Here is a 72,089-nt window from a genome sequence, read left to right on the forward strand (position 1 = left end):
AAAGTGCTGAAATTAACGCATATAAAAACTGCAGATATTTCATATCCAATAAAGCATTATTTATGCTTCTTTCCAAGAAATAATGCAAAATAAAGTGTAAATGTAACGTGACGTGTAATCAACATTTTATGAAATAACAATTGATAAGGAATTTTTATAATAACCGGAAACGTTTAATCGAAATTTTAATAAACAACTTTAATTACTATTAATGCTACAAAAATTAATTCATTTTAAAATGATAATTTTAAGTTTTTTAAGAGAATACTAGGTTATAATTACAAAAAAATTCAAAACAATAATTATATTTTAATTTTAAATATTTACCTTAAAAATGAGAAGAATACCTTTTTCTGCATACTAGTCAATTTAGGTGCCCAGTTTAAAGGTTCATCTGGATTAATAATTGTTAAAAATTTCAATTAAATATGTTCTGCAACTTGATCTTAATGTATTCCTCAGCAAAATACTATTAAAATTCAAGTTTTTATAGACATATGACTCATAATTTTAGAAGCCTTACATTGTTCTGTTAATTCTACTGTGTATGAATTTACCTAAATTCCTGCCTATATCTTTATAGATCCAATTATATCGAAGGAAAGAGCAGCGGTCTTTAAAAATAGAACACTATAACAAAATTTTCACCATTGCTTGATTCTGAAGTTGAACCTTAATTTTAAACACAACGAAATTTTGGGAATTTTATTAAAAGCATGCCTTATATTGAAGTTTATTCAACATTAAAAAAATTAGTCGAATCTTCTATTTTGGTCATCAATAATGGAAAATAAGTCAGGAAGAAATATTAATAACAATAATGAAAACGATTTGAGATTCCCTTCAGCGATAAAATATATTGTTGTAAAATAAGCTTTAATTTTTTTTTAATTATTTAAAAGTAAAAAAATTAAGAACCAAAATAAATTGGTAACATTGAAAATTTAGGTTTTTTAATTTTAATACGTCACAAAAAAAAACACACATTTTTTGTGTTGTGATATTTTCGAAATTAATTATGAAAAATATCAATATGTTACTCAATTTTTAATTAATGAAAATTATAATTAAAATCCGAGATGCACATTCCTATCCTCTAAAGTACATAAGTTTCAAGGTTGGTAACTCTAGGTCAAATGTTCTGAGCTGTTACATAGGCACACGTTATTAATAAGTAATTGCTGTACATTTCTTATTTTATACCATTTATGTGCATGCAGGTAATTAATTTTTAAAAAAATCTTTAATCGTCATCTGATGAGCTAATTGTTTGTGAGTGTGCAGTAAAACATTAAAAAAACAATTAATTAAACTTTTTTTCACTGGCTTTTCGGCAAAATACAAAATAAGCTCGAAGTTTTCCAATGGAGACCACTGTGTTCTTTAAAGAAATAACTTGGCATTCTTCATCATTGCTTAAATTAGCACTAGACAATAATTTGTCTTCCATAGTTTCATCAAATGTAGGTAAGGTTCTTTTTCTTATTAGAAGTGAAGTAATACTGTCTGAAGATGAAAATTTACGAATTTTAGAGAAGAGACAAAGAAGTATAACTTAAGCTTCGCATCAAACAAATAAAATATTTCATTGTTTCAGTGGTTATGATAAAACTACATATAAATGAGGAGTGTATACATTTATTATTCCTGATATTTATAAAATTATTAAGAAAGTAAACTTCTAACACTAAACTCCCCAAATTGTAAAATTTTACAATCAGAAGACTGACCGAAATTTAAAAACTCAACTTTCATCATTTATCCATCAGCCAAATTTAATTTCCCTTTCATTTGTAATTTGTATGAAAGAGAATAAAATGTGATTATTTAGGTAAAAATTTCAACTATATTCATCGTTCATTTTGTAATCAATTTGCAATCAAAAACATTTATTATGCTGATTTTGCTTAAAAGAATAATTGCTTTTAGATAAGAAGCTCAATGAAAATGTCTTATTAAACACCTGCTAGATAGACGACGCACATATTCTACAAAAAAATTGAACAAAACAAAAGTACTGAGCATTGAATCATTGCCCGCTTTATCTATTTATATACTCTTAAATAAAGTAATAAAATAAAACATATAATTCACTATAAAAGTCAGATTCCATCCATTTACTCTGAAAATTTTTACAAGTGCTTCTCAAACTTATTTTGGATAGAAGCTTATTTTGAGAACATTTATTTTTGATTGATAAAGAAAGAGTTATATATAAACTAATATTGTTTATAACTTTAATTAAATATTTTTTTTTGGAAAAAATCCTGTTCATATCTTTAATTTTTTTTAAAGAAATTAAATTATAATTCATGTATTAAGAAAAAAATGCATTTATTTTTCCATACAAAACTGAGTATTCTAATAATTCACACCATCTTAAAATTGTTAGTTTAATTTAAACAGTTTTGAATATTTACAAAAACGTATTTATATTTTTAATTTTTTTTTTCGACAAATGAAATTATAATCCAAAAATTAGGAATATAAATATTTATTTCTGCATAAAAAATGAAAAACATAGGAATTGAAACTATTTGTAAATTGTTAAACTAATTTGAAATAATTTTGTAAGAAAAAAAAAGTTTAAGCAACAAACACTAGTGCAGGACCGAACTCGGATCCCGCAAACGCTAGACCAGTGATTTAGCAAATATGCAGTTCGGACGCTCGGCATCTGTGACACATTAATAATGTATACGCTATGCTGAAAGTTTGTGTGCCATTTTCTTGGAATTGGTTGATTATTGCACTTTAATATTTTAATGAATGAACATCCTAAAGGCCTACTACTATTATACTAAATCTAATTTCGAACTCAATTTTCTGACCCTTGAACTCCCCTTGCAAGTCCAAAAGTGCCTCTTAATACTTATCTATCTGTGTGAATTCGACGAGAGAGGGGGGAGGGGGAAATCCTATTCTAAAAATATTCTACAGTTTCAGGTGGCATTATAAGGTCGATTTTTTTTAAGCGGTGGAAATTAAATTTGGAAAAGAAAGTAAAAAAATCTTATATTTGACTACTAGTTTCATATAAAATTAATGTATACATTTATAAATGTATAAAATTTTATTAACAAGAAAATGATTTAGATCTTTAAGAATTGCCTTAAATGTTAATTCCCTCAAATTAAAAATAGTTTGATCGAGAGCAATTAAAAACTAATCTTAATTTTATTATTATTGCTTTTTATATATTTATTTATTTATTAAATGATCACCTTGCTAACAGATTAAATTTCTAGCAGTCATAAGAGTAAAATTAAAATAAAATTTAATCTTTCTTTAACATTTTTCAAACCTGTTTTCGCAGATTACGTTTTCTTCTCGATGCCATTTAATTGAATAATTTTTTAATTAATTGTATATAATATTCAAATTTAAGAAAGAAAATTATTATTCTAAATTTTTAAAATCTGAATTATTGTAATTTTAGCTTCTTGAATTAAAAAAATCTTACCTTTTTATTTAAATTTTCGAAATTAAAAAAATGTGAAATTTTTTTAATTCATCCTTAGAGATCAAGCGGCTAAAAATCATAACATTTATTTTTACACTGAAAATATTATTCAAATATTGAACTGAGAAATAGGAGAAAAAAATAAATAAAAGTGAAATTGTCTGAATTGTGTATTCGAAATAATTCCCTTCCGAAACAACTAGCTAAGAAGAAAAACACCCACGCAGTCGCCTAAATCAATTTTACAGCTGACCTTGTGGTTGCGGTAAGTCCAAGTTATTTCCGAAGAATTTTTTCACCAACTATTCATAAAACTTTTAAATAAATAAAATATCAAAAAATTTTAGAACAAGCAACTCTCGAAATTATTAGCAGATACTTAAAAATATAACATACTCTTCCTGAAAAATGAAAAATAAACTTAAAACTCGTAAAAAGTTCTGGTTTCTTTTTCCTCAAACAAACGATGCGTGAATTGATTTTTCTGTTTTCAGGTATGGCAATTTACTCTCGGGCACATTCTCGCAAAAAGCGCCAATTTCCGAGAAACTTTGTGGCAACTTCGTGATGAGTCATCAGCAAAACTTGTAAACTTCGCTGCTTCGTGGAGTATTGTTTTGGCTCCCTTCCCTGCGCGGGACATTGAAATTTATATTGATTTGTTTTCGAAAATCAGAGCTTAAGAAATTCATTAGAGCATATAACGTGTGCCAGTTGATGTAAGTACGTACCATTCCTTTCAGCGTCAAAATAGTTCAATAGATATTTCGGATGAATTCTGGTTTTTGTTTAAACAGCTTACTTTTGTATTAGTTCTTCCTTGTCATATTTATTACCTGTTTCTCGTATACGTCACTCAATTTTTTTTAATGTTCATTTAAGCTTTAATTTTTTTTTTTTTATAAATTATATTTTTAGTTTCTTGAAACATGTTACGTGACATATCATGAGATGCATTTAACGAAACTTAAAATTGATCAGTTAGATTTTATTTTATGTTGGAGTATCTTTAAGTTGATCTTCGAAAAAAAGGTTATATATTTTATTCACTTGTAATTAATTATTTCCTTATTCCTCAAGCTAATTTTCATTATTAATTCTGTCATACAAAGAAAATTTTTAATTATGCATATTTATAAATCAAAAACTATTATCAGTACTTGATATCTAAAGATATAATCTATTTAAGATATTACTGTCATACATACGAGTTTAATTTCTCTTAAAAAGTTATGACCTTTTGAAATTTCTGACTATTTATAAATGAAGATTTTTTAAAATTGTTAACAGATTTCACTTGCAAAAATCAGTCTTGTAAAATGTGAATTTAAGAGAAAAATTATTTTTCATACTACTTTAAAGAGAATTAATACAGAAAACTAGAGCGTATATATATGTAATATTGACAGTATTAAATTTAAAATAAACAAGCAGTTATTTAAGCATTCTTTTATTTTTATATTGTATAATGTTTATATGTAATATAAAAAGTAAAATATATAAATAAGTTAAAAGATGTCTTTTATATATTTTTATATAAAAAAATATTTGTGTTATTTAGACAATAACAGTCCAGTAAAACAGTCAGTATTTAACAAATTTTCTTGATCAAGCACATTTCAAACCTTTATTGCATGAATTTAACACATCATGATTTTACTGTATATTATTGTTAACTTTTTTTTAATTCTAAAACATTATTTTATGTTTTATTGGAAATTTTATTATTAAACATTTTGTGTGTAATAATTTTGTTCTTATTTAAATCAGATTTGGTCATTATTTAAATTTTTTTCAACAGAATTTACTATTGGAAATGTTAAATTACTTACTGTTTCACTTTTTATACTTTTAATTATTTAAGCAATGATGACCCATTCTTATGCATATTAATATTATTCTTGTTTTTAAATGAAATGCAAGTTACTGATATAAACTGAAATACTTATCAATGAAGTAAATAATGGAGTTAAAATAAAATTGGAATTACTACTATTATTTTAAAGCTGAAGTTTCTGATAAAAATACTTCTCGTAACTCTTAGAAAGATTTTGTTAAACTTGCATTTGCAGATATTTTACATTTTTCAAATTTAATCTAGTTTTCTCTTAATTCATGTGTGCATTATTTTTTCCAACCTAGTTCGATTGTAATTTAATATCTTGTATCCACTTTGAGAAACTTATTAATTTTAAACTAAGCAAAATTCCTTTTTTTTTTTTTCCCAAATTTCTATTAATATCTACAGAATAAAATTAATTTGAATAAGAACTTTATATTTCTTAATAATGTTGTATGTACATAGTTTTTTTTTTTTTTTTTTCACTTTAGTTCCTTGCATCAATAGTTATGAAAGGTGGCGTGCAAATTAAATCTGTGCTTTTCTTATAAGAACAGCTACCGTTATCAAGAATACATATATATATATATATATATATATATATGCACAGTAAAAACATGAAAGAATCCATTAAAATATGATCATCATTGATTAATTCCTGGTATGTAGTCAATACACAAGTATTAGAAAAAAAAATTCAGAAGTTTTGCCATGTTAATTTGTATTTGATATATACTTAGACTGTTGTCAGATCTCTAAATCTATAAAATATATGTAAGTGATCTAAATCAGAGATTTCCACCTCATAAAGGCATATTCCTTTAAAAAATATACAGTGCCTTTAATTTATATATTCTTGATTAAGAAAGAACTATCCCTGTTAAGAAATTATGAGATATAACATTTGTAGAGAGCATTTAAGTTGAAGATTATCTCCTTTCTCCTGCTGTTGTTCTTAAAATGGCATGACAAGAACTTACGTGTAAATTAAAGACATGATTAAAAAGGATATGCATTGAGATATATAGATGAAAAGTTCCCTTTGATTACTACTTAACCTTGAAGCATTTGGAATTTTGACAATATACAATATATGACATATGTTTAAAATACAAGCAATCATTTTTGTATCATTAGAATTTGAACTGTGTATTAGGAAAAATAAAGAGAGCATATGCTGGAAATTTGTCAATTCAAATTTCGTTATTTTATTACAAAAAAAATTACTTGCTTTCTGAAATTAATGATAAATATACTTTATTGAATATCACTTTTAAGGAGTAATTTCTGCTGTTTGAAATATGCTATTTTGATTTGCTTTTAAAAAAGTAAGTAGAATTACCATTACAAATTAAGATGAAGAACTGGAAATATTACTTAATGAAAATCCTTTCCAAGCATTATCAGATCTGCCAACATCTAAACGGAATATGCATGGCATTAAAGTTATTTTTTGAATGTAATGAAATCAAAAGGCTCTACCTATTGAATATTGCAACTTCATCTCACAATCGGTGATGAATAGCAATGAAATTAGGGGCAACAGCAAATCAGTTTTATAAAATGAATGGAGTAAAACATTCAGAATATGCCAAAAGGCATTATAAGATCATTTTCCAATTTGACGGATTTCAGTCAATTATGACAGGACCAGTCAAAAAAAGTTAAGAAGCAGTTTGTGTTTTTGTGCCCAATATTATATACCCCAGTTGTAGCTCCTTCAGAATTTTGTTTTCTACAGAGTATCATTTCTGTAGTTCAGTGCTATGTATCTCCATGTTCACTTCTTATACAAAAACTCAAAATTGGCTGGATGACTTGAATGCCTCAAAATAACCATTTATCTTCCATCTTTAAATTCATTTGTTCCTATTAGATGGATAAATATTATAATTTTTAGAGAGAAAATATTTTGAATAAATCTTTTTGTGTGTGTGTGTGTCAATATATAAATCCTTCCCTTAAGAAGAATCAAGTCATGATTTATTAATATAAACAATTGAATGTATAAACAGACTATTTATGCATCCAATATTTTTAATGAGAACAAGAATTTCACTTGTCTGGTAAAATAGTTAATGAAGCGTTGATTAGGTCGAACAGTCAATTGGGGTAACTTAAACTAAAAATGACTTTATGAGAGAGGGGCTATCTTTCCTAAACTTTTGATTAGTTCTTTCATGTTTGGATATGGTGTAGATATTTCCTGAATTCTATAAGTAGGTATATTAGTTCTGCAGTTTCATCTATACATGCTTGGTCTTTGAGAATTCTTTCTTTAGAGATTTGGGTCTTTTTAATTTCTGGAATAATTTTTGTTTAATCTAGTTATAATTTTTTTAATGGAGCATGGATCTTTCCTTGCTGGGATTTTATTTTTGTTCACTTTGAAGATACAAGTTACTGTGGCCATTAGTCTTTTTTGTGGACTTTGGGTACCTACTTGCGAAATATACCTGGTGAGGCACAGATGCAACTGTAGTATATTTGCCTCACTATTGTATTGTTGGGAACAGTAATTTCCACACTATTTTTGTTCCACCATCCATGTTGATCAGTGACGAAACAAATTTATATGCAAAACAGCTTAATAAAAGGAAGGGATTAGCTCATACCATAACAGACATTGTCTTGAACTGGAATGAGCTTACATCAGAAGAATTGAAAGCATATATAGGTTTACTCATGAATATTCATCAATTGCTTAAGCTAAAAAATAAAATAAATAAATAAAAAATTTAAAAAAACCTGCTGGAGCATAGCTTTTTATAAACCTCTGTTGTTTTTTTTTAACCACAAAAAAGATTTTTAAAAAATTATTGAGATTTTACATGTGTATGATAATGACATAAGTCCAACATTTGTGCATCCTCGCCATAACAAACTCCATTAAGGTCAGATTAATCCTCTTGCTATTTATAATTCCATATCTAAAGCCTACAAATCTTCTTCAACCTCATCTAAAAATGCTTGTATATCTTTCAAAAACCAAAATTCATGAAAGCAAACTATGTCAATGAAGTCCATAAAAAGAAAGTGCATATTGTGATGTTTAGCAGATTCTAAAGCTGGGTGCATTCAGGAATTTAAAATTTACTGTGGAAAGGAAATTTCATATAAAAAGGCTAAAAGATTGAATTTAAGGAAAACAGTAATTACTAAACTAATGGAAGAAAAGAAACAGAGGTCGCTTTATGGCCCATAATAGCTATTTCATATCCTTTAGGCTTGCAAAACTTGTAAGTGACCTATTTTCTGTGAGGCCATAAAGGAAGGATCATCCACCAATGCTGAAAGCTAATGACAAGAAGATGAATCAGTATTTCTAAGTAAAATGCTGCTGCAGCAAAGTGGGGGGATCATAAACCTTACTTTATTATTATTATTATTGCACATTATTCAGCAATTTTGATATCTGTAAACTGTAGGAAAAAAAAGGTAATGCTAAAGCAAAAGTATTTTGCCAAAAATCTGTCGCTGTTTGCAACAATATCATGGGATGGATTCATCTCTTTGGTCAACGAAAAGAAATCAAATAGAAAGATCTGTAAAATGGTGGCAACACTTATTTTCTTATTGATCTTTGCATCTAAGTAATTTCATTCTGTGTCGAATAAACAGAAGTTTAGATTATCTAATATTCCAAATAGCATTAGTTCATCAACTAATAGACAGGCAATCATTAAGAAAAAGTTAAGACTATCCTCCTAGCTTCCAAGCAGAAAAGTGTGCAGTTCCTGATGAAGTTCAGTTTGGAATATCTTATGGCATGGTTTATTTCAACGTATAAACAATGCAAGAAATGTAGTACAAAGGCCCAAAAAATATTTGCACTGACTGTAAAGTACTCTTATGCATTGCAACCTGCTTCTCATCTTCCCATGGCAAATAATTGCCGATACATTGAACTTTCTTTATAGCTGTAAATGATTCTGTGGGAAGTATATATCCTACCCCTAGAATTTAAACGCAAACAGAAAATTCGCCAAAATAAAATATATTTTCTAAAATATTATTGTTTAATAGATAATAAACCACAAAAAAACTAGGAAGGATATGATAGAGAAATAAATAGCCAACTAACAGATTAAAATAAGTTATCAAAATATCATTTTCATTAGATTGTAATATTAAGTAATTTGATAATTTTCATAAGTTTTATTTTACATTCATAACTTTTCTTTAGGCATAGCATTAATTTAGGTATTGCAGCATATCTAGTTTTTAAGCATTGATTTTTAAAAATTGGTCTTGTTTAGTAATAATAATAGCAAATTTGCTGTATAATAATAATAGCAAAAAAATAACTCGTTAAATGTTTAGCTCAGTTCATTTGTGAATTTTCTGTCAAAGCACATCTAGTGATGTGGCAGCAATATTTTATATGTTATAAAAAAAAATTTACATGGAAATTATTTTTATATTAAATTGCTATTTAACTTTTATTTAAAATTAGTCTTCTGTAATCTAAAATTTTAATTATTTAATTTAAAAATTTATTTATCAGCTTATATTGTTTTGAAAATTAAATTTTATTTATTTCAAGTTTGAACTTTGCATTCAATTGAAGACAATTTCTTAAATAAATTGCCACATATATTATTTCTTATATGTTGATAATATAATAAAATTAGCTTAAAACATTTTGTAAATATTGTGCATTTTTGTGATAAATTATCCTGACAAATTTTATTATACTTTCTTTTTACAGGTGGAACAATGAATTATTACACGACACCATCTACTTATACTGAGGATACAGAGGACCAAAACAATTCTAAATATGAAATGAAAGAACTTATGTTTAAACTTTTAGTAGTAGGAGACTATGGTGTTGGTAAGGATATTATATATTTATTGTAAATGTATGTAAGAAAATTATGAATTTTTTTTAGTGCAGCTGAGAATTGGAGGAACATATTTTATTTAATGATTTGTGCTTGTCACTTTACTTTAAATATTTTAATTAAGTTTAAGCATTATTTATATGTATGTGTAAAATTTTAAGAAAGGAGAATTAAGATTTTTTAATTATACTTTAATTTCTATTTTGAGAATTTCCTACATTCCTGTTAGATTCATTAAATTACCCTCAAGATCTGCCCATGGTACACCATCTTTGATGGAGAGCAATTAAACAACCATCGAAGTCATACATAAAACCTTTGAGTAGACCTTGAATTAACTGTATAATTTTGTGTATTTCTATATTTTGAGAAAAGTACTCCAGCATGTTCTTAGGTGATTGGAATAAAATAGAAAAAAGAGAATAGAATGGACATCTTTAATTCAAATTTGAAAATAGTGTGTGTGAAAAAAAATTTGTCATATACAATGGTCCTCAGATATATTTGGGCACTTTTGAATTCTATTGAAAGTATTTTATTTAAAAAATTTCAAATTAATTTAATAATAATATTTATATTCTATTTAGAATGAAAATATGTAAATTAAACGGAATGAACTATATTTTTCTTTTTACTAATTATCCAAAAATATGTTATTAGTTTTAAAGTATTTAGACATTTTTAAATATATTATTTATAATTCTATAAATATTTTTGATAGATTAGTATTGAATAAAATATCCCAGATAATCCACAATTAATTTTAAATAAAATTCTTTGTAGATGTTTATTTTGGTTTTAATTTTTGCATGAGTATTCTTCATTCGTAATTGCCTTCTATTTACACTTTGTATTTCAGTCTAACTCTAATTGTTTAATATTCTAACTTATTGTTCTCTTGTTATGTTTCAAATCAGGTTTAAGCCAAGTGATTGGGGTTTTACTTTTATAATTTTGACTCTTCTAGAGACCATTGGCAAATGTTCAGACCTTGAATCATTATCGTGATAAAATACAAAATTGTTTCCAATGTCCAGTTCTGAGTTGATATTTGAAAACTGATATTTTAAATACTTAATTTAAAAGCAGGCACCCCCACTTGAGGATATCACCACCATATTTTGCTGTTCTGAATTACTTAGAATTAACTTCTTCCCCACAAAAATGTTATGTTTTATAAATAAAAGGCTGAATTGATATTTTAAAAATGAATTGTTAAATTATATTCAGAATCCATTAAAGATATGGAAAATTTATAAACTTTTATAGAAAAGGGATTTATAAAAAAATTTTAAAATGCATTAATTATATTGACAATAAAATATAAAAAAAGTTCATATTCCAAAAACACAGAAATTGTATAGACTGCTATTAATGCATCATATTGATATTATATACTTTTAAAAATGCATGCATTAATATGCAAATTTGTATGCTCATTTTTATGAATATTGTTATTGTTTTAAATATTAATAATGAATAATGTTTTTGTAGGGAAAACTGCAATAATTAGAAGATATACAGAAGGTAATTATTTTTCATATTTTTTCAGTTATTTATATATATATTCATATAATTATTTCAGTTTTTTTTTTCAATGTAAAACTTTATGTGTATATGGGATATAAATTCAATTTATCCATGTTTTTAACTTTAATTACATTTATAACCACTTTAATTCAAACTTCAAAACATTTTAACCTCTGTACTCTTGTGAAAATTGCACATGTAAAAGGAGCAAAAAAATCACTGACTCATATTTCTAAATATTTTGGGTGAATTCTCTTTACTTCCTTTTCAGTTTTTGTCATCACCATGATGATTATATTGCATAGGCTACTTATCATGATTGGGCAAAAAAACTGTAAAATTCTCCACAGAACTTTTAACTATACATATTCACACTAAACTGATTGTGAAAGTGAGCATGTTTGTGTATAGCTAGGGTTATGTGCATTGATGGGGAGAAAATCCTCTATCCACAGCTTATGTTATGCAAGCGATGTAACATCAGTGATGATTCATAATCAATTTGCTGGGCTCTATTGCAATCACAAAATGCAGCAAGAATTGAATTTGTAGCTAAACAATGATGATTAACATTAAAAGACTAATTTCTCAGCTTATTTAATTACCAACATAGCATGTATATTTCATAATTAAATAATAATAGTTTATAAAATTAATTATATAGTCCAATTTTTATATTAAAAATGTAAAATTAAAAATGGAATTTTAAACTTACAATTATGATACTAACAATAGTAACCTTGTTATTGGTCTAGCAATCTTTGTAATGTTTAATCAAGCTATCATTATAATAGAAATATCCATCCATCATGTGCCCCAAAAAGCATATATATAATTTGTATCATATATAAGTAAAATAGAGGGAAAAAAACTACCTAAAAAAGTTCTTGATGATTATTTCTTGCGAAATACCTCCTTTTTTAAAAATTTTGTTGTAAAGTTACCATGAAAGGTAACAATTCAACTGAAAAAAACAGCCAAACTATGCTTGTATAAAGCATTGGCTTGTGACAGTAAAATATCTGTTAATAATCATCATCAGTATTTTTTAAATATTTAAAACAAAGATGTCAAAAGACAGCCATATATCTCACATTTAATTGAATATCTTGGAATTTAATGGGGAAAAAAATCAGAATAAATAAAGCCAAGTAACTCCCATCTCCTTTTGTTTGAAAAAAAATTTACATATACATTTGATATTGTGTGGTGAAATGACAATTTATAGATGTTTTCTTGAAACTGTTATCTAAGTATCTGTTTAAAATTTATATGAATACTGATGAAATCAAAGAATAAAATCTGGTTTAGAAAAAATAGAAAGAATTCAATATTTAAAAGTTATTCCACTTCCAATCTTCTGCTCTAGTGTTTAAAAGCTTTCAGTGTTTATTAAAATATATACTTTTTCTTGTTAACTTTAAATGGACAAAAATTAACTTGATTATCAAAAATGCTGTGTAAACTATTCTTGATTTAAAAAATCATAATTTTATTCAAAATTACCAATATTAATTATCCATTCATCCTAAAGTATATTCAGTCCTTTCAATTTCTATGCCTAATTTTAATACTGATTTTACCAAATCACTTTTATTTGTGATATTACTTTAAATTATAATTTGATAATTGCAATAATGTATTTTTGCAATAATTTATTTATTATTTAAATTCTCTAACAGACTATTTATTTTGTATATCTCTCTTTCCTTGTTTCGTTGAGAGATCAGTTTGAAGAGCTATTAAGATTTTGCCACCTCTCTCTGATTTCTTATCATTCTATTGAAATATAACTTGGACGAGAATTTTTAATTACTGTTTAGACAAAAATGGCTTACTTTTATTTTCTTATACTTCTAGTTTAGTTTAATCTTTTCTTTATTTTGTTAATTTACAATTAAGATATTTATTATTTCAAATCATTAATGTTCTGGAAATGTTTTTGTATTTTGTTAACAAGTCATTACCTATTAATATTTACATTTTTCAAAATTATCATCTGGAATGGACATTTAAAATCTACTAAACTTTCTATTTCTTATAGCTATGTTTTTCTTTTGATAATGTTAATTTGTTTTACAGGGACTTTCACACAAAATTATAAAATAACAATTGGAGTTGATTTTGCCATCAAATCATTGCAGTGGGATGAAAATACTATGGTGACTCTTCAGTTATGGTAAGCAGAATTTGTTATGATGCACAGATAAAATGCATAGGACATCAATATTTACCATTTTTTAATAGTATTTTATCATTACTTCTTTGAAAAATTTTGTTGAGCAGTTGATAAATGTTTTTCGAGGAACTTTTCAAATTAAATTGAGTATATTCTGTTCATAAATTGTATTAAATTTTTTACATCCATCTGAAAAATTTATTTAAAATAATACCTTGTTTTGAAGTCGCACTTGGGCTAACTTATAACTTTTGATAGTTGTCAGTCTATGGAAATTAAAATCCTTTTCCACATCATAACTATGAAAAGATCTTTTGACCAACATCAATAGATTTAATATGTACCAGACTCACCATATACTATAATTTTTTGATGAAATCAGTTCTGGAACTTCAAAATACTGTTGTCCAAAAGCCAAGATTCTGTTACTGTTCGCTGTAATCTCAATTCAGAGTTCTTTGAATATAAAAAGCATGTTACATTGGGTTTTTTTTTTTAACTAAAGTTTTATTTGCTTTTAGGAATACAAATGATTGTTAATCATTCAAAATGCAAGGAAAATTTTGATTCGTATTTCATGAATAATTTATCTGAGAATATTTAAACTTTCACCATTTGAATTATTTGAAAGAATTTTATTGAAATTATTCTTTTCCTTTGTTTAATCCTTTTAGAGATAGTTGACCGAAAGCATCATAGCTATGCAAGGAATGTTGGACCAATTTGATAAATTTTGCAGTGTTTGCAAAAGAACTCTAAAAAAAAAAAAAAAACTAAGAATGGTGTTTACAAAATTCAGAAATGGTCATGTTATAGAATAAAGGGAGAATAAATGAATGCCAGTTGTATTTCAGTATTTGTGCATAAATAAGGAATCATTGCATAGACAATGACAAATTGTTGTTTGGCACTAAAAGAGATAAGATCTTTTGTATTTTTAAAACAACTTTTGAGTTTATTAGTGGTCTTTATTTTTATCGTTCAGAAAGGATATGTACCTAAAATTATACAAAAAAAGGATTTATATATTACTTTAGGATTAGGCTAATAAAACTCGTGTATAAAATAAAGATCATTATCTATATCAAATAGATAGATGTAAATGCTACTTCCATAAAGATGTACAATTGAGCATGTATATTCTTTAGATGACTACAATAGTTTCTTAGAAATCTACAAAAATTGCTTGATATTTTAGATGATCAACAGATTCTTTGACTAATGAAATTAATTTTTCCCTATTTTATCGGTAAAGCATAATACAAATAAAAAAGACAAAAATGCTTGGCAACTGTCTCTTCAAAAAAATTTTTTATTATTATTATTTTAATGATATGCATATGATGATATCTTAACACCAATATAATCTTTTCATTTTAAAGTTATTTATTCTAGTTGTTGTACTTCTAAGACTATATGTAGTCACCATATTTTGATAGTATTTGCCATAGATGGAATTAGTTTCAAACCTTTTTGGGGTTATTCTTTCAAATAAGATCTAGTATTGAACATGACAGTGCTTTATCATTATTTTTTTGGGATGCAAAAACATTTGGTTACAGTGCATGATTTCTCTGTTGCCCAAATACATGCTTACTTGACCATTCTGGCAAAAATTGGGCTTGTCCATCTATTGATTTTTCCATTATTGTACAGCATCAACTATCAGATTTTCAAAAAAGTATAACACAATGATTTTTTAATATCAACATTCTATTCACATATCTGATGAAAGCTTTGAGTTTTATTTGGATAACTAGCCGCCTTTGGCGACCAGCCGGTTCGCCAATCTTAATGTTCGTTTAAATTTTAATAATTAAATAGGTTGAACCGGAGTTTAACCCCCTTCTTCGCCAAGTTGCAATAACGCTCCAAAGCTGGAAATCTTTATTATGCACTATAATTGAACATCTGCTCCTTTGCTTTTGAACATTTCGCAAGGTCGTTGTTGGCGATTTTTAAAAATTGCTCCAAGCAGGAGGTTAAACTCCGGTCGTACCATTAAATATTTTAAGCAATTCCAACTTTAATAGATTCTTCGGCAAAATATTTTAAAACTTCAAATTTTGATAGTCATATAATTCACTCATAATATTATAAGGGCCTTCAGTCATAGCCTGATATGTATCTCTCATTTTCTGTTACCCCTCTTAAAAATTATGCTTTAAATTAAAGTGTAAATGATTAATCTGCAATTAATATAATAATATTTTTTACTGAAACAAAGCATTTTTTTAATACTATGATTACTGATAATAGAGTCACTGAGCATTTAGACTTTATGGGCACTAAAGAATATCTTTCTTAATTTATGTAATATCTCAATAATTTGTCAACAAAAATTTCTCAGATTCATCATGAACAGAACGATTCATTAACAATGTTTAATTTTAAATGCATCAAACACTAAAAAAATAAAATGAATCGTTTAAAATAATCGGTCGAAAACAGGTTTAAAAAAATACTTAAAAAACGATGTACTTAAAACTATAAGCATATACAAAAAAGTATATAACTAACATAAATACAATTTAATTACAAAAGCATCCAATTAACCTAAAAATAATTTAAATCATTGAAAATAGGTTTAAAAAAAAACTACTTAAAAAACGATGTACTTAAAACTATAAGCATATACAAAAAATATATAACTAACATAAATACAATTTACTTAAAAAAGCATGCAACTAACCTAAAAATAATTTAAATCATCCGTTGGTTGCCATGTCAACAGTCAGAAAACAATTCGCATGCGTGAATTTTCTTCGCCAGTTACGTTAACGCAAGTGTGTGAATTTTTCTACGCCAGTTGGGGTAACGCTATGCAGATTATACATTTTTAATTTCCTTTATTCTGTGCTATTTTAATTCAAAAGTACTTCAGAATGAATGTGAAACATGGATTAATTAACAATGTTTAATTTTAAATGCATAAAACATTAAGAAAATAAACAGAATCGTTTGAAATAATCAGCCGAAAAATGTTAACCCTAGCCTCAATTCTGTTGGGAGAAAAAAATAACTGAAAGTTGGCGGTGGGGAAAATGGAAGATTTTTTTGGCGGGAAAGTTAGTTTTTAACTAATAATTAAAATTTCAAAAAACGGGACCCCAGGTGCACATTCCCGACCTCTAAGGTATACATGTACCAAATTTGATAGCTGTATGTCAAATGACCTGACCTGTAGAGTGCCAACACACACACACACATTGAGCTTTATTATAAGTATAGATAACCAAAAATCTGTAGTATTATTTGCCATGCAATAAAGTATAATATATCAGCAGTGTGATAAAATGCTCATATTATTGTAAATCATATAATTATTTCCCAGATGCTTAATGATTGTTGTAGTCAGATCTTCTATAATTTAAAAATGTGTGCTAAACTTCTTAAAAGTTTTTGCCTTCTAAAAAGAGAACAACCAGGCAAAGATATTTCAAACTTTACCATTGTGTCACATATCACATTATTATTATTATCACAAAATTATTTACAACAGACAAAATGATTCTATTATGTTGCAGGGATATTGCTGGGCATGAAAGATTTGGTTATATGACTGCAACCTACTACAGGCATTCGTATGTATAATAGTTTGTCATTTCATGCAATTCTTACATTTTTATTTGACTTTATTTTAATAGTCATCTTTTTATTTATTAGGCAAGCAGCTATCATTGTTTTTGACTTGATTAGGTATGTTTATTTTTCATCAGTTTATACTTCTGTTTATTTATTTTTTTATGGAAGATATATTTTTGTTTACTTTTATTTCATTCCTGATTTGATCTCAAACTTTATATGATTGTCTTTGTTTTTTCTTTTATTTTAAGGTAACTAAATTTATTATTTTTTGCTCTTATACTTTTCTTTATTTTGAAAAAGGAAAGGAAAGAAATCAAACATTTAAATCAAATCAATTTTGAGGTAATCTAATAATGCTTATTTTCTTTGAGTTTACTATTTGTTTAACATTTTTTAATCATTCTGTTAGTCATACTTTGTCTGTAAGAGTTTATCCCTGCTTTTTTTAATTGTATTTAACTCATGTTTGTTTGTTGTGTAATTATATCGCTTAATATAATTTAAATCTTAATTTCCTAAGTTTTTATGTTAAATTGACCATATTGCTTTATTCTAAAATTTTCACTTTTCCCCTGATCCAAATCCTATTTTTTTATTTATTTTTAATGTGCTCTCTGAAAAATTGTTAATTTTGTAATTTTCATGCTGCAGACAAAGAGATAAAAATCCCTAACAGCCATGACATAACTTCCAAAGACGCCTAAGATTGGCACATGTCGCTGAAATCCCTATCTTTGAAGAATCTTTGTAAAAGTACTAAGGGGAAATTTTTGACTCTTTTGTCCTCGTGCAAATAGACATGTTCCACCTTTATCCCTATATATTAATCATACCCTTCCATGGAAAAATAAATTAATTGTAATTCCCAGTATCAGCCACTCATCTACAAAATTGTTACATATATATTCTATAATACAAATCTTTTAAATTTATATATATACTCTTTTCTTCCTAATAAAAGCTATATACAAATAACTGTTTGTCATTTTTACCTTTAAATAATCATATTTTTGAATGATAATCTTTTTCCAGATTTAAATTAATGTAGAAAAGGCTTAATTTTTTTTTTTTTTTTTTTGAAAAATTTATCTGAATTACTACAGAAATACAATTTGAGATGTTTGCATGTTTATTATTATTATTTTTAGTAAATTCATGATTGATTAATTCAAAATATCAAAAAAAAATGGAAAATGGTATTTATGCAAAACTATGTTTTTAATCGTCAATTTAGAGAATAAATATGTATGATGATGTTTGTGATCAATAGAAACATTTGATTTAAATTTGCTACTACTTTTCTCAACCAATTATTGACACGTAAAATGGTTAGTATAAATAAAATGTATTAAAAAGTGGGGAGAATTCTGCTATTTACCGTTATATGTTTGAGACTTTATCTTGAAACAAAGCATAGGCTAATTATTTGATTGATATAGCTAAATGAATTATTCACTAGTAACATTTTGCTTTCTCTTGATTCTGTGGTAAATTATTATCTTTGACGTCGTCAATGACATGCTTATAGATCATACAAATGTAACTTTGTTATTCCTTGATATTTTTTTTCCATTCTTTGTAACTTTTTAATATGTCTACTTAGAATAGTAATTGGTCAACAGTATTATGGGTTTTTTTTTTTTTTTTCTACGTATGTATTTTTAAAAATTGGCTTTTATTCTCTGTTATTAACAACATTTTTTCACCATTTTCTTCCTTGTTTGACTCTTTTTATGGTAAATAAACATGTCAAAATTTTCGGGGTGTGTTTTTTTTCCCTGTATTAAACTTTTCACAATAATTAATTGTTAATTCCAAGATTTGATACCCTAAATACAATTTTTCTTTTAAAGCTATATTATTAAATTGCAATGTGAAATTTTGATCTTCAGGTATGAATTAAATTCTGTTACTGCTGGAAGGCGGGGGGGGGGGGGAGGGATTTAAGACTTGAGTTTAATGAATCATGAAAATTTGTTTCTCAATTGTAGGTGAAATCTGAAATGGTGAAAAACAGAATTTTTCTGTAACATGTTCACAGAACTCCATAACTGAGTGTTTCTCAATTGTGGATGAAATCTGAAATGGTGAAAAACAGAATTTTTCTGTAACATGTTCACAGAACTCCATAACTGGGGGGGAGGGGGTTGTAACATTTTAGTGTTATTTCCATGTACTGTGTATTATATATATATCAGCTGTTATGAAATTTAGTTTCAGAATGATGAAAGTGTTAATTTTCTATTAGACAGCATTCTTTACATATTTCCTGTAAAATATGCATTGAAAATCAATTTAAGAAGTTGTAATCTGCTATTTTCTTAATGTGGTTGCATCTTAATTGTAAGTAGATTAAAATATTTTTCATATTATCATTTTCTTCTAGATTGGCAACATTGGATTCTGTGATAAAGGTAAGAATGTTATTTATTTTCAAAATTTATGTATCTTTCCTTTTAAGTAAATTACATTTCTATAGAGTACAGTAAACTCATAATTTATCTATAGAATTGGGTGGTAAGTAGGAACTTTAGGAGGTGCATTTTATGAATTAACTTACATATACACATATGATTTAATAAACTGTAAATTTTTGTGCTTGAGTTTCTTGGTCTACTCTTTGATAATTAGAAAAATTAATGTACTAAAATGCCTCTTTTTTTATTAGTAATTGAAGTTTTATTAATAATATTTTAGGGTTAACTGCAATTAATCAAGAATTGTACTACATTAATTATGAAATTATTTAGGATTCTTCAATAAAATGAGGTTTTTAAAATAAGATTGTATCATCATTTTTTGTTACTCTTGTGATATTTTTTAAACATGATCCCACATTTAATGTATGCACATGCATACAGATTAATTTATTTAAATGTAATTTTTGTTCTTTTCAGTGGCATTCTGACATCAAAGAAAAAGTTGTTTCACCAAATGGCAGGCCTATACCAGTTATACTGCTTGCTAACAAAGTATGAATACAATTCTTATCATTTTCCTTCCATTTGAAGCTAATATCTTTGGCACTAGTAATTATTGTAAAAATATGTGTGCCTGTAATGTGCATAAATTATTGCTTTTCTTATGTAAAGAAATGTTTTGTAACAGTAATGATCTGTTTTAATTTCTAAAAAAATAAATTCTGTTCCATTATTTTATATTGAACAACCTTTGCTTGACCATCAAATGTCAATCACATCAAACATATTAAGGAGAACTAATGGAAAACATCTAAAGAAAGAATATGCAAAAATTATTTTATAAGCTTGTTTAAAACTAATTTTTAAATTTGAGGAAAAATTACAGCTCTTGTTCAAAGTATTGAAGTATGATCATGTTTTAAGCATGCTTTTTTATATTATTTTTTAAAAATTAACAAATTGTTAACAATAGTAATATGCATACAAAAATAATCATCAATACACACATAAATATAAATTCATTAACTAACTAATGAAGTGTTTAATATAAAATCGGAGAAAAACCAGCATGGAAATAATTCTGGAAAGTTTATTTTTTAATTTGAAAGCTTTTTAAAATTTCTCTCTCTCTTGTGCTGTAATGTGCTCTAAAATTATCGAGAGAAAAATTTTAAAATTCTGGATTTTTTTTGTATATGGACACTTATCTTGTTTGAAATACTATATGTTGAATTTTACAGCTCTTTGTCCAACACATTTCATTGATATTTTTCATCGTTATATCATGCAAATGATATTAAATTTGTAGGATATTAGGTCATATATATGCCTATAAAAATGTCATTTAAAAAAATGTAGTTTTTAACATTTTGGCTCGATGAAAATGTAACTATTTTCAAAAGAAATAGTAGGAAATTTTTATAATAGAGCATATGTTAAAGAAAAATAATTCCCAACATCTTTGGCAAAAAAAATGTAGTAATATTATTACCTAGTAATATCTATTTGTAATGGTAATTTAGTTTATAACTGTTTTTAATAACCCTTAACATTGAAAATTCTATTTTTTGGTATATTCTTTTTATCTGAATTTTAAATAATAAATTGCATATATTTTTTGTACATTAGTGTGATATTCATGGAAATAAAATACCCAGTGACTATCTGACACAGTTCTGTAAGAAAAATAACATTTTAGCCTGGTTCTTCACTTCTGCAAAAGAAAACATTAATATAGGTAAAGTCGTTTTTATACACATTTATATAATTGATTTATGATGACTTCAAATAATATAATTATGTTTAAATTTTTACCTTGTTTTGTTTCTTGTATGAGTTTAATTGAGACATTTACTAACTGGCTGATATATTTCATTTGCCATTGAGTGATGTGAACATAACTTTCACTGTTCTGAGAGCATATACATCTATAATGAAAATTTCGTAAAACGGTTAATGTCTGAAATCTAAAACAATGTTTGTGCTGATCAAAATAAATTCCAAAACTCTATTGCAATTACAAGTCACAAATGATTCTTATGTGACAAAGTTTAAGTTTGTTTGTCATTTTAATTTTCTTTAACTTCATTTTGAAAACTTAAATATTTATTTGCTTAAAATAGCAAAAGTAAGAATAGATACTTTTAGGGCTTTAAATTTCCAATGATTCTGAATAAACTTGAATTTGAATTTTTTTTTTTTCCCTCTCCTCTCCTCCACCATTTGTTGAATGCTTTATTGAAAGATCATGACCAGTCAGGAAATTTCAGACTGCTTCTGTTATAGCATATTGATTATAGGACATTTCAGTAATTACCTGTAACTGTATTAAAGGATTTTCATGGAAAGTGGAGTGACTTCATCAGAACTTATTGTTTCAATTAAGCTAATTGAAAAAATTAATGAAATTAACTTCAGCTTTTAAAAATAAAGGATATCTGGTAATGCTGTATTATTTGAATTTAATAACTGGACTTCTGTGATTCTTTTAATAAAAACTGATATGAAAAATTTAAAAGTCTTTCTGTGGACATAGGTGATAGTTCTAACAAAATTTATGTATCCTCTAATATTAATCATCTCCCCAGAAATTATTAAATAGAAAATATGAATGTTTTGATTTGAATACATTCAAGGAAACTGCTAGGAATAATTTTTTTTTCACTAAAGGTGGCATGTAATTCAGAGTCAAAATTTGTTTATTTTATTAAAATTTAAACTATATTTAGTAGTTTATCTTGAATTTTTGTTTCATTTGTATTGTTTAAACATGTAGAATCTAGGTAACATTATTCGTATAATATATATTCATTAGATTAAAATTGTTTCAATTCCTATATATTTTTGGGACATAAAATATTCTTTCAATTTTCATAAAATGTCAGTTTTTAAAAGTTTTTGCTTTTAAATCTCATGGGATAATGATTTTAATAAAATCAATTATCTTTCAAAATGATAATTACTAAGGTGTTTTGTATTCATAACATTGTTGAAAACAATCTACTATTCAGATTCACTAAAAATTATATTTTGTGTATCTGAACTCATTTAAAAGGATTAATCTAAAATGTCCTAATTGTTGAAAACAATCTACCATTCAGATTCACTAAAAATTATATTTTGTCTATCTGAACTCTTTTAAAAGGATTGATCTGATTGAGGCTGTATAGAAATTAGTCAGTTTTCTTTTTTATTTGTGAATAACCAAAACGGCACTGAATGCTTTTATAGGTGGAGGAAGAAGCTCTATAGTCGCTTAAAAACTGAATGTATATCAGCATTTGAAATACTCTATCAAACTTCATTTTCCTCAGATAACAAGAGATAATTGGTACCATGTTTAACCCTTGTCTATTACTAAGAAAAAGATTGAACTCTAATGCCCAAGAAGAAGAAAAAAGAATCACCATAAAGCAGATTGGCATAGATATTAGAATGGTAGCAATATGTATTAGTAGTTCAGTTTTAGCATTTATTATTATCTATCCTAGTAATAATATTTATTTTTTTAAAAAAAAGGGGGCAAAAACTTATATGTAATGATTTTAATAAAATATAATATTTCCATAATGGGAAAAAAAGTGAAGGCTTCAAACCTAGTAATAAATTATTCATTTAAAATTTTACAATTTAATATGTTTCATTTTATTATAACTAGTTGGCTTTGGTGATCATTTATTTCCTGGGAATACTGGTAATGTTTTATTTCATTTTTTATCATGGATTTGCATATCCATCAAAATTGTCAAGCATTAAAGCCTGCTCTTTTAATAGTCTTGCAATATTATTATTATAAGTAGGAACTTTCTTAATGGGTACCAGTTACATAAGATAATGATATCATAATGCTATTAAAATCACAGTTCTACAATTCATCGCTCTTTTATCTTTCACTATATTGCAAATTCACTTTGTAAATTACATGACTAGAAAATTTGATGAAACAATGAAGATGGTGTGAATTTCAGTCAACTATCTTTATATATTATCTTTCTGTAATCTATCTTTAAAAATTCAGCACAAAAATAGTTTTTAAAAATTGCCAACACTTTTTAAAAATTTCAAATATAAAATCATTCAAAATCATATGTAATAATTATATCCTGGAAATGCTAATTTAAAATTTAAGATGATGTAAAAATCATCTTTGTGTTGTAATATTTTCTGAAATTATGATGGGAATATACATCAAATTTTCAATTAATTTGTAATAAATTGAAATTTTTATCAATTAAAAAAAACTTGTTGAATTGAGCATTCTTACCCTCCTAAGTTTATATATGGTGTATGGCCTGTGTAGTTCCAACACACACAGATACATTCAGCTTTATTATTAACTAATCACCATTGGTGAACAGCTGGTTTGCAAGGGATTTTCGTTACGTTTGATTTCAATTAAATCATCTAGATGTAACTTATATTGCAATGATTCTATCAAATTGTCAGACATTAAAGGTGTGCATATATCTGCTAAATTTATATCTGAATCCTTCTTCAACCATTCCCACGATGTCATAGCACTTTTAGAAATGCATATGTGTGGTTCATCAATCTTGTGAATTTCCTGATATTTATATAACTACTTTTTCATTCATCATGTGAACTACACAGATAATAAGCAGAATCCTTCTTTAGCTTTCAACAATGGAATAAATATTTGATAATATATATAGATATAGATATTGCTGCACTTCTATAGATGTAGGTCAAACAGTCTGTCTTATAGAGTGGTAGCATATATACATTCTTCTTTATTGTGTGTAGATATAGAGGTTATGAGTCATAGGAATGTTGGGACTGGGATTTTAAACATCTGAAATAAAATTTCATTTGATCTTGTATTTATTTATATTTTTGTGTACTGATTTTTAATTCTATTTTTATACATTTTTGCTTTTTATTTATATTAATCATGAATTATTATTGAAAATTAGTATAAAGAAAGCAAAAATGAACAAAATTTAAATCTGATTCTGACCAGATTTTCTTGTGAGCATCTGATAGATTTATTTGTGTATAACATTTAATTACTTGATTTATTACTTGTGTATAAAGTTTCCACATATCAATTGCATATCTATTATCATAATTTTTTCTATTTATTTACTTGATTTGCCCCCTTTGATTTTAAATATTGTATCTTTCATTCCAGGGGAGGCTGTTCAGTTTCTTGTTGAGAAAATAATTAGGAGTCAAAGTGAGAGTCCTTATGAATCTTTAGAAATTCCTAACGATTCCTTCCAGTTGACAACAAAGAAAATTGTAAAGAAAAAGAAAGTGAAATGTTGCTGAAAGATTTTAAAGAAAAGCAAAGAGGAAATTGTTTTATGGATCTCTTATTAATGTGATCCATCCAACTTCAAATGAAAGTTGTAAATGATTGTTCAGGTCTGTATTGATTGCATGAGAATGAAGTATTGTTGATTGTTTGTCTGATAGATCATGGTATTTGAACAAAGATTTATACCAAATAAGAATTTTATCATTTTTCATTTCATTTTTAAAATTATTTCTCTTTGCATTTCATTTAAATATTTTCAGTGCCATGGTCTTGCTTAATTATTAGACTTGGTTTATTTGTTATTTTATTATTCTTTGTTTTTACCATTTTTCTCATATATTTATTTTTAAATCATCAGTGCTCATAATGAAAGGTTGTTTAGAATTTTAAGTTGATCAACATTCCATTTTACAGTCATATTTGGTTCCATTCTGAGACAAGGTATACTTTACCTTGTCTCAGACGACTGTTGTTGTTGTTGAGCTTCAGACACATGTTAAGTTTTATTTTAGAGCAACTGTCAGAGTGGTAGACGCACAATCTGAACTAGAACTAGTTAAACCACATTGTCTTCAGATGTGAGATTAAAATAAATAATATGTCAATGGAATATTCATAGGCCTAAAAATTTACATATTACAGCCTTAATGTTTACTGCACACTTTTCTTATTATAGATTTGATTATGTCAAATGCAAGTAATCATTTTTATTCTTAAAACAGCTCAATGTTAATGATTTTGACTTATGTCAGTTTTGTATTGTTTCATGATTTCATATAAATGGTTCAAAATAGTATTGATGTTTACATATATGAATGATGACTTTACCAAAATAGTTTGTTTTTAATAGGACAGTGGTTTGGATGAGTAGGCAGCAAATATCTTTTTATCAATCTAAAATTTGTTTTTCTTATATTGAACAAAATATAGTATGTTGCTAATACATATACTATTATAAGGAAAAAAGTATTTCCAAATTTACAGAATTCATTAATTTGGTATATTTGGTATATATTTGTAAAAGTTTCCCAAAATGTAATTTTTTAGAAATTATTAGATATAAGATCTCTACATGTTATTAAAAAAATACGTATATCTCAACATAATATCTATCAAGTCTTACCTTTTCCTTGAATAAGTGTAAATTATTTTGATTATTGTAAAAAAAAAAAAGTATAAAATTATTTCAGAGCACAAAATGAAAAAAGATATTTAGAAGTAATAGCATAAATACTTCTTGCTCATCGTATCATGAGAGGTTGTTTAAATAATGTACTTTTCAAAAAAAGAAATGCTTTTGAAATATCTTCCAGATATCTCAGTCTCCATTTTAATCCATTAAGGATAACCATATATTTTTCTGCTTAAAAAATTGCTTTAAATAATGTAATGAAGTGTATTTTATCATTTTAGATTTGATAAATATACTGCTAAAAATTACACAAACCTAAAACAATAAAAATTCTAAACTTTGTATTTCATTCAATTTTGGTTGTAGTCTTGAGCAAGAGACACCAGTTGATTGGTTGGTCTTCACTGAAGCTATCTAAAATCACATAAAATTATGATATTCAAAGAATCTTTGCCCAATCATATTTTCTCAAAGAAGAATGTATCATTTTGTTTAAAAATTTATTATGTCTAAAACAAATGGCTAACTTTGCCATATATAACTAGGCAAATATATAAAAATTTAGCTTTTGTAATTTTTTTCAGAAATACATTTATTGGCTTAATGTAAAATATAATTCGTTAAATCATTTAAAACACTTTGGATTGAAAGCATATGCTTACTTATACACTTTAAAAATGAACTATTTGGAAAACATTAGAATTATCTATTAATTCTAAAACATTTTATTTTTCATAATAATCAGAAATTTCATTCATAAAATAAAGTATATTTTTTTAACTTAATTTCTCTCCATTGAGTTATAGTAGAAATCTAAAGGATTTAGTTCCGAGAAAGGAAAAAAAAAAGAACATTAATAATCAAAATCAATTATCTTACAAGAAAAATATTGTATTTTAAATTAACCAAACCAGCAACATATTTTAATAAAAATACATTATTGCCACCCACATATAATAACTGTATTTTCTATTCTATTGTCTAGATTTAGTATTCTTTGCTCTACTGTGTTTTATTTAATCTTATTATTTAAAAATTTGTGTTTGACATTTCTTTCTGATATTATAACTTTATATTAATCTAGAAGATGTTTGTAATTTAGTTTGCTTAGAAGAGGTATGAAACTCATTGTCTACCATTTTATTCATGGCTTGTTTTAAACTGTAGTTTGTTTCAAATGCAAAATAGCTTATATGTTTCATACATGAGATAAATGTGCAGCTCAGATCATCTGAAAAAATGATTTTAGAAAACTTGTTGGTGATTTTAGTAAAGATTTGTTGGTGATTTTTTTTTCTTTAATTTTTGGAGCATTTGTAACACTTTTTTAAAAAGAAACAGTCCATTTTTGGAATTTATAAATGAGCTTTTTATGATGGACGATAAATTTGCAGATATTACCTATTTCTAATAAATATTAGAAATTTATATCTGTTGATTTGGAAAATATTTATTATGATAATTTAAAATCATTCCATTTTTTTTCTATAAAAGTATATTTATTTCTGTATGATTTTTTTTTTATTTATATGTATCAAATTTGTCTTTTTCTTAAGCTTTATATGTAAATCTCGAATTTCTTATGCCAAGCAAAACATTTATCAGTTTATTTTCTAATCTATTCTTTTCCTGAGAAGGAATTATGATGTAAAGTGTGCAACATTGTTAAACATATCAATATGGTGATCATCCTTATTTTGCTTGTTTTTAATAATACATTGTATCAGTGTACTTTTTTAACAATGTTAAAAAGAATTTTAAGTCTGAGTATGTATGCAGACTTATGTATGAATTTTATGTCATGCGTATGTATGCAGTAATTATCCTTTTTGATATTTAAATGGTCAAGAATATGTTTCGAATATAAATTAGTTAGGCTTTTACCTCCAATCTTTGGCTGTATCATTTCCATAACCTTTTAATTTTGATATTTACTTTCAGTACGCATGATAACCATTACAGTAATGCTTGACTTGCATTTACTAATTCCCATGTCTGCCTACATCTGGTATTTATTATAAATGTTCCCAATTGCTAACTTATTTGTTCAGCACCTGAAAAACCAAGCTTCACTCATTGGATTTCTTTTTTTTTTAATCATAAATAAAATCCCATTCTATAGCTTGTTTAAAATTATAAATGAAATCTAATTGAGTTGCAAACACAGGTGGTGAACATGAGAAAAATGCCTGGGAGTCCAAAGCCCTAACCACTATTTTATTGCTGATATGCAGGTTATTTATAGCCACATATCAATATTTAATAATGAAAAAAATGTTTCTCTTTGTGTAAAATCATGTTTTGTCTCAAAAGGCTTCTATATTGATAAACTTAAAAAGCAAAAGCTTATCTAAATATACAGCTTGATCCAAATCAGTAGAGCCGTTTCCGAGATACACGAAATATATATATATATATACATATACATATACACAAGAATTAAATTTAGATATGTGTTTTATTTATAATATCTAATTATTTTTGATGTTTCAAGAGTTTTAAATGTCTATTCTCATCTTTATGATTGATTTATTCCTGTTCTTGAATGAATCATAAATATCAAGGGCTTGTGAAATTAGATGTCCTATCAGTGTGGCAAAATATTTATGTGCTTGCTTCACTTTTTAAATCCAAATAGATGAGTGGACCAAAAAAGTTATCTACTCTTTATACTTTAGGTAATTAGATTCCTTCTTTTATATTAAATTCCAAGACAATGAATTCATGTCTGCACCAAATGGATCACACTGGTTTTTGACTACACTGTATAATTCGCATTTACTGCTTATAGTATTATATCACACCTCAAGCAATATGTTATTAGATCAGGAGCTCCAAAACTTTTTAATTTTGTGTTTCATAAATCAAAAATATATTAACTGTAAAATAATATTTTGAAGTGATTGTGTCATATTCATTCAAATCTTTTTTTAACGTTGCTTTTGGTTGTTCAGTTTTAATGTTCTCTAGTTTGAATAACTCTATATTATATTATAAACGTGGTGACATTTGCCATATGGTTAGAATGAAAAACACATCCTACCTTCAACTAGGAAAATTTGAGGGTAACTCGATTTCAAAAAGTTTTTTTAACTATGACGAAATTCTAATATTTACATTTTAAAGTTGTTCAAGATTGATTATGTTTCATTTATAAGTAGGAATTGTTTTTTGAAATTAAATTTATAATCAATAGCTCTAGTTAAATTCAAGATTATGTTATATTTTTAAAAAGAAGTCCCTTTTTTTCTGTAAATGTATGTCAGAAAATAAATTTGATAAACGTTTTAATGTAACTATGTGGTGCATTAATACAAAATTTCAAATTAAGGTACTGTTCTTGATACCTTGCTAAATAATATAGTGCATGCTGTCTAAGTTTCCATGCTTTAAAATATTTCTGTTCTGCCTAAAGTTGAAAACGTTTTGCAATAAAAAATTATATAGATAAAATTGTTGTACCTATATGTGGCATCAAATTCTATGCTACTGTACTTTCTACTCTGAATTAAAAATTATATTTTTAAAACAATTTAACTTTAGAAACATTAGTTTACTATATAGTGTAAATATTACATGGTGCTATCTGCATTGAAATGTTCTTTAATAGACTTTTATTTATTGCTTGAATTTTCAAATATTGCCTTAAAGTAACATATTATCCATATGAATTTTTTTACAGTAATTTACTTAGAGACTGCACTATATATGTCTTGCATTACCAATAAATATTTTTAAATCAATGTCTTCTGTGGTTACAATTTTAAAGTTATTTTATTTTATTTTTAAATTATAATTTAACTTTTGCCTGTCTTTAGTATAAGAACTGTTTTCTGTTTTGTTGTTGTCACGTTATTGCAAAATTCATTGTTCCTTCTGTTAATTTTACTCGTTAAAATGAAATATATTGATATATTTAAGACCAGTGATAATATTTGTCCACTGAAATAATTACACCTTGTTCATGTTTAATGACCTTATTTCAGATATATATTTCCGTCCATTTTTTGTCAATGTAATTATGAAGCCTAAGATTTCACTGTATTTTTATGAGAAGCTTATTTTAAGGAATAAAGTTATTGAATGCAATATGGTATTCTTTTTATTAAGCTTGTTTACTTCAATGGTAAAAGAATTTTCATTCATGCTTATTTCTGAATATTGTTGTTTATCAAAAACTTGATAAATTTATTCTTCTGTGCAAAATATTTTTTTAATGCCTATAAAAGTTTTTACTTGAAAAAAATTTCAGAACACAAACATGCAATAAATTTTTAATAACTTAAAGTTGTAGCTTGCTTTAAATTTAATATTGTAATATCAAATACGAATATAGATTTTAAAAAATAACTTTTGTTTATATCTGTTTGAGTCTTGTATTTTAAATTTAAAATTATTGCTAGAATAAAATTATTGCTTAGAGAATTGTGATTAAATGAGAAAACTAATGCTACCTGCAGCGATGTTTACCTCAGTATATAACGTAATCATGGGCTAATTTTGTTTACAGTTGGTTGTGATTTCTTCCCTTATAATGGCAAAAGACTGTAAAATTGATGACTAGGTGCTTGTGATTACATTCAATTATTTTCAAAATGTTTTACTATAGTTTATTGGTTTCTTTTTCCACTTGAGACATTTAAGCTGCTAAGAATCAATAAATTTGATTGGGCTTTTGTGTATTTTTCCCTCTGTAAAATACATCTTTTTCTAAGTTGAAATATTTTATTCTTTATAGCAAATAAAAAAAATTTCAGGAAATGTGAAGGATTGTAAACATGTTGCCTCACTTCATTATAGAACTCAAAACAATTATTATCTTACAAGTTTTAGAAACTAACAAAGGGCTAGATTTAGCTTCTGTCACATCTTAACAAATGTGTCAATTTTAATTTCTAATTAAGTCTAATGTATTTGTGGCAATTATTCTAGAAAATTTCTGAATAGTCATAAGAGACAATATTTGCTCACTATTTGTTTTTAATGTCTTAAAAGTGAAATGGGGACTATTTTAATTAATTTGAGCATTAATTTCATCATAATATTAAGGAAAGAGTTCGATTTTTAACCATTATTTATTTTCTTTGAAAGCAGATGCAACCCAGGAATGAAAGCAAAAAAAAGAGACTGTGAAAAAATATTTTAGACTTCTGTAGAGAAAACATTTTTCATTTTCTGCACATGGAGATTATTGTGGGAAAATAAGAGCTTATTCAATTCAGAAGTTCGAAGTGAACCAGAGTTTAAGAGATTAGAGAAGAAAAAAAAAAATTTTTAGAGCGTAGGTAAATTAAATGTTGTTGCATGTTTATAATCACTTCTCACTCTATTTAATACTTTTGCATTTATTTGATTGATATATGTCCATTTATAAATTGATTACAATTTTTATTTATAACAAATTCATTAGTAATTAAGGTATTATTAGTAGCAAATTTATGCTTTTTGCATCTTTAGGCAGTGAACATTATGAAGTCCCTCATTTAATAAGCAATTTAATTTTTGCATTTCAGTTCATTCTTTTAATTTGTTAATGATTTAGGCCAATTTTTTATTTTAGTAGCTTCATGAAAATGTAATGTTTCATGATTGTATTATGACTTTTTTACTATTGCTCAAAAGTATGCAGAATCCCATTTGTACACAATTATATTTAAAAGGTAGCTGCTGCTTATAATTACTGAAATGAAAAAAGTGATCATTGTGGACCTGATCTATATGACAAAAATACTTTAATATTTTATAATTCATGGAATTTGTATTTATTACAAATTGATTTATTAGGCTAATAACATTTTCTTATTCGTTCTGCTTAGACCTTCTCTCAGTTCAGCGACCCTAAGCAGCTCCCTAATCGAAAATCTGGCACTGTATGCGATTTGTTTTTCAATACATCATATTCTATAGATTTGGCTCAAAGTTTAAATTAGACGGATTTTTCGAGTTGTGGGCCTAAGTCCGATTCGACTATTGGATAAGATAGGTTTGAATGCGATATTTAAATCATATTATTTAACAAAAATAAAATCCGATGAATAATTTGACTCCGTAACCCCCATTTTTCAACGATCTCTCCCCGACCTGCATCCTCTAAGGTATTCTCTTCTGATTTTCCCAGCACGTGCCAGATCCCTCCAGGCTCAAAAGCAAAATATAAAATCACTCTTTTAAGTCTCTTTCAGTCGTTCGCTTGCATCAAGGAATACGTGACTCCCCCCCCCCCCTCCCTCTTCTGCAACCCTGAAACATGCTCGCCTTTTAAACAGGTTTCGCAATTTTCCACCCGAAACTCGTCATTCTTCGTGTCCGGCTCCAGCCCCGGGGGCAGGAGAGAGAAATATTTCTCGTTCGTGTTCCGTCATCTCCCGTAGACCTGTTTTTTATTCATTACGAAGTCGTTGCAGAAAGGGTGGGACGCAGGCGAAGTGCACGTGCGAGCACTGATGCAACGACCAACGAGAAATTTTTTGATGCAAGTCCGAGCAGAAGAAAAGAAAACTTGCCTGTCCAGTCGTGAATGCGTGAATTCTGCGAGTAGACAAAGAAACCAGTTACGACTTCTGGAAGTTCATTGAAAGATAAGGTAAACGTTTTCTTCAGAGGGAAAAATTGCCTTTCATAATTGAGGCAATTCAACGGTTTGATGTAAATATTTCTAGTTTTTTTAATAATGACATTTGCATAATTTACGAACATAGAATCTAAACTGAAATCTTTTATATAATCTTGCAGCTAATTTTTAAACTTTATAAGAAAAGGCAGAAATAACAGAGAATCAGCTTCACAGTTAGAGAATAGTCAGCTAGAAACCTATTTCCCACGAAGATCCAGACAATAGTAGTTGCAAATGGGGCCTGGACACCCACTAGGAATTAGCGAAACATTTAAGTTGCAAGTGGGTGTCCAGGTCCCATTTGCAACTTAAATGTTTCGCTAATTCCTTATATTTAGCTTTAAAACTCATAAAGACCCACGTCCTTTGCACTTAATCGAGAACATTACATCTGGCTCCCCAATCCCGGAGTTTTTTTTTTTTTTTCAGCAGAACACAGAGAAAATTATATTTATGCTACTGAAAACGTTAGTTGTATCAAAGCACCATATGAAAAATGCAAAATAATTGTTTTCACATAAATATCGCATTTAAGAATATTTGAAGCACGGGATTTTTTTAAAAAAAATTTAAGGATTATTGTGCTTTAAAAACTGAAGAATGCAAGACTTAAATTAAAATTTTTATTTAATTATATTATTAAACTCGAAATAAAGCTTACTTTCGAACTCTTTCTACGCAATCGAATATTGAAAAAGGAGCGCGCGCAACTGACTTCAGTTGTCCGGACTTCTACTTTTTAAGATATGAAAATGGAAGAAATTCCCAAAATGCCAGTGGTCAGCTTCTAACTTGCCTTAAATGCAGCCACTATGAAGCTGGGAGTTTTCCATGAAAAATCGATTTTCTGTGATTTGCAAGGCTCGCTGAGTGTCCTTCCACATTAAAAGTAGCATAATCGTACTAATATTTAATCTCCAAAGATTGTCCCTCGGAGCATTTGTATTTCCCGATCATTACGTCATTGATACAGAAACTTAATAGCGAGGCCTGAGCTTCGAGACTGTAAAATTTTAAGTTGGCAATCTGTATTCACAAGATATTAGCTGTATGTGTGAGGCTGATAATATTAAAAAATCTTACTTCGAGAGCAGAATTTTCTTAGTGTCATGTGGAAGTATTGAGAGGAGGATTGATTCAATTGTCATCCTTGTCACTTAACCATGTTTCAAAACTTCTTGTCCTCGAATAGCCCTCCTGTTATTTTAATGTGAAGTTTGAATATAATGCACCCTGTCGTATGGATATGGTACGGAGTAAATTCATCGCCATCTTAAAATATCTGCATTGCTTTTATTTAAAACTGTGAGAGTAAAGTTCCAACTGAAACTTTAAGTTTGACATTCATGATCAAAACTCGCCAATGGAGTGGTGGCACTTTACAATTGAATGTCAATGCAGAAAATCGGTCAGAATTTGCGTGAACTTGCAGTGACAGGTTGGATATTCAACCTATCCTAATTTCCATCAGGAAGGGTGCTCACTGAACGAAAGTGGAAGAAAATTACATTATATACCACAAGCCATTTTGTAATAAAGCATTGCAGATGGGAGGAAAAGCGGCAATGTAAATAGCTAAAGGAATTGAAAAAGTTATAATTTGTTCATTTTCAATCTTACGTTGCTTCTTTATCTGTAAGTTACAACAAATTTTGAAAAAAAAAAAAAAAATGGCTACGTATGATATCTAGCAAAGAGTAAAATTTACTGATTTTTCTAATCTAGTGAAAGATCAATTCTTTATACTCAAAGGAAATGCTGAGTACATTTCAATATCAAAGGGCCTCTTGGCCTTGTTTTTCACATCGAATGCTGGAATAAAACATTAATTATATTTTGAAATAAAATAAAAGGCTTTATATAAAACATGTGCAAAAGTTACTTTTAATTTTATATCATTCATTATTTTCCCCTGCTGGTTATTCTGTTATAGCAATAATCAAGTTTGGATGAAAACGCAATATCAAAGTAGGGGAAGAAATAATACCTCGGAAAAACAAAGGAATAATACCTCGGAAAATCATTTGGTCCAGAATTCAAAACAAACGTTCAATTAATTCTTGTAATAAAAACAATATATCATTTTATCATTACAATTTTAATTTGTCGTATTTACATGTGCGCAGACTGAGATTTCTCTTTGACGGATTGCCTGCGAATTTTTATACAAATCTATTTAGTATAAAAACCACATAACAAAGTGCATTCATCTAACTCGTTCTGAGATGTATTTACAGATAAACTAGTTCTACATTTGGGTTTTTCGGGAAGTTATAAAACTTTCAAGATTCATATAAATTCCAAAATCAAATTTTGTAATTGACGATTGTAATACTTTCTCTATATGTACTTCGTATACGGGGATATAAAGAAGATTTTAATCTCTGATTTAAAGAAATCAAATAAGTCGTTCTATAAGATTTAATCGGTAGCAGAAACTTAATATTATGTTTATATCGTAAAAAATGCAAACCTTTATCATTTTTTCCAGATATTTGAATTTGCAGTAAACTTTTTTTCATTCTTTTTTTAATTAAATTTTTGGTTTAATTTGAAATAACCAACTTCGAAACATGGCAAAATTAATATAGGAATCACATTTGTAAAGAAATATTAATGACATTAGTCGTTCAAAATGGGTTTGTTTTCGTCATCTATTACTGCTATCTATACTTATAATAAAGCTCAATGTGTGTGTGTGTGTGTGTGTTGGCGCTCTACAGGCCAGGTCATTTGACATACAGCTATCAAATTTGGTACATGTATACCTTAGAGGTCGGGAATGTGCACCTGGGGTCCCTTTTTTTGAAATTTTAATTAGAATTTTAATTATTAGTTAAAAACTAACTTTCCCGCCAAAAAAATCTTCCATTTTCCCCACCGCCAACTTTTCCGCCAAAAAAATCTTAAATTTTAAACACCGCCAAACGAGAAAGGCTTCCGTTTCTTTTTTCTCCCAACAGTAATGAGGCTAGGGTTAAAATTTTTCGGCGGATTATTTCAATCGGTTCTGTTTATTTTCTTAATGTTTGATGCATTTAAAATTAAACATTGTTAATGAATCAATCTTTCAGATTCATTCTGAAGTACTTTTGATTTAAAATAAAACAGAATAAAGGAAATTAAAAATTTCTAATCCACATAGCGTTACCCCAACTGGCGTAGAAAAAATCACGTATTTGCGTTACGTAACCGGCGAAGAAAATTCACGCATGCGCATTCTGTTCTGATTGTTGCCATGACAACGTTGGATGATTTAAATTATTTTTGGGTTAGTTGCATGCTTTTGTAAGTAAATTGTATTTATGTTAGTTATATATTTTTTGTATATGCTTATAGTTTTAAGTACATCGTTTTTTAAGTAGTTTTTTAAAACCTGTTTTCAACCGTTTATTTTAAACGATTCGTTTTATTTTCTTAGTGTTTGATGCATTTAAATTTTAGCATTGTTAATTAATCGATCTGCTCATAATGAATCTAAGAAAATTTTGTTGACCAACTCTTGAGATATTACATAAATTAAAAAAGATATTCTTTAGTGCCCATAAAGTTTAAACGCTGAGTGACTCTATTTTCAGTAATCAGATTATAAAAAAATGCTTTGTTTCAGTAAAAAATATTATTATATTAATTGAAGATAAATTCTTTCCACTTTAATTTAAAGCATAAATTATACCGTCTTCAGCCGTTTATTTTAAACGATTCGTTTTATTTTCTTATTGTTTGATGCATTTAAATTTAAACATTGTTAATTAATCGATCTGCTCATAATGAATCTAAGAAAATTTTGTTGACCAACTCTTGAGATATTACATAAATTTAAAAAGATATTCTTTGGTGCCCATAAAGTTTAACGCTGAGTGACTCTATTTTCATTAATCAGATTATAAAAAAATGCTTTGTTTCAGTAAAAAATATTATTATATTAATTGAAGATAAATTCTTTCCACTTTAATTTAAAGCATAAATTCTACGGGTGCTAACAGAAAATGAGAGAGATACATATTACGTTATGACTGAAGGCCTTTATAATATTATGAATGAATCATATGACAATCAAAATTTGAAGTTATAAAATAATTTGATGAAAAAGCTATTAAAGTAGGAATTGCATAAAATATTTAATTATTAAAATTTTAACGAACATTAAGATTGGCGAACCGGCTGGTCGCCAAAGGCGGCTAGTTTAAAATAAATTAAAAATTGGAAAAACTCTACATAAAACAAACGATTTACATTACAAATGATTTGGGACCAAATAACTTCTTTAAATCATGTGTTTTCTATTAAATTGTATAAAGCATTCGATTGAATATTATTTTTATAGTAAAAAAATTATTATATTTTTTCTTAGGTATATTAAACTTTAATTTTTTATTTACTTATTTAATGTTCTTGTTTTTAGTACAGTTGAAATATTCTGGTTAAATGTACACTGAAAGCCACGAAATTCACGTTTTAACTTAAACCTTCGCAATGTAATCCACTTTTATTCTTGTCTTATTCTAGCTGAAATGCACAGGTGTTTTTGATTTCCGCTCGTATTTCGTAAAAAGGAAAATAAAAAGAATGGAATGATAAGAGTATGCTTAGATAAAGCAGGACCATCACGTGTTTCATAACGTGATTGTTGAAAGCGGCATTCATTTTAAAAATAGTAAAAAAATTTCATCAGTATTTGACGTTATCTATTGAACGGATATACAAGTTCAGTTAAGTAAGATGACTTTTAAAAATGTAAACTAATTTATATACTTTGCAATCTCAGACTGTGTGGATTATGTGATCCCACTTTTAATAATTGGTCAATTTATTTTCACATTTCAATACACTTTTAACATGTTAATGATTAATTTTAGTACAGTTTCTGTTTCATTTATTTATTTTTAAATATATATAATGGAAAAAAATAGCTAAATAATAAAACTCTTAAGATTAATCATGATTAATAGATACCAGTTTCTTACTTACAAATAAAAGCATTCAATAATTTTAATGAAATAATTAACTGCAAACAAATATAATTTTACAAATTATTATTTTACAGTATATTTAAATGGAATATAACATAATTAGGTTAAGTGAATAATTAATATTCCAAATATTATAAATGAATAACTAATTATTCTTTATTTTTTTAATATTGGTTTTCACAATTCAATGCAAACACGCACCGTAATCCTAATATTTTATATTTCATAGAATTTGCATTCTTGCACGTTCTTTTATAAATTTATATATATGATGACAAGGCTAGTAATATTTTTTAACGAACCTGTTGTGGCACCCCTAAGGCTAGGGGCAATAGGTAGTTTTGTTAAAAATCCGTCACTAAATTTATATAATTTTCGCAAAACTGAATTAGGCGTTATAGTAAAATGAAAACGTACTTCTTTTCAAAATCAGAAAGAATTTTACATTTCTTATACTAGATGCCAATAACTTTTAATTAGTTTACTTGCACCGTTTCTAAAATATGATACCTAGCTCAGCGTAGCAAAAATTGGGGATTCGTCCACTCAAGAATTCAATACCACTTTATTAACATACATTAGTCATAAAACACTATGTAAAACAAAAAGAAAAAATAATTATATAGTTTGTTTTAAAAAAAATTGCTGATATATTGTTTCCTATTCTTCGGACAACGACAACGTTGGGATGTTTCGGAGTTCTACAGTGTGACAAAGTGGTTACGAGCACCCCCACATCATAATTTGGAATAGCAATTATTAATTTGTAAGTTTAGGGAAAGATTAAAATTAATTGAAGCTAGTTTAGACTAGCTCATAAAGCTCTGACGTCATGAAATATGGTATAATTATTAAGTTAATATTTTTATGATATAATTATTAATAAAAAAATATTTTGATTATTTATGGGGTAACAGAGAATTTAATGGAATTATGTTGCACGTGTCTTTTACTATGGGGACTAATTTAATTAATTATTTTTGAAAAAATCCAGAAATTTCCTCACGTGTAGCTAGCTATCTAAGGTCGAAATATAAATAATTTAGAAAAAACTTTAGCCCATCAGATTGGCAACGGAGTTAGAAATTCTCTCGTCTTTTTATGAACTGAATGAATTTATTTATAATTATTTGTTTAATTTCTATGCTTGTTTTTGATTAATTGGTTTGTTTTAAATTAATTATTGATTTCAAAAGAGTCTCTCAGATTCTGTCTCAAATACATAGACACTTTTACCATGATGTTAAATAGAAAGATTCCCATTGATTCTACAATTTGAAATTTCAAAACACAGATTACTACCTCACCTGTTTAAACTCGTGTACAATGTTTACCTTCCTTTTTATAGCGTATTATTCCGTTAAATCGTTGCAGATGAGTCATTTCATACAATATTACATTTTGAGAGAAAGAAATGAATGACTGTTGAAAGACATAGCATTTAAAATTTTAATTTAAATAAAAATATAAATCATTTAAATAATAATATAAATAAATAATTCATAGCCAGTTGCTAAAATAGACATATAATTGAAATCAGAAAATGCCCTAAATAACGAAAATAATTATGTTGCTTAAGCCTATAAATGTAATACGGAAAAAATTAAGAAATCTACATTTTCATATAGTCTCCCGTTGCTATTAATATTGTTTAATAAAATATTCTTCGTATATGAGTATTTTAAACAAAGCTCCACTCTTCTGAGATCAAATTTAACCGTGGTATGAAGCTTTGAATTTCATTATTTTAGATCAATCGACGATTGCTTCAGAAACAGCCGTATGGAAAACCATATGCCGAAAAGAGCTTCCTCTGGGCAGCTATTGAAACAATGTCAAGTCGTCTATAATAATGATATTCAAAGATTTATAAGATAAAGTTATAGAATTGTTAAGCTTTCTTTGTTAAAAACGTTACGGGATCAATAATATTTTATTAACTACTAGTCACTTTAGGTCGCCAGATGGTCCGTAGGTGATATTATATTTAATTTCAGTTAAATTATTTAGTTATAACTCCATGTCCATGATTCTGTCAAACTTCAAAGTCTTATTTGCCTTAATTGTCATTCATGTACTCAATTCATTAGAAACTTTATAATGGAGATCGGTCCTATGATGTCATGGCACCAATAAAATCATAAATATGCAGCTCATCTATCTTTGCAATTACACTGTAGGGTAACTACATTTTTTTTTTTTTAATTCGTCTTATAAACTATGAAGATTTAAACAGAATCCTTCATCTTTAGTTTTCAAAATCGGAAGAAGATCACGCGATTTAATATATGATTAAGCTGTGAAAATGATTTGAATTTCAAGAAATATTTGTAAAAGATTTGCCAAAATTCAGAACAAGTTTCCACGATTATTAAGTTTGTATCTAAAAAAAAAACAAAAACAAAAAATCCAATATTTTAAATTTCGACATGGTATAAAATTCATATTATGCAATAATATTTTCAGAAATTGTCTCGGAAAATTCAAATTGATTTTTAATTTTTAAGATTTGAAAAAAAAGTTGCTCAGCGATGAACATTCTCTCCCTCCAAAGCATATATACGCCAAATTTGGTCGCTACAAGTTAAATATTTTGTGCCAACACACCCAGAAATGCAGACATGCACACAGAGTGTGTGTGTTGGCGCTTTAGAAGCCACATCAATTGATCTGCAGCAACGAGCTTTCACACAGGTATATTTTAAAAAGTGGAAATGTGCACTTCGGAGAGTTTTTTTTTTTTTTTTTTTTTTTTTTAATTTTGATAAATTAAAAGTTAAGCTATTTTTTTTCTGCTTTTGCACGATAAATTCTAAAAATATTCCAGCACAAAAAATGATTTTACAGTGTTTTAAAATCAAAAAAAAAAAATCTTTTTTGTGATGCCAAATTAGATAATTAAATTAGACAAAAGAATTTGCTTAACATTTAAACTTTTTTTTTGAGTATATTTCACAACAATATTTTTTCATTGTTGTGAGTGAAACACAAATTGTTTTCATGGTTTCATCAAATATTTCCTTCCAATATTGAAAACTAAAGGAGTATTCTTTTCAATATCTGTGTAGTTTACAGAATGAATAAAAGTTTGTAGTTACAATAGCGCGAAATTTAGAAGTCAGATGAAACGGACATTTGCACTTTTAATAAAGATAATAATATCACGTAATTGGTCTCTATTGGAAAAGTTCCTGTGCGCATTAAATAGATCATATATAAGACAATTAAATTACCAAATTTTTAATGTCTAAAAAATTGGCAGAATGTAAAATTACGTCTAGACAAACTAATTGAATTAAATATAACCCATAGCTCTGGAGAGTCAACTGGGCGGCAAAGATGACTTGTCTTTATTATTAGTAAAAATGGCTAATAGGACAGAAATACTGAATAAAAGTTAGTCATTTTAATTTTTCAGAGATATAATTATTACCTCAAATAATATAAAAGTAATTCTTTACATGATTTTGAACATTTTTTTTTCAATTGGACTTATAAATCTATTTTAACGGTATAGATATTGCCAACTCGGCCGCCATTGGTATTAGGTATGTATTTTGATCATTTTTTCCCTTTAAAAAGGCATTTATCGAGAAAAATGGGTACAATACATATCAATCAAAATATTTTCCATAGTTTTCTGCAATTTTTTCCCATTTTCGTCCAATAAGTCTTGAAAATAATTGACTTCGATTTGTTGTTATTATTATTTTTCAAACCGTTTTTTGTCATTGACCACAAAATCACCACCCTTAAATCGTTGAAACCGAAACCGACAATTGGGATATGAACGGAGCAGCATCACCCTAAGTTTCTAAAAGTGGCTGAGGGGTTTTGGCAGCAAATTTCTTCAAAACAAGCAATGAACGTCGAAAATGCAATTTGGAGCGTACCATGACTGGGTTTTTATGCACTGAATAACTCAGTTATACTAAATGGAAAACTTTCAAAATGGTTATAATAAAGTAATAGTAAATTGGTAAAACCCAAAACCATTGTCGTTTATATAGATACTTCGTATGTTTACCAATAGATGTCGCTGATTAAAATATATGCAAGCACCTAATATAAACACCTTGCATACAGGCTTTCAAAGGGGAAAAAAACTCAAGATATCGAAAAGATTCTCACGTCAGCAGGTTTTCTTTTTACGATGTTTGATTCACTTACTTATTGGTAGGAAATCCTTCAAAAAGTATTGTTCTCTTACCCACAACTCTAAAATGACTTATCATATTACTAAGAAAAGCTCCGATAACCTACAGATTTAATCTCGTTTCCGGGATCTAAAGATGGCGAATTTGAAGTCGAATACGATATACGAGCTGCATGCATATTAAGCTTGTCGTTGAGGTTTAAATATCCTCACGCTGTTGTGATATGGAAATTTGGAGAGGGTATAAGGTTGAAATGTTGCTTGTCTTATTTATATTATGTCCTAATAGCTAGTTTCCCCAAAGTGAAATGTCGATTTATTTAATTAAGTTGATTATGTTATGTAGTATAATGGAAATATCTAACTTGAAGTTTCAGCCAGTAGAAATTAAATGTATACTTGATAAAACATTAGTAATGTCGTTAATATAAAACTTTTTTAATATAATTTCGTTTACCATTACATATTAGCGTGTGTGGTGGTCCGCCTTATTAAGTGGATTGTAGCAACACTTGATTTAAATTAATTTAATTGCCTTTATTCAAACTGACATGTGACAATGATAAATGAGTTCTCGCCCCCCGTCAGAGATCGAGATTTCAGTTAAAATCATGGAGCAGGTTTTAATTTATGCATAACTCCGACTTTGCATAACTCCCGACTTTGAAATAATATCACATGAAACATAACATTACAATTATCTTTATTACAAACATAATAAAACGTTTATAATGTTAAGTGATTTTGTGTAAACTATTATAAACAGAAATAAGACAAATAATTCCAATTTCTATAAAAGTTGTACTTTTGAAACACAATAGGAAAATAGCAATATATATACGTACAAATATGAATGTTTGATTTATTATATGTATTAAGAATGAAATATTCCTACTTTATGAATGCCACAATATTTATACTAAATCTGAATGGATTTCTGAAGAAAAAGAAAACTTGGAAAATCACAAATACATTCTCCCCAATCATCCCACTTGAGACATCCTACACAATTAAACTGGCATTGGCACCATTTTGTTCGATGAATGAATAGCATTTCAGCAGATGAGCTTAGTATAACATTCAAGATCATTTAATTATTGCAAGTCAACAGTGCTTTTATTGTTTAAAGAGGCTTCTTTTTAACACTAAATATTAAACCAATGACAATAAATGTCGTGCATTGAAAAGATATCGAATCTTAAGAATAGAGGAACAAACAACAATGGCTGTCCAAAGTTTAAAGAAAAGGATGAAATGATTGTTATATCTATAATATATATATCATAACTGAACGGGGGGGGCAGTATTTTGTAGAAACTAACTTAGCAAGTTGTTCTAATGGTAATAGAGGAGGCAACCATGGGGAACACTCATTGGAACTACAGCATGATGTTTATCTCAAAGAGAACTACTAAAGTAGAAAGTTCAGAAAATGCTGCATTGATGACGCAAAGTTAAATGCGTTCAGGAACTTCAACTGATGATGCTCAAGGAAAAGTTTTTTTTTTTTTTTTAATTTTATTACACTTCCTTACACGAATGCATATGGATAGTGCTTGGAATCCATTGGAATATTTTGTGAATCTGTAAAATTCATTTCCACCTAAATATTGCCATCAGTAAGCATTCTCCAAAATTTAGATTAAAACAATTTGTAATATTGTTAAAATCCCATTGCTTTAACCCCAAATCACTACAGCTTTATTTCTCATTTGCTTCATAACTGTTCTGAACATTCTTCTACAAGTGTTCTGTGACAAGAGCCATTATATATTTTGTGATTATAGTTTATGGGAATAAATGTCAATAAGATTTTTTAACATCCATTCATAGCTTGATCTTCTGTTGTTCCTACTGCAGCATGATATTTATGCTCTCATAGCAACGGAATTCTACCATACATATGTAATGATATTTAAATCTTAATTTTCTAATTTTTATCTTTAATTAGCCCATGTTAATTTCATTCTAAAATGTTCTCTTATTTCCTGGTGCCACTTTTTTGTTTAATTATTTCTTACACGCGCTCTAGAAAACTGATGACTAGTGCATTTTCTCATCCTTCGAGAGAAGGGATAAAAATCCCTTCCCTTCCCTAATACACATACTTTTCAAAGATACTTAAGATTCTTTTTTTCTATTTCTGCGCGTGGCCAAGAAATCCCTATTAGAATCTCATAGTAAAATCACTGAAGGGACAAATTACCGTCTCTTTTTCTCTGGTACCATGATATAGAATGGCACGTCTTTGATCGTTTTTTCCGTGTTCATAAAATGCCACCCGTGTAAAATAAATTAAAGTTCATTTTAAAAGTTTGTTTTCGGCCACGCATCTGCAAAATTACATTTACATATATATATGTATATATACTCAGATGAATATGTTACTTAGGTAACATTTTACAGAAGAGGAAATTATTGTTCAGCATGTTCTACTTTCACAGTTCACAACACGCATTTTATTTCTTCGACGTAAAATGTATGAGAGTTGAAAAATTCCATTCACAAGCACATTCATAGCATTCCCGCTAATAAGCTCCATAGTGTTATAGAAAGTGCAGAATTTCACTTTTATTTAATTGCAGAAAATGGTGGACAACACAATGGGCATGAACTACCAAGGCTATTATTTATAAAATCAGTAATATTATTAATATCATCAGAAAGCTTTTTTCCTCTCAAGCAATGACTTTTTGAAAGTATCATTGTTCTATTGACTGATTTTTTTTTCTCTGATAAGAACATTTTGAAATTGTTCTTTCATCATCAATATTTTTATTTATTTACTTGCAGAATATCGAATTTTCATATCTTTCTTATATGCCCATCTTTGGTCTAGTTATTATTTTATAAGAATTTCGAGGTCAAATTTTAATGGTGAAACTTTCTATTTGTGGAAATTGAACTGATTTGTATTCCTGATTTGAATATAGTCTTAATTAAATGCTTCTTTAATGCATATAAATACTTTAATATCTACGTGGCTATATTCAAAAAATTCTGAATAGGAAATTCTACAGATTGTTTTCCTTCCCTTAAGAGTATATAAAATTGTCTGGTAACATCTGCTTATGCATATATTCAGTTATTCCATAATATTGCCCATAATTCTCATTATTTTCTTTTAATACCAGTGGTTTTTATTTAGTCGCCAAGCATTCGTCTTGCAAGTAAATTTTTTTTAAAAAAAAGTAAAGCCATTCCACATGGAAAAAAAAATATTTTTTTATTCTCAAAACGTAATGCAACAAAATATTTATTAAAGACTTGTTCTGAGATTGTAAAAAGCAAAAAAATCAACTTAAAATAAAAATTGATAAATTTTAAGTCCAAATAGTTTATTCGCTTCTTTTTTTAGAAGTTCGTAGAAGCGTAACTTCTTTAAAGGGTATATCCATTGAACCAGAATATGTATCAAAATCTCTCAATAAGTCCAAAAAGTGCATTCAAAAAACAGACAATCGAATCCATCAAAGAATCGCCGTTGATCTCCTATATGCAAATGCTGCCCTTCAGACCCATTTCAACAAAGAACCGAAAGCGCAAATTCCGTTTTTTATTTTAACTATTTCCTCCAACTTCTCTGGCGTGTGAAATTCAGGTTCAGTTGATATACTTGCATTGGAGCGGTCATGCGTGTACGAGCAAACAGTACGCAGCTTGACTTCAGGACAAATAATAATTTCATGTCGTTTTGAATTTCAGATAGAAAAACCAGTTCGCGAACAAAAGAAGATCCTGAACCCAAAAATAGAGACTTACAGATTCGAAAGAAATAGGTAGGGGTAAAATGGAAGAAAAAACAAGAGGCAATACGAGCCGAAAATACGCGAACTGAAAAGAGTACTCGCCATTTGTTGTCAAACGACTTGACAGTCGTGAGTCCCCCTTTGGATTCATGACTACGATGCACCATTGATGCTTCGGAATGGAAAATTATCTCCCAGAATTGAATAATTGAAATGAAAACTAGGTGCTTTTAAAGATACTGTAGATGCTTCTATTTCGCATTGGCATAATTCATTTGGGTAAATGAAAATGTTTCGTTTAAATTTGGTTAATTAACCTTCCAATTTTTTCATAGTATAGATTTTTGCAAGTTATTAAAAGTTCGTTAGGAGTTCGTTTAAATTTTCGTTTGTAGAGTAAAGATTTTTTTTTACTCATCTTTTATTCTTGCTTCTATTCTTACTATCTTCAAAGGCTTAATTTCCATCATGTTCAATTTCGGGCCTGTGTGGTAAAATTTGTACAGAAATGCTTAATGCTACCTCAAAATCTATAACTTCATCTCATTTCTGCTCATCGGTAAGCTCATTTGCTGTATTGTTAGTGATGATGTTTATGTTCTCTTGACAAACAAGTGAATTCTATCTGCAAAAGAGGCAGACAACATTTAGCAGAAGCAATAGAGAAAGAAAATTCAATCTGCAAATAGCATGCCAAAAGATTCTTTTGCGGATGATCGTGATTATATATGACGAAGAATCAATTATCATGCCAAATGATTCTTCGTATATAGTATGTATGCAATGGAAGAACTGTTAATGGTGTTCGTTATCGAGATGAGATTCTATATTCCTATATGTGAATTTTTGAAAATCATTTGGACCAAACCATTATTTATGAACAATAATCTCCATTCTAACAGGACAAACTTTGTAAATATACATGTGAGAAAGAGTCATTACAAATGGCCCTAGCATATATGCCATGTAGAAACCGTTGATGATGTACAATATCAAGATGCGATCCTATTTTTATATGTGAACTTTCAAGGACCAATTGAGCCAAAAACATTTATTCAGGGACGATAATGCCCATTCTAGTATAATAAGCCTTTATAAATGACGACCTTGAAACACAAGATTTGCCTGAATTGATATTTTGAAAACTCAGGCTTAATTCCCGTATAAAATGCCTAGAACATCTTTTGAAAACAAGTGATTTCACGTCATCTAACCCTGTGCACGGTCTTTCAGAAATATTCAGTATTCATTGAATAATGGGATTTTTTTAAACAAGATGGAATAGCGAAAGATAGCCTCATATTACTAATTTTATATAAATCTTAAAAAATCGTTCAAAACAGTAGTAAAATATTTATTTCTCTTAATACTGAACTTTTTTTATTTACAATTCCTTTATTTGATTATTTGTAAATGCGAATGCCTTTATGCCTTTTTTTATATAAAAGATATCGAAATTTAAAGCTGGTATCATCATGACTTTTTACATAAATATATCAGTTATCTACAGAAAATATAAAATGCAATAAATATACTAATTATTTACATGTAAAATTCAAAAATATGCGTTTGTAAAATATTTTCATGTATTTCCTCTAAATATGCTTTAGGAATATATTCTAACAAACTTTTTCTTTCGAACTTATTCGCTATTAACACAGTGTTAATGAGGACAAGTTTTGAAATTCGAATTTTTATTTCGTCCTGTCAGTTTCGAATTATCTAAGTTCCATTTTATTTCATTGAATCACCATTGTTTTACAAACTATGTACTACTTCACACGTTCTAACACTACTACATTCCTTCATTAACTGGATGAAAATGATAAAATGCCGAATTCCTGCAGAGTAAAAAAAAAATCCAGATTCGCGCCTGTGATCAGCGACTGAAAGGAACATTTCTCAATGAAGTCGCACAGACAGACAGTCGATTTCACTGTCACCCACTTTCACCTAAACTCGGGTCGCATAGCATCGGTCCATTCGAGTGGAACGAATGCATCGCTGCATCACTCTTTCCCGATCCGTCGCGTACCTTGACTGTCACCGCGACGGATGACGTCACGCGTGATGTCACACATACGGTTCCGTTTGTAGGTCGCATTCCCTCATGAGGTAAACACGGACGACGCAATCGTGTCTGTTGCAAAATTTAGTCGCGGGAAGCGTTTTGCGCGCTTTCCAGCACGCAGAATTTGGGTCAAATGAATGAGAAAGTGTTTTCTTTTTTCCAGAAGACATAATGGGAAAAAGTATTAAGTTTAAATCTCGATGGGAGGCGGGAAAAGAGTTCTATTTAAAAGTAATTTAACTCATTTTCTATCATGGAATTTTGTAATTGGATATAAAAAAGTGTAAAAGTGAAATGCTAAAAAAAAAAAAATTATTTTCATATCATACAATTGGAGAAAATAAAATAAAGTTTGAAATGTGTCTTTTTGCACTTTTGGTTAGTAATAGTATGTTACTTCCCAAAAATTATTTAAAAAAAAAAGAAACTAATGATAACTAGCAAATAAATTAAATATAACATATTAATATACAGAATATTTCAAAAATTACTTGCAAACTTTAAAAGTAAGTCAAGCCTAAAGCATGAGACATTTTTACTATGAAGAATAATTAGAATATGAAGTTTGAAACTTAAAGGCCAAATTAAGCCTTCTAGGGGTCCTTAAAGAATGCAAATTTTGGATCTTCTTTTCTCCATCGACAAAACCAAATATTAATTATCGATTTGGCATAAGTAGTTTGAAATAGTTAATTTTTAGAAACTGGAATAGCAAAGCACTATTTGTAGATCATTTTCTTACAATTAATTGAAAATTACCTATGAGAGTCATGATATATCAATTATTTAAATTTGATTTGGATAGTAAATTCTTTAGTAAATTCAAAGATGCGCTCGAAGGGAAGTGGAAATGTAATTTAAATTTTATTATTCCACGTACTAGAATTTTTGAAACTTCTGTTGTATATATCAGCAGAAACATAGAATAAAACGGTTTGTGCCAGTGCATCACTTAGTAAGTGAAACTAAAGCGACAGATCAAGTAAAATCGTACCTCTAAATCGCATTTCGTGCATTCATGGTATTCACTTACAGTGTTGAAAGTATTAATACTTTTAACACTGAAATGTGAGATCTAGCAAAGTACAACGCCCGCCCGATTTTATTATGAAATATTCACTCTTTTCTAGGAGTAACAAGTTTTCTTAAAACACTTAAAGAAATCTAGATTAAGAATACTTAAAGATATTTGCTACCCTCTTTTCTATATGAATTTCTTCAGAATATGAATTGTCATTGCGATTTTTTTTAAGTAGGTAGGGTAGGTTTTATCGTTAGATTGTATTATGTAAACACCGAAATAAAAACTGAGATTTTTCAGTATTCTCAGGCTTTGGAACTCTGAGATTCTTTGCAATCAGAAATTAAATGAATTGAATATGCAACAATCTAGTTAGTGGTAGCATGGGGTTAGTGTATTCGAAATTAACTGTCAAATTTGCGCAATTTACCTACATTACAGTGATTGTCACTCTAGTGACTGACATATGCGTGAAATGTCAATTGTGTGCATAATTAAAATCATGGCACATCTTGTTAGACACTCATTCTCATAGTCATTCTTCATTCGACTAAGCATGTCGAAAAGTAGTTTCAGATTATGCAGTGATTTTTTACACTGATGACCCAATGTAACTGGAATGTTGGAATCGAAACAAATGTGATCCTATTTCCCTGATTAAATGTCGTGTGCCAATTTGCAAACACTCCCTCCCTTGGCAAGAAGTTTTTTCTTTGTTATTTTTACTCATCTCTACTATGAATAGAGATGAATGTGTGTTGTTGCTCAATAGATCAGAGCGTTTGATACTTTGTATACCAAATTAATCACCTTGGAGGGTAAGAATGTACACATCGGAGCAATTTTTTAAAATTTTAATTAGAATTTCATTTAACTAAAAATAAGTGACTTTTTTGTAGTTTTTTCGCAATACCTTCCAAAAATATTATCGCACAGAAAATGAGTTTCACAGGATTTCGAAATTTTAAAAGTTGTCTTTTTAGGGTGCATTTTTTTATATTTTTTGCCTAACTTCTAATAATGGGTGACATTGTTACCTTGAAATTCAAATAGTTTTCACTATTTCATCAAATATTTAATTATGTGATTTGATTTCATTGCACTTATATAGGTTTACAAGAAAAGAAAAAAAGAGTTGCAATACCACAAAATTTAAAAGAACTGCACATTTACGTTTTTAATAGAGATCTGATATCATTCTATACATAGACATACATTTCTATGGTCTCTGACGAAAAGGAAAATATTTATGCATATTGATACAGAATGAAGAGTACGTGTAAAAGACAATTAAAATAACATGGTTTGAATATCTGACAAATAGAAGGAATCACGGATATGAAATTATATTTAAATATTACCAATATCCCCGGTAACCAGTTATTAATAGTAGCCAAAGGCAACTAGTAATAGACGAATGTGTGCGTTGTCTACAGAACTACAGAATAGACAATTAATCCTAGAGATACTATATTTTGCACAAACACATTTGGAAGTTAAAAAAAATGTGCATTTCAGAGCATTTTTTTAATTAATTAAAATCAATTACATTTTTCTGTGATAATTTTTTAAAATATAACAATGCAAAAATTATTTTTACTTAAAATTCAAAACAATATCTTTATAATGATACCACTTTTTTTTTTTACCTAATATCGTTTTTCTATTTTTAATAAATGTTTAAAAATATTTAAAAGCATATTTTACAATAACATTGTCATTGTTAAAATGAAACTCAAATCATTTTCATTCTTGCAAGCAATATTTCACCTTCGTTTCTTCTTATTGTCGATGATACGAAGATTCGCCTTCTTTTTCCATGCTAAATAGCTTTCGGTATAAAATATGCTTAAGAAGGAAATTTTCATTTTATTTACATCTGAATGCTATTGACTACTCGCTATTCCGCCTAAAATATTGATTATATTTCATTTTTTTTAAATCGTATATTATATAATTTTATATTTAATTGTCTTACGTATACTCCGCTCATTATGTGCATGAAATATTCTAATGGAGACCAGTCCCATGACATCACGGCGCTTTTAAAAATGTGAATGTGTGTTTCATTTACCTTATAAATTTCGCAGTATTTAACTTCACTTTTTTTTTATCTATGTCATAAACAACACAGATACTGACCAAAATCCTTATTATTAAACTTTCAACAATATTAGAAAAACACGCGATCAGATAGTTCAGGAAACAATGAAAACAATAGTGACCTCAACGTAAGCTTTCTTTAACTATTTAAAGGATTACTGGGCACTTTTCCTATTATCACATTACAAAAGCATCTGGCAATTTAACGTGACATAATGTGATAACAGTGTTTGAATTTTTTTAAAAGCTTTTACATTTTTCAACGCTTTTAGTTTTCACTTTTCAGAAAAGATCAGATCTCTATTTTAATAAATTAATAATGTACTTTTCTTCATAAATACAACATGTAATTCTAATTCCGAATTATTTATTTATTTCGTTTTTTAATATATAGAAAAAAACTTTTTAAATTAATTTTTCAGCTTTTTATATATCCGCCAATTAATAACCACCAAAAATGATATAGTCTTATTTTTGCCAAATATTTATTGCCAGAAATCGGACTCTTGTAAACCCCCGAAGCTTAGAAGTCATAACGAGGTCTGCAAATCACCATTCAAATTTCTCAGGAGGCTTCCGGTATTTTAAAAAATTATATAAAATGTCATTTAGAAAAAAAATTTTATATTTTTGATTTATAAGAATAACTATTTTAATTCATACACAATCTTTAAATTTAATACTAGCCGCCTTCGTCGAGCAAATAATTCGCCAGTTTATAATTAATAGTTGCTAAAAGTTTCAATTAAATATTTTGTGTAACTATGTTTTAATAACTTCCTGAATAAAATATTTTGAAACTTCAAATAGGATAAGCAAAATAAAATTTCAAAAGATTATTAAATGCAAATCATATACTGAAACCTACTCAATATGGGAAAAGTCAGCTGGATACAGGTATTTATAACTTCATCATAAATAGTGTAAACAAGCCAGGATGAAATATTAGCACCAGAGGAAACAATTTGAATTTCATTTTAACGATGAAATATATTATTGTAAAATAATATCATATTAAAATAATTTTTAAAAATAGAGTAAAAAGTACAGCAAAAAAGGTTGTTATTATTATTGAAAAAAAATTTTGAATTGCAATATGATGTAAAAATAATTTTTTGGGCTATATTATATTTTCTAAAGTTGGAAAAGCATCCAAATTTTGCTTAATTTTTAGATTAATTAAACTTCTAATAATTTATAAAAAAAACAATCATGCCGAGATGCATATTCTCGCCCTACGAAATATATATGTGCCAAATTAGATTCATCTAGATTAAATAGTATTGCTTGTGCAGCGATAACATACACACATTCTTCTTTAATATTAATAGAGATAGAGATTCTCCTAAAATAGAAATTATTCTAGTTCGTATTAGTACCTCGCCACTGGTTATTCTAAGAACAAACATTTTAATTTTTGTCTTCTTATACTACATTTGATTACTTATTTTAAATTATTTTTAACAAAAATATGGATTTGAAACAAAGTCGTAAAATATTGCAATATGATTTAAGAAAATTAACCATATTTATAATATATCTTAATTTTTAATGAATGTCTGGAATCGCTGCCTCGGATTTTCTTTGTATCTTAATTTCTAGGTAAAATTGTTAGATTTAAAAAAAATATTTTTCATCATTTTTTCTATACTAATAAAAATGCATTTAAAACTTTTTATTTTATTATTTTCTACTTTTTAGTCAAATATATTTCAAAATTCACAATAAAAAATATTATGTTATATAAAAATTAATGCTTTCTAAATTGAATTCTAGATAGCGTCATCTCTATTCATTAACTGAATCGTTGATTAACAATTAAGAGCACTAAAATCATTAAAATATTCTTTTATTACAGAAGCTAATCGCTGCGTACAATTTTAGAATTCTAATACAAGAGACAGAAAGAGAAAAATTAGATTACAAAATTTCTTCCTCACAAACATGAAACATAAGAAATTAATTAAAAACGCTTAGGAATTGATGAAAAATAGGAAGAAAAGTTCTTGGAGTTTATTGGTACATGCGAGGGTAAAGTCTTGCGAATGATTTTGTTTTAATGCAAATATTCGCATATTCTTCTATACCACAAATACCGGCATTTGGCAAAGAATATACTTTTTGAATGTGTATGTAAAGTTTCATTTTAAGCGATTAAAAATATAACATAACTTTTTACTATCAAGGATATATTTACTAGTTTAAAATCATAAAAAATAATAATAATAATAATAATGGCTACGAGACTCATTGCCCAACTCATTAAGGCTGAAATGAGACTAGTTTAAAACTTTTTTTTCCTTCTTATTTAAATTTTATCAATTTTATTCCCATTCTAAAAAGACTTTTTAGAAGGCTCAATATATCTTAATTAATTCAGGTTGAAAAAAAAGCATAAAAGATTAAAATTTAGGGCATATTAAAATTAACTCAATGATCTTTCCTTTCGTCATCGTCACAAATTCGTTATAACTACAAATATAATAAGTAGCTAATAGATTGCTACAAAGTGAACCACATATAGTTGGCACCATTGTAAAACTACTTCATACAGTTATTTTCATTACGTCGTTGGTATTATTAGTACTTCCTATTCTAGAATTACCACGGTCTAGAACCTTATACATAACCTTCACCGCTGTCTCAGCTGCTCTTGTTGTTGTAGATTTTGTCTTGTACAATTTTTCTCGATTCTTTCAGGTGATAAGTTTGACGTAATAAAGCTCGTTTGTAACTTTTTAAAATGTTTTTCAGACACATTATGAACGCAGACTGAAACGTATGTTGAAGTAAAGTGCACTTAAATTAGTGGCAGGTAAAGGAGGGAGTAATGCAGGAGTACAGAGATGGGCCGACTGCTTTGATTCTTAAAATATCAAAGTCAACCAACCTTTGACATTGAAACTTACCATGCACAACCCCTTTTGCTTTTATTTCAAGAATTAATTAACGCTCACTATGAAATATAGAACAATTAATCAATTTGTTGAATCAGATACAAATTTTTCGATATTTAAATTTCTGGAAAACACATTAAAAAATAGATGAAATGATTATTTCTTCCTGAAACGGATGTAATTAGAATCATATTGAGAAAAAATCGTGGCAGAATTTTGGTGACTTGGTAATTTATTCCCATATGCTCCAATCATTCATTTGTTGGAAGCCAGATGTTTCGCCATCAGTGTGCATTTAGTGAAAATAAATTTCTACATATGATGTTTTATAGTTAAATCATCCTTAGCGTTTCCTTTCCCAAAATATGGATCCCTGGACAATGATATTTGTTTTCTATGACACATTCATGAAACCGTTTGAAATTTATTTTATGTCTGTATGTATGTAAAAATAATTTTGCAGATGGGTAGCCGAAAGGAAAACACTTTTGAAATAAAACTTCAATTTATTTTACAATGAAGGTATATTATGTAAGGGAAGAAGTGCTAAAAGATACGTCAATCTACATCGAATGTACGAAATGTTATGATTTTCTTTTAAATATGCTTTGAAAAATCTGTTTGAATCCACTAAAATATTGAGGGATATGCTTGCCAGTGATTCACTGGAATTAAAAGATTTCAGTGTCTGCTGTCTCTCCAAGAAGAGAAATACTCAAATGTGTAAATGTGTGTCCCAAGCAATTTTAAACAACGGATTTCAGATTCGTGTAAATAATATTATTAATTATTCAGATTAATGTAAATAATTTAAACATCTAAGAATTATATACTACCAGAAAATTTTCATTATAGAAATTATTAGTTTTTATGAAAAATTAATGTTAACAGTTCATGCAATTTGGAATAATTTAATCTTATTTTTAGTAATGAATGATTTATGATGTCTTATTGCTTGTAGAAATGCATAACTATGTGACGGGCGTGTGAAGCGAGCTGGAATCAAGCACTGATTCTTGGAGGGTTATTGATCGGAGCGAGTAACTTCCTAATTTGATATTAAACCATGAACTAGTTTATGCTATACTTTAAATGAACTCATAGTTGTCGCATGTGTGTCTGCGTATGTGTTCCCTTAGTGGCAATTGAATCTTTTGACATGTTGATGTCTTTCAGCGGTTACTATGAAATGATTCACAGCTAAACAGTTCTCTTTAAAAGCTAAATACCTAAAATTAAGGATGTCCAAACTAATTATATACAAAAGTAATGGAATGCCATAAAAGAACCACGAATTTTTGGCAAAAGAGAGCAATGCCGTTGACATAAGATCATAAGTTTCATTTTCATTCAAGTTTTTTTTTTCTAATGTCGCATATGTGTAATATAGACAGCTACTTTGAATGCAAGAGTCATAGGCTGATTGCCAATTAGCAATCCCTGCCTATTTATATCTTCCTACTTAAAATCAATGAATTCTTTGTTTAAAGTTTCATTAAAATGATTGCGTACTAGTATAGGTCCACAGTTTAAGTAGTTAAAAACAACGCATTTCCACAGAACTATTAATTAATTTTTACATAACTTCATTAACTTATATAAATACCTGAAGATTTGATTATTTACCGCAATTGAAATTTATAGGTAACCATGTGCGATTCTTCCGATATAAATCATTATTTTTGTATATGTGCACTTTAAGACAGGGGGAACGCTGATGGGTTGCTTTTGGCGCGTAATTTTGCGAGGGAAGAAGCCTCACATAGATCGTTTTTATTCGAATTTGCACCATTTTTTTAAATCTTATTCGTTTATTTATTTTGCATGTTTCAAGAAATTTGCTGATTTTGAAATTTTTCAAATAGTTTAGGCTAACTTTTATATAAACAGCATAAAAATTTGCTCCTTTTCTTCGCTGGAACTTTCATTAATAGAATGTGATGAATAGGAGAAAAGAGAAAGAAAAAAAGGAATTCAGTGACAAAATTTTGCTGTTTTTGGCCCCATGCCATTCCACTTGCACAGCTAGAAGCCTATTAATTACTTAACCTGCATATTTGTCGTTTTTACCCATTGTTTTGGATGATATTTAGTTCACATTTTCGGTGCCCATTTGGCAGAATGACAAGATTTAGGGAAAAAAAAAACTACTAAGGGGATCATGACATCTTTACATTCCAACGTGTTGCGCAATCAGGAATTGGATCCAGAATCTTATAAACTGAAATGATAAGCAGATAGCACCAATTTTTGAAGTTTCTGATTTTTTTTAAAAAAACTTTCTAACGTCAAAAAATTATTTAAAATTCACACTCTTCCTCGTCATATTTGGTATTAAAAATTATTCCCTTACTTTTTTTCCCCATAAGAATAAGGATACATGCATCTTGCTCCCTAAGCTTTGTCATTTCACACATCTCCATAAAAATAGCCTTTTTTTAAATTATTTTTAATCATTTTACATTATTAATTTCTAGTGATTTTTGCTCGTTTTTAAGTTCAGGAATGAGCCTCTATATGATAAAACATGTTTCGTGCACATTATGAGCGCTTCGGATTGTTGGCGCTTTGTTTTTCTTCTGATTTAATTTATGTATATTGGGGCAGCACATAGGAATATTATAAGCAGGCTGATCATTACACCTACATCTGTGTTTTAGAGTTCTTCTCTAAGAGTTCACTGTTTTGGCACTGGACAAGGCTAAATTTCTCTAACAATATTTTCTAACTTCCCTGAACGTTTTGACTTGAATAATTCTTTTTTTATGTAATGAATCTAGCAAATAGAAATTATTTTGGAACATTGTTTACTTTGAATTTAAAACATTTTATAATTAAATATATTCGCCTGGAAAGAAAAAAATGTCAACCGAACTTACTTGTATGATTATTTAATTTTCCAATGTGAATTAGCGAAAAATAAATCAGACTAGAGAAAAATTTCGTTTTATACTTTTTTTTTTTACCATAAGACTCTACGAAAGCATGACTTTGGCGCTTCTTTTAGCTCCCTTCGACGAAATGTTAGTCAAAGTTTGGAATTCGAAACTTTAAAAGAATTCTATTAATTTGCTATTTGCATTTCAAAGATACGCGCGACCGTTGAAATAAGTCTTTGCTGTATCTTCATTTCTTTGTAGTTAAAAAAAAAAAAATTCGAAAATAATGTAATCAACAGCTACATTATTCATTCACTAAATAATAAAGAAATGCTGGTTAGAAAAATATATTTACAGAAGTTGACAAATGCTTTTAAGAAAGAATACATTGTGCTATTAGTACTTCATTTTTTTTAATAAAACAAGCTAAAAAAAGAAAAGAAAAATAGAATTAGGTTTTGAAGAAATGAATGAAGTAGATCAGGTAAAAAAAAAAATTCTCAATTACATTAGGTTTACCTAATTACAACCTCACCCATAAAAATTTTATATTTGATAATAGCATATCTAGGAAATATGCATGACTTTTCATGATAGTATAAAGGGCTGGATGGTTAAAATCAATTGATTTATGAAAAACATTGAATGCATGAAAATGGTAATGGCATGTCCTATCTCTGAGTCTTTTGCTTCAATTTTAAATCAAATATTTTATTGTAGTTTTGGAACTGAAGTGGTGGTAGTTTTTGTACGCACGACAATGAACCTATTTGGACCGTGCAGATCTCTGTTGATAATCACATATATTAAGCTGATTACCGTTTTTTTAATTAGCAATTTGTATATGTGCAGTTATGAATAATTCCAAAAAAAATAGCTTGAGTGCACTTACGAACTTTTCGGGTTGGCGAACCACGATGGCATGACCCAATTTTTGACTCGCTCATTCTGTCCATTAGACGCCAATCTCTCCCCGATCGCGTGATCATGGCCGCCAACAAATATAATAGCTTCCAATTTGGAAACCAGTCCTGTATCGTAGCACGTGACTCTCATTTTTCATTCACAAGAGTAGCTGCAGGAAAGATCTCGATGTCGATAAAATCTAGTTGCCATTCGACGTGTGTGTCTCCACGGGGTCGGATTTTCCGAGTGACTGCCCACTTCGAGACACTGAGCGTGCAGCATACTAATTTTTTGAGTCCCAAAGAAGATCTGTGACAAACTGGGGAAGAAAATTATTATTCAAGGAAAAAAATTGCATTCCTAAGATTCTGGGTATTAAATCTCTCTATATAAGAGATCACAGTGATATCATTTATGGAGAAGTTCAACAAAGATATTTTGAAATATGTGACCACATGTTTATGCAAATAATAAAGCTATAAGTTACAATAACAAATAACTGTATGTGGTTAAAATATATTTTAACTTTGCTTTTAGAAACACGAAGTTTTAAATTATTTCTTTCACGTATCTGCAAGATACAAAGAAAAGTATTGTATTCATCGGAAAATTCAATAGCAAAAGTCTCTATTTTCAGACTTTACTCAGGCAGTAAAATTCATATTTGGATTCTGTCTGCAAATGAATCTGTTAACTTGAAAGAGTACACGGTAAACGAATAAAATTTGGAATATGACTTTTTTTTTTCACAATAACTATAAGTTGGTAAAAATTTGTGATAAACTATGTTCAAAGAAATCTGTTTATATGCTAGTGAAAATACTTATGATAAAACACAAAAATCTAGATGAAGGATATTTGGTTCTCATCATGGGAGTGGTAGAAATATACGGAGTTTTGGACCCGTCAGTCTTTTCGTTTATATGTGAACGCGGTAACTCAAAGATAGAATTAGATGAAAAAAATGAGTCTCATATATGTAAATGGTTTTAAAATTGAAGATTTGCTCCAAATTTAAAGCCAAAAAACTCAAAATGCATACTTAATCCTCTGTGCTGCATTACGAAGCATAAAACGAGCTAGACCGTGTATACATACAAAAAAAAGTAGAGGATAGAACTGATTTTTTTTCTTTCGTACTCACTAAATTTTTCTGAAAACAAAAACTAGTCTTACATCAAGTTTTTGCAGAGAATATCTTTGATTCTTATTTTTTTTTTTTACATACAACAAGGAGCTTTTTTTTTCTTTCCCTATTCTTTTGGGCTAAAAAAATATTTGAAGTTCTACTTGCGTCAGAATTCCTTGCGCCCTTAAGAATGAAAAATATGAAAAAAGTATTAATGACAACAAAGATAATTAATTCAAATAATAAAAATGACACTAATAACAACTAAATAAAAATGTTAAAAAAGTTTTAAAAGTTAAACGTTAAAAATGTTGAAAACAAAAGAAATGGCTACTCCTCAAATACGATAACAAAACGCATATCTTTTTTGAGGGGCTGTGTTTCATGTCCTAAATCGTATATTAAATAAAAATATAGGACATCAAAAACTAAAGCGAAACGTCATTTATTTAAAAAGATAACCTAGTGATTTTATCTCATTTATTATCCATGGTGATGCCATGTTATTGAGAACATGGTATCATTTTAATGCATTTAGTTCAATTAGTGTTGCAGATATGAATTAAGTATAAGTAAAAAAAATTAACACTAACTCCTCATTCACAGATTTATCCATTCATTTCGTTGAGAAAAGAGAAGGCACGCAAAATATTAACTATAGATTTTGTACCCCATATAGAGATATATACCCCTATACCATACACCCTATTTTAAAATTGCATGTGAACTCAGTTTTAAAATATAATAGGAATTTATTTTGCAAGTAAATCAATAAAAACTCAGCATGATGCAATTGATTGAAATTTTTATTACTATGAATGAAAATAAATATTATTATTTCATCATGAAAAATTATCAACAGGAAATAAAAAAAATTTGCTTGTTATTTTCTCGGAAATAATTTTTTGGGTGTTTTAAATTTTTTTGGCGATATTTGATGCATTGATTTCAATTATAAAACAATTTTACTCCAAAACGTCTACTTTTCGAGATTTAGGGCAGCTAATGTATAAAATATTTAAAATCTTAAAGAATATCGATTTTCTCGAAATTGAAAAATCGAACAAAAAGAAAAGAAAAAGTGAATGAAAGGGGAATATTAATGTTTCTTCGCACTCAAAATTCTTATGAAGAATTTTAAAAAATAATAATAAAATACACGATATTTAGCTTTGATTCTATATAAAATTATATTTACGAATATCGATGTGTAAGTGGTGTGATTTAAAACTAATTAAATATTCCCTTGATCAGCAAGGCGACAATAAGAAATATCCATTCTTCTTATGCCTCTGAAATGGCAAAATCAATAATACCACCGAATAAAAAAAAATAAAAAAAACGGGTGGTTATCAGAGAGAACATGGTTGCTAAAGTAAAAAAATATTATTCTTGAAATTTTAATCAAACGAGATAGAATTATTTTGCCATTACATATAAAGCTAGAGTTGGAAAAAAAACCCAACAGCATTGTAAAAACTTTTTTAAAACAACTTAAAAATGAATTTTTTTTTTTTTTTTTTTATCGTTGCTAAGTCATTACGCTCATAAATGATACTCATTTGGTGAATTCTTCTGGGCATCCCGGGTTCGAGTCCTGGTTCGGGCCTAGTTGTTCTACCCCTGTGAGGTGTGTGATAGGGCCCCCCTGTAAAAAGGGGTTGTGTAAGCGAGTGTATAAGTGTCATCTTCATATGAGCTAGTAGTCAGACTTCTGCCCTCGGATGCTCAGAAGTCTTTACCCTCAGAAGCTACTGAGCCCCCTTTCCGTAGTAACGCGGATACGACATCATCATCATTTCGTGCATTCCATCAATAGCGAAAAATGTGAATCTCACTTGTTCTTCCTCTTAAGAAATGATTTACATTCTGGTTTAATTAATAGCTTCGAAAACTTGAACGTAATATGAGCAGATTCATTACCATATAGGCATAGTGCATCAAAACCATATAGGCATGGTGCAAAGATGATATAGAACTTTCATGGTATGCAAACACAAAAAGTGCAACACTATTTTGCTATAAATTTTTGATTCAGTTATATACAAGACCATTTAATAGGCATATTCTTCCCACGTATCCAATTCAATCGACGGAGTAACCATATAGTTTTATGTTTCGTTGCAATTATTAATTGTCCAGTAATGAAATAACATGAAGTCGTTTATGAAACAAATTTCATAATTTGTCTATGATTAAAATCTTCGGATAAATTCATTTTATAGCTACATTTCTCAAAAATTTGTAAACTTTGCATTGAAGCAATCTAGATACATATTAAGTTCATATAATCTAGATGCATATTTAAGCATTAATTTGTATCGCAAATTCTCTTGAAAAATTATCAGTCGAATTAAATAAATTTTCATTTCTGTCTATAATTAACTTAGTTCTCTTATTAAAGTAAAAAATAAAAAGGATTGTCTGCCCACAAAAATATTAATATCTTTACGATAACGACTGAAAAAAATTTTGTATTTTCTAATGACATGTTAGTTGCAATGAAACAAAATCATGAATGTTTATCAAATAAAAGTATAATTTATTACATGACAAGATGAATATCATAACTAGACAGTTACAAAAATAGCCTAACAGAGGAAAATTATGAGAAAAGTTTCTCAAACAAAGGTGCACATGCCCTTGAAGATATGCAAAAGTATGACGAAAAGCGTACATAAAATGTAGATAAAGAGTTATATTTGTTCCCAGTGTTTGAATAGTGAGGGAAAACAAAAATTATGAAGCCCGAAAGCTTGCTGTCAAAGTATGGGAAGAGCATGCTCTTCTAATGTGTAAATTAAAGGGGGGGGGATATCATAATAATTTTGATACAGCTCTGGGTATGAGATTATAACTGCCTTCATTTGAATCTAGTTTAATCAAATTTAATTCCTCGGAAGAAGTTCTAGAATAGCACTGAAAATGTCTTAGCCTTAAATAGTTGATTGTAGTAGTGAATAATTATATGCAAAATTGTTTCAAGGCTGCTTTCATTTATTTTGATAATATTAATAATAAATAATTAATATTATAAAAATGACATAAAATCTAAAATCAAATATAAATCCTATAATTGTTTTTAATTTAATTCGAATCGTCTCAAACTAATTTAAATCCTAAATTTTATATTCAAACATTTCTTTCTAAGTAGGATTATTACAATACAAAGTATTCAGATATTAAAGAACCATATAAGGGATAAGGGTAAAATAGTAATTAAAAAAAAGTTGGAAACAATAATTGTGGTGGAAGATACCAATAGGTTGTGATAGTTCCCTACAATAGGTTACGACTTTCAATTGCTGTAAACAATCCCCGGCTTTCACTTGCTATTTTTAAAAAGTTGATCCAGATTCTTCATAGCACATGAAAAAAAAAACCCAATGTATTCATTTGCTGTTTTCGAAACAACGTGCTAGTAATTAGCTAACTGTCATCTATAAAATGATGAAATAATAAAATTTCAATTCATCCCAAAAAATAATAGAATGAAAACTTCTTTTAGCCCTTTCTAGGGCCGTGGGAAGTATGCTTCCCACCAAATTTATCAATCTTTGTATGAAATTTTGTAAGTTGGCATAAGTTCTGACAAATTTTTTTGAGTAAGTCAGAAACTTAGATGCTTCAGATCTTTATCTCAGACAAAATGATATGTCTTGATTTGTTACTTAATTATTAATTAACCAAATAAATTAATTAATCAAATTAGATTTATCTAATAAGCTAAATGAATCCCTTTTCTTATTCTAATTTCAAGCCTAAAAACATTTTAACATAATATGACTAAAAAAAATGGCCCTTTAAAGGGTTAAATAGGAAAGTTTTCAATTTCTTAGAAAAGTAGTAAAATAAAATATTTCTTAAATGCGAAAAAAAGAACTACATCTGGTGATATTTTTAGGGAAATTAGCGGTTTATAATATGAATTGTCACATCTATGGGTTTTGTTGTTGGTGATCGTGATGTAGCCAAGTGATACCCTACCTAAATGACAGAACTACTCATCTAATATCCAACTGTATATTGGATTGTAATATCAGATACTTTCTCAACTTTTAAGATGCGCAATGGATTTGAAAACGAAACGATCAAACGCATGTAATCATGTAAGCTAAGAGATTTTATTAATGTATTCATTTTATTCATTATGGCATAAAACAATAAAAATGTATATAAAGAAAATAAATTAAAATAAATAATTTACCAAATGTATAAATTTATTTTGATCGGATATGTTTAAATTCCATCCAGAATTTGAATTCTAGATTCACAGAAAGCGAGAATTTCGCATGGAATATTGCATCATCTATAAAATTTTCAGTAGACAACATGAATACAATATCAATTGAAGATACATAAGTATCAATTAAAAAAAACAACGGAAAATGCAAGTTTAAACGTGACTACTAAAGAAATCGTAAAAAATTACGTCACATAAACAGCAATTTGTGGATAAGTCTTTTTACGACAATTCTTAGCTAAGCCTATTTTTTTTTTTCTGAAGCTATATATATATAAAAAAAAGAACCCGCCGGTGAAGACGAGCATTGCCACAAAGTGCTAACAAACAAGAACAAAAGAAAATGGAAAGTATTTCAGAACCGTCAAGTCGAAGCCTATTTTCCCACTCATGTGGGCCCGCTGGGCCGATTACCTAATTACCAATTCCTTCCACGAGTCCGTGAAGTTTTTCTTCTGTTTTTCCGATACGAAAAAGTTGCTGGACGGCAATCGCTCGCACTCCTCTTCCCCGTTTGTGTTACGCATGATAGGGAAATTTTATTTACATTTCTTTCTCATTCATTTTTATGCTTCTTTGATTTTTTTCTATCCTTCTACGGTGTCAGCACTCGTGTCAAGGACGAACAGAACTTCTCGGGCGGATACGGCTTTTCGTGCGTTTTGTCACATGGTGGTGTGTGTTGCATCATGAAGCAACTATGCGTGTCGCGGCACGTTGAGAATACTTTTGATAGCGTAAATATTATGAGAATCGCATTTGTGTAATTATTTTGCGTGTTAAGAAATTAGAATGCAAGTAACCTGTCGTAAGATAATAAATAGTTCATTCAGAAAATGTCTTTTGAAATGAGAGGTATTTAAAAATCCTTTATTTGTATGTCATCCAAAGTTTGGATTTTCGAATCGCATTGCACGCTATCTTGTGAGGGAAAAGAATAAGTTTTTGAGTACGAAACAGTATAAGCCTTATTATTTTCAGAGATTTGTCAGTAGAAATGTAAATTCAACAGATTGCTTTGAAATCTATGTGAGTTTCAGCTATGACTGTCTTATTTTATCAGTCTTTCATTTTCGCCTCGACATGATATTAGAATAGTTTCAGAATCAATTCTTAGTTCGCTTTCGTTGAAAAGTTCGTGACATTGTTATTATTAAGGTGGCGCTGATTTTAAGTGGTCCATTCTTGCTCATTGTCGGTTGCAAGCATTTTGCGGCCCTAGACAATGCACATTATGAGGCTCTACTTTGTTTCTAAATGAACTAACTTAAACTTCACAATTCAAATTAAGTGAATATAATAAAAGATTAATCTAACAAATTAAACTGTGGCAAATTGTTAATGTATTCTAATATTTTATAATTCATAAAATTTGCTTTTCTTACACATTTATTTATATTTAATTGAGCTGATAACGTTTTACAATAGATCTAGCTGTAGTTCCTAGCCCAGTGACCCTTAGCAATTACCTAGTAGGAAATCCGACACTATGCTTGCTCGAATCAATCCCTCGTTGTCTATCCCAAAAACTGGCACAAGCGCAGAATATTCTTTTTGTTTCTTCAAAAACTTATGTGCTCGCCAGTGGTCTAGTAAGTGAATGCATGCATGGGTGACGAGCAATAATCGACGGAAATAGGTAGTTATCCTATATCATTTGGTAGCACTCTCTTCTAAAGAAAACTGGCAGATAAATGTGTATTTTGGCAAAGAAATTTTCATTGCTGTTGGATTGGCAATTGGCAACTGAAGAATTTTTTGGTTTTCCTCTAAGCGAAACAAAAAAATGTGGATCAATTATTTTAAAAGTTTGATAGAGATACATTTTTGTCTGATATATACAAGAGCTCATTCAAACATATTCCAGAAGGGCCGCTTAAGTGTCCCGTTTGTCCTCAATCAACAGCAGATTTACATTTCTCAGTTTATCATAAATTTTTGAATTAGGATTTAGTTTGATGGGCCAGATGGAGTGGGACTAAAACCACCTCCAGAAATTGATCCAAGCCTATTTTTGAAAACTAATTGCTATGATACTAAGTGGACATTGATAACTTTCTAAACAGTTCTATGCTCTTTCCATAGTAAGCATGATCACCTCTTGTTTTATTAAATGATCTCAAGTTGAAATGTAAGAAAGTTATTATGTAAGTAAGTTATATTAATAGGTTGCACTTATTCACTTTTAATTTATGCATTCTGAGTACTATTCAAAATTATGTCCTACACCAACTGCTTAGTGTGCTTTCCAAAACAATTTCAAGAAAGACAATCTGAAGATCTTGACAGGTTCTTAAAATCAGAGTAAAAATTCAATCAATCCTATTCTTGACTTCCTCTCCGAGATGAAAATACACGCAAGTGAAACTATAATTGTAAAAATGACGTCGGAGTATTGTAGAATGGTTAGGACCTGATGACTAACGGCGTCTTTTGCCGACATAATTCGTATTGACGTTCTCATCTCTAAAACAGTATACGGTTTAGTGAAAAAGTTAGTTACCTACCTTATTGTGAAGCATCATCGATTTTACAAGTAAAGCATGTAACACTTTAACTTTGAGAATAGAAGACATAAAACATGCATTTGTTTGGTATCGATAACTATGACTTCAAGTACAAGATGTATGCCTCTCAAAAACGTTCGTAGGTCTCAATGAATACTATGCTCATAATCAGCTGACCTTACCGGCCAACATCTTTATAGGTTCATCTAGCAAAATGTTGAGAGATGTTTCATATGGTGCATTCTTTATAATGATCCATTTAGAGATCCAACTAATGTTCCTTTTCCTTTTGGATGTGGTATGGAAGAATGAAACATACTTTTTATAATTACTTGCACCAGTGCAGAACACATAGCTAGATGCTGTAAAAACCCCTTACGCTCATATTATAAGATCTTCAACGACGTATAAATAACGCATATGTAAGTGTTATCTCTTCTATGTTGTAAATATGCAGCGGGCATTGCAATTCATTGTTTCCAGTTGTGCATTCAGGTAGCAAGAAAGATACACAACTTGTCTAATGACAGGTAAATTTTGCATTCTTCCGTGTTTCGTGACGTCAAAAATTTGAAGATCTAAAGAAATACCCATTTTCCATGTCCTTAACATTAATGGGTGTAATTTTCTTTTCAAACTATGTCGATGGTGTGTTGTAATTGGTGTCGTAATGGAGCGCATAGCTTCTTTATCATGCTGATTTTATGAATCAAGTTCTCCCATTTTGAATTTAATAAACAGGCTCAGGACTTAGGTGGACACCTTATACATAAATCACATTAGATCCAGTTACACGAGAAAACTATTTTGAGATAGTCAAACTGATTTCCAGCTAACCAGGTATAAAATTATAATTCAAATATACTGGTGTTTAATCAATTCCAGATTATAAGATATTCGCTTTTCTGAATTAAAGTAAGTAACTTATTCATATAAAGATACTTATACCAGAATTTAAAAAAAATCTCATGAAGCTTTCATTTCAATGATTAAGATTGAATGATAAACCTCATTCTCCAGGATTAGCAAATACTTCTATTATAAAGAATAATGAAACAGATCAATTGAGAGAACTAATCTATTCGCAGATAGTCATTTATTTTCAGTTATCTGTTTCAAAAGAAAAATAAGAAATATATTACTTTTAATTAAATGTGATTTAAAAACGCTATTCATCGTTGATACCAATCTTTTTAATGATCTTTCTCATTGTTGATACCTCTTTTTTAATCATATTTGATTATATTAACAATCAAATCATTCAGGTACATCTCTAAATATTAATCCAAACCTATAAAAGAACAGAATATCCTAATGCACTTTGAGATTATTAATGTGGGAAAATTCCCTACTTGTTAAATGCATTGAGAAATATATGCTATTCGAAATCTAAAATGAAGCTCGTTCAAAGAATAAGAGTAGATGTTTAGTTAGATTTTTATGAGGAGTAGGAAAATCTTTTCATTGGGAAATAGATGCTCAGTATCACAAATTAGTTCATTAAGAACACATTCCCACATTATTTCATTTTTTCATAATGTTTGACAGAACGTATTTTATTGCGTCACTTCCCTGAAATATATATAATTTTTTAGTTAAAATTTTTTCAGTATTGCCAGTCTTTTTAATATTGTCTTATTTAATCTGATCAGTTAGATCGTTTTAAAATCACACTGGATTATGTTATATTTTATAGAGGTCTGAACAGTGATAAAATAACGAAGTCGACACAAAATTCTCTCCTAACTTCCACGTCTCATAAATAAATCCTCAAAGTGAAAAATACATATATTTGTGCTCCCAAACTTTTGTCCAAGAATATGCCCCAAATATAAACTGTGTTATACGATATAAACTTTATTTTAAAAAATTGCCAACTTTGAATTTATTGCATTCACAAATTAATTAAATTCTAAAATTAATTAAATATTCAAATTATCAAAAAAAAGCCTTTTTTAAAAAGACAATGAACATATTGACTGTATTGTTTCTTGGATCTAACTGAATTTTCTATAGATTCCGCTGTCCCATTATGGATGGTACTGCTCTTCATGTATATGCACATTTAACCCAATATTCTATTATAAAATTAGTTTACCATAGATAATGTTCAGTATAACGGCTGTTTAATAGCTAAGTATAATGTCGTTTTTTTTTTTTTTTTTTTTTTTTACTGGTCATTACGAATCTTCAGATTAAAACCAAAATATAGCTTTCCGATAGTTACTTTTGAAAAAAAAAAAAAGGATGAAAATGCCAATATTAATTATGAGCCCAAAATGATTTTATTTACTCTAAAATAACGATACAAAATTTAGCCATAATGTAAATTGAGTCTGTCGATATTCGCTTAAGTTCTAAATTATTTGAACAATCTGAGTATGAAGTGAAACTTTAGTTATACAAAAAAATATTTGAATTATGCTATTTGTTATGGAAATGAGATAATTTCAGCATGATGTATTAGCTAAAAGAAATGTTCTAACTAGTTTTTTGCATGCCATTGTATTATAATCGAGGTAACAAACCTTGCGTAATGTTTCAACTAAAAGCTAAGTAAACGCGCAAGTCGAACCACACGCGAAAATGTAGAAAACTTTCCACTTACAAGTCAACAATTTTTCCACAATAAAGTCATGGGATGGCCTTCAGTTTGTACAGCTGTAACTGCATGGAGATCGTTCGTGTTCTTGGAGTTCAATGAATTGCGAAACATCTTCAAGTACTGTGATTACACCTCAAAGGCACGCTCTGAACTAACAGCTCCTGAAATATGAAAAATCATAATGATTATGGAACAAATTTGTTTATTTAAAGGTGGAATTATCAGCAAATATGTTAAATAATTTATTTTAAATAATATGTTAAATTTTAATAATAATAATGTTCATTAAGAACAACCATAAAGTAGCCGTGATTTATGAAGTCTATTTTGGAAGTGACGCTTCATTAGAGGTTGTTAAGAAGTGAAAAAAAAAATGCAGTCTACTACTTCAGGATACGAATGCAGCTCAAGTTTTATCTTTAGTGAGATCCAATGGTAAATCTTTAGTGCATTACTTTTATGTTAAACCAAAATGTTAATTTTTTTCAGCACGAAATTAAATTATTACTATTAGATCTAAAAAATTTCTTTTCGTGCATTTTTTTTTTACTTTTTCGGAGACGTGTCTCTGTATTTCCTTGATATTCTGAGGATAGCAATCCGTCAATTCCGCATCAATACCAGCTACAAGTTTCGAAAGATTAGAGAATACCTTATACAATAATCTCATATGTTAGTGAACAGAAATATTATCCCAAATATCTTCAATAACTTATTATTTTAAAAGTTAATATTTCCACCTTTACTTACGAAATAGGGGTGAATACTCCTGTGAGAAGGAATTTATTATAGTTCATATCCATTTACTGATTTGTGGGCGTATGGGACTGATGTGGAAATGCATCAACATTTAAAATATCTATTACTGTCAATTGTGAGGTTCGAAACCTAATAATATGCGAGAACATTTATCTTTGCAAAGTTGATCTAAATAGAACAATTGTGTGAGGAGAACAACTCAGGACAAACACGTGTCACCCTATTCCGAAACAGTTCAATAGTATTTTGGCTCAAGAAGCTCAGTGAGTCGAAGCCTACTCGAACTTAATACCAGCTTGTTAAAGATAATCTTCCACAATTCAAATCTTGTGGATTAGAAACATCTCTTGTAGGATGAAATTGAAAATTATTGTACCAGCATGAGACCACGCCTTGGATTAAAGGAAATTAACTACACAGATGTCACTAACCATGATGCCACTTGGAAAGACATTGCGGATTAAGAGGTCATTCAAAGATATATTACCTTACACACAAAATCTGTCGGCTTCAAATGAATATCTTTCTTAGATCTTTACTGCACGATACTCATTTCACTTTCGGTGTCCAAGTCGAAAATATTTGCTCTCACTTTATAAACTAAACTAGAAAACGAAAGTGAAAAATAATGATCTATATTTTGTGAACATAATAACTAACCAATTCAAATGCTCCCTTCAATGAGCATAAATAGTGAGCTTACACAGGTACGCAATACTTTCCTGAAACTTTTTAGATGTTGACATCATTGTTCAGGCAGTTGAAGAACAAGATTTAAGCTGTGCTGATGAGGGTGAAGTATTAGTTCTTTATGAAAAAACAGAAATTAAGTACAAAATTGCAAATATCAATCTTTGATAACTGGTGACCGCTTATGTAGGAAGCTTCTGGATTCCAAACTTAAAATTCTTTCCAATTTCTAAGAACTACATAAAGATCCGCCTATGACTAAATCAAACCGATCATCTAGCCACCTTTGTCTGAATTTAGCTAGTTTCAAATATCCCATTGAGTACTTCACAGCCAAATAATGCCTGAAGTCTTTATGAATATGATCACTCTATTTTGTTTTTCTTTAAAAGCAGGTTTCAATATTTTTAGAACTCGGGCTAAGAATTTTGTATTTTATTGACTATTTGAGCCCCCTCCCCCCCACCAAAAAAACACTCAAACAGAGATATGTCTTGTTTGTTATTATATTGACCGTCTATTATCATTATTATAAAATTTATCAAATTGTTCCCATGCTTTACGGAAATTTCGGATCGTAGAAATTCCCTCTTTTTTTTCAAAGTTCGACTACCATGTATCTGTAATTAAAAACATAAATGCTAAAAGAAACGAACGGTGCTGAAATTAACCGCCAATTTAGACAATTAACTGATAGTTGTTGACTCATTTTCATGAAAAGTTTTATTAGCTATGCTTCGGTTAATATCAATATTAACATATGTTGGGCAAATATAATTATGATTTTCTGGTGTTGTTGCATGTATATATTTAAAAAAACAGTTGTATTGATGCTACCTGCACGTATTATTAGCCAATATTGATATTGTGTCAGGTTTCACATTAATTTCGGACAAGGTTCACTTTATTTGACCATTATTGCATAGTGGTTAGTATATTTATTTTGTAGCCATAGCAAACCAAAATCATATCAGGGTTATGGAACCAATGATATACCAAATGGTTGTTTAAGAACTTTTCGCAAATTAGAATATAACTATTTTTCGTGGTATCACAAATTAATTCATGTTTTCCGCAAAGCGTTTAAGGAACCAGAAGACTTATTATTCCTTCGGAATTGCGCAAAACGAGATTTTTCTGGTTAATAGCATAACATTGCATTTCGAGTTATGTCGAATAGAAATATGTCATTCATCTTCTTGGCATCAATAAATAATGTCAAATAATTATTTTCATAAATTTTTAAAACAAAGTACTGTTTTTAAGAAGCTTTTAAACATACATCGATACAAGCATCTTAAATATGTATTTAAGGAATTGAAGACTTACGTTTAAATTATGAATTGCTTCTTCGATTGCTGTACCGATAAAGAAAATTTCTTATTTCATCTTTGCACCAGAATCTTAATCTCAGAAGTTTCATCTTAAGTTTGAAGCAAACCATAAACAGCAAAGGTTTTAACAAAGTAATAGTGTATTCAATTTCATGGATCTTCACTCCAGATCCAACTTGCAATACTTTTGGCAAATCGTTTATACAATATATTCAGAATCAACATTCGATTTTATGGAAAGTCTGAAAAATTATGAAAACCTTTCTTGATCATGTTGGCCTTCAGCAGAATGAAAGGATAGATGTTTCCAAAAAAAAATCTCTTCTGAATTTTTGCGCAGGCTCATTTGTATAATGAAATATATGTATAACAAGATGGCCATAAAATAGTTCGAAGTACCATCCATCCAAAATCCATCAAAGCAAAATCGAATTGCCGTTCCATTTGTGAATGGAACAACAATTATAAATTATTTTATAAATTCAAAGGAGAGTTAATGATAGTAGTGATATATAATCACCATGTGATGCATGACATTATCTAGACGACTTGTAATACATCATCTTTAGATGGTTGAACTACTGTATGGCATTTATTAAATAGTGTGATATCTAACATTATTTGATCTTCATATCCATGATGTATTTCATACACACGTGATATCTTACAAGTTATCTACGTGCAATGTTAGACATCTCAAGCTCTACTGCAACAATTTCAGTTTCTTCAACTTGCTGCCATTTAATTGTTTAGTCTCGTCCTTGCTGCACTATAACAATATCGGTTAATTTAAATCTTTCAAACATTTTTGCTAGGTTATTATTCTCAATGATCCTCTTTTTAATTTTTTCGATTAAACAAATTACAGGTGGTTGCACTGATATTATCGACCTGTTAATAAAATAGCTCCGCAATTAAGAATAGTTACACAAAATAATAATCATCAAAAGTTTTCCTAAAAATGACGATTAGTGTCTCAATATTTCCTTTACACAAAATAGGATAATTTGTCAATTTGTCCATTTTTTTCTTTGAGATAAGTTAAGTTTTCTTCTGCAGATAAGTTAAAAAAAAACTTTAAACAAACTGAAGAGAAATCTAAGCCTCATATTTCACAATAAATCAAAATTTAAGCTGATTTTTTTTTTTATTATATTTCAAATAAAAAGGTTAT

At 28.3% G+C, this 72,089-nt stretch overlaps 1 protein-coding gene across 3 annotated transcripts; it reads left to right on the forward strand.

Annotated features, from left to right (window-relative positions):
* Nucleotides 1-4,000: 4,000 nt before the first annotated feature.
* Nucleotides 4,001-30,369, forward strand: LOC129967132 (ras-related protein Rab-32-like). 3 transcript variants are annotated; one of them, XM_056081828.1, is made up of 10 exons: nucleotides 4,001-4,186; nucleotides 10,015-10,140; nucleotides 11,645-11,677; nucleotides 13,763-13,859; nucleotides 17,387-17,443; nucleotides 17,526-17,558; nucleotides 19,834-19,861; nucleotides 20,345-20,419; nucleotides 21,497-21,605; nucleotides 25,020-30,369. In XM_056081828.1, the coding sequence occupies exons 2-10, from the start codon at nucleotides 10,023-10,025 to the stop codon at nucleotides 25,157-25,159; spliced, it is 690 nt and encodes a 229-aa protein (XP_055937803.1). In that variant the 5' UTR covers nucleotides 4,001-4,186; nucleotides 10,015-10,022; the 3' UTR covers nucleotides 25,160-30,369. The 3 variants fall into 3 exon arrangements, with proteins under 3 accessions (XP_055937803.1, XP_055937794.1, XP_055937812.1); XM_056081819.1 differs by having other exon boundaries at nucleotides 4,003-4,182; XM_056081837.1 differs by lacking the exon at nucleotides 4,001-4,186 and adding an exon at nucleotides 4,388-4,495.
* Nucleotides 30,370-72,089: the final 41,720 nt, after the last annotated feature.

This window comes from Argiope bruennichi, chromosome 1, assembly GCF_947563725.1.
Source record: "Argiope bruennichi chromosome 1, qqArgBrue1.1, whole genome shotgun sequence".
Lineage (NCBI taxonomy): Eukaryota > Metazoa > Arthropoda > Arachnida > Araneae > Araneidae > Argiope > Argiope bruennichi.

Excerpts from the sequence above, each read along its gene's own strand:
- LOC129967132 (XM_056081828.1), top strand. The coding sequence starts at position 10,023 with ATGAATTATTACACGACACCATCTACTTATACTGAGGATACAGAGGAC. Across the intron at positions 17,444-17,525 it reads GCAACCTACTACAGGCATTC|GCAAGCAGCTATCATTGTTT; the intron begins GTATGTATAATA and ends TTTATTTATTAG. Across the intron at positions 20,420-21,496 it reads TTATACTGCTTGCTAACAAA|TGTGATATTCATGGAAATAA; the intron begins GTATGAATACAA and ends TTTGTACATTAG.